This window comes from Rutidosis leptorrhynchoides, chromosome 1 (genome assembly GCF_046630445.1).
Source record: "Rutidosis leptorrhynchoides isolate AG116_Rl617_1_P2 chromosome 1, CSIRO_AGI_Rlap_v1, whole genome shotgun sequence".
In the NCBI taxonomy this organism is placed as follows: Eukaryota; Viridiplantae; Streptophyta; class Magnoliopsida; order Asterales; family Asteraceae; genus Rutidosis; species Rutidosis leptorrhynchoides.
Window position 1 is genome coordinate 47112296 of NC_092333.1, and position 72089 is coordinate 47184384.

A 72089-nucleotide genomic window follows, 5' to 3' on the forward strand; every position below is an offset into this window, starting at 1 on the left:
AAAACATACTTCCACTTTGAGTTTAACCATAATTTTTGGATATAGTTTCATGTTCATAATAAAAATCATTTTCCCAGAATAACAACTTTTAAATCAAAGTTTATCATAGTTTTTAATTAACTAACCCAAAACAGCCCGCGGTGTTACTACGACGGCGTAAATCCGGTTTTACGGTGTTTTTCGTGTTTCCAGGTTTTAAATCATTAAGTTAGCATATCATATAGATATAGAAAATGTGTTTAGTTGATTTTAAAAGTCAAGTTAGAAGGATTAACTTTTATTTGCGAACAAGTTTAGAATTAACTAAACTATGTTCTAGTGATTACAAGTTTAAACCTTCGAATAAGATAGCTTTATATGTATGAATAGAATGATGTTATGAACATCATTACTACCTCAAGTTCCTTGGATAAACCTACTGGAAATGAGAAAAATAGATCTAGCTTCAAAGGATCCTTGGATGGCTTGAAAGTTCTTGAAGCAGAATCATGACACGAAAACAATTTCAAGTAAGATTTCCACTCGAAATAAGATTGTTATAGTTATAGAAATTGAATTAATGTTTGAATATGATAATTACCTTGTATTAGAAAGATAACCTACTGTAAGTAACAAAGGTTTCTTGATCTTGGATGATTACTTGGAATAGATTTAGAAAACTTGGAAGTAAACTTGCAATCTTGGAAGTATTCTTGATTTTATGAAACTAGAACTTTTGGAATTTATGAAGAACACTTAGAACTTGAAGATAGAACTTGAGAGAGATCAATTATATGAAGAAAATTGAAGAATGAAAGTGTTTGTAGGTGTTTTTGGTCGTTGGTGTATGGATTAGATATAAAGGATACGTAATTTTGTTTTCATGTAAATAAGTCATGAATGATTACTCATATTTTTGTAATTTTATGAGATATTTCATGCTAGTTGCCAAATGATGGTTCCCACATGTGTTAGGTGACTCACATGGGCTGCTAAGAGCTGATCATTGTAGTGTATATACCAATAGTACATACATCTAAAAGCTGTGTATTGTACGAGTACGAATACGGGTGCATACGAGTAGAATTGTTGATGAAACTGAACGAGGATGTAATTGTAAGCATTTTTGTTAATTAGAAGTATTTTGATAAGTGTCTTGAAGTCTTTCAAAAGTGTATGAATACATATTAAAACACTACATGTATATACATTTTAACTGAGTCGTTAAGTCATCGTTAGTCGTTACATGTAAATGTTGTTTTGAAACCTTTAGGTTAACGATCTTGTTGAATGTTGTTAACCCATTGTTTATTATAACAAATGAGATGTTAAATTGTTATATTATCATGATATTATGATATATAATATATCTTAGTATGATATATATATACAGTTAAATGTCGTTACAACGATAATCGTTACATATATGTCTCGTTTCGAAATCATTAAGTTAGTAGTCTTATTTTTACATATGTATTTCATTGTTAATACACTTAATAATATATTTAATTATCATTTAACATAATTAACCAAGTGTAACAATATCTTAATATGATTCATATGTACCTAGTAAGACGTTATAACGATAATCGTTATATATATCGTTTTCGAGTTTCTTAAATTAATAGTCTCATTTTTATGTATATAACTCATTATTAAAATACCTAATGAGATACATACTTATAATAAAATCATGTTAACTATATATATAACCATATATATGTCGTCGTATAGTTTTTACAAGTTTTAACGTTCGTGAATCACCGGTCAACTTGGGTGGTCAATTGTCTATATGAAACCTATTTCAATTAATCAAGTCTTAACAAGTTTGATTGCTTAACATGTTGGAAACACTTAATCATGTAAATAACAATTTCATTTAATATATATATAAATATAAACATGGAAAAGTTCGGGTCACTACAAAACCATGTAAAAATCAAGTTTTCTTAATCAGTTTTAGGACTAAAATCTTATATAGAAATGACCCTAAATCTGAATTAAATCAATTTAAACAAAATAGATAACAATTTTGTTGTAACAGTTTTAAAAAACCATGTTGATGAACTTAAAATCAAACTCAGCATTATAGACTGTTATAGACCTCGATCCCAACATGAAAAAGATTCTAAATTACTATTGAAAACTATTTGTATCAACAATTAATTTTAAAACATCAAAACGATTACCAATTTTATGATGAACAAATTGTATGACTTTTTGGCAATCAACTTTTGTGATGACCCGTAAATTTCCGACCAAATTTAAACTTAATCTTTATATGATTTCGATACAATAATCAAAGTATGTAATGTTGAGTTTAGAAAACTTTGGAAACGATGTTCATATATTCAATTGACCTTCGACTGCTCTCGACGATTCACGAACAATTAATTGTAAATAGATATGTGTGTATGTATATATAAATAATAATTCGAAATATAATTTGAAGTATTATATTTTGTTGTTGTTAAAAATTAATAAAATAAAAATAGGATATTATAATAATTATTATTTAAAATATATCTCTATATATAAATAAAGTATATTAAAAATAAATATTAAATGATTATAATACTCGTTTGATGTTTCGGTTGATATTAAGCAAGTTAAATTTAAACTTATGTAATTTTAAAATAAATAGTGTTACGAAAATGAGCTCTATAAAATTTAGACTTATTAAAAATGTATTTAGGAAATATTTGTTAAATTTTAAAACTTTTTATATATTACCTGGGGTTAGGAGTGAATAATTAATGTAATTTTTATTTAATAGTTAAGGATCGAATTTTATACCATAATGACCAAAATAAATAAATATAGTTAATCAAAAAGTTTGAGATTTTTCTGAAGACTTTTATCCGCCACTGATTTCAAATAGTGGACGATACACAGTCCGTGATAAACTGTCGGCACAGTAATCTAAAATAACCTGCTACTATACTATTGGTCACTGTGCATTCTGTGACTTTAAAATTTATTATTATATTATTTATTATTATTCTTATTAATTATTATTAATATTATAATTATATAATTTTTATATATATACATATATGTACGCAGAGAGAGGAGAAAAAAAAATATCTACACCCACTTAATCTCCTTCTCTTCCTCCTACATAACACCAGACATCATGACCACCGCCGGCCATCACCATCGTGAAACCACCACACGCCATCATCAAACCACCATAATCACCATAGTAAACTACCTTGTGTATTCTAGCTTCCATTTCGGTTTATGATCGAACCCATCATCACCATGACAACCACGATTCACCAATTCACCACCGTTCATTAAAATCAATCACCGTCTTCAATAAAACTGTAACACCACCTCGCACCTGCAACTCGCTGCCATGGATCTTGTTTTGATCCTAAACCATCGTTCAAACGAAAACCATAAACCCAAAACCCACTCGTTTTAGTTCCTGTTCAACGAAACCCAAAACAATTGCTAATTATTTTGTTGCTGTTTTTCTGCTCGATGAGACCAACAAAACCCACCAAAACTATTTTTATTTTGTTCAAAGATCACAATCAAGAACACCACCATTACTCGATCGAACGCCTACTGATTTCTGTTTTTCTGTCTCGTCTACACCACCATCAATCACCCTACACCTATAACCCATCAACCACAAGCTGCTCAAATCTTGTTAACCGCCACCACCCTAAACCATCACCTATCTCTCTCTTCTCTCTCTCACCAATTTTTTTTTTTTTGTATTCGTGAGCAATCAAACCCAAAACCTCCTACGGTTGCAGTTTACTTTCGAAAATCCCAAAACCCATAAACTGCACTCGTTTCCTGTTTCTTTTTACCTGCTACTGATTTTTTTTCTTCTGCTTGATCGAACCACAACTCCACAAGCTGAGCTACTATTGCTGTTGAAAAATCAAAACACTAATAAACGATAAAGATGACGATATTACTATAAACGAAAATAATGATGTGATGAGTGCTCCACGTTTTTTTTTCTTCTTTTCGATCTCCTGTCTGTTCCTTTTTGTTCGAACCCACCACCACAATTACCTTGTTCAATTTAATTTAAACATGTTGATTGGGTTTACGAGTGAGCTAAGATATGATAACGAAGACGATTATGTTTTAAGATGATGGAATGACGAAGAAGAGAATTGTGAATAAATTGCTACTGCAGCGTTTTATTTTTTTATTTTTTTTTCTCGATGAACATCCACAAACTGCAACAGCAGTTTTTTTTTCTCTTCTGTTTACCGAATTTTAAGACATAAAGGAGGTAAGGATAATGATAAAATCGAGTTTGATGATGATGACTTCTACACAATGGAGTCCAGCTGGCTATTTGTTTTTTTTAACCACACCGAAATATTTAGACAGCCACGACAAGTTCTTGGGCTTCTTGGGCAAATCTTAAATATTTAACATTGTTGGGCCATGGACTTGTAATTTTGGATTAAAGGGTTTAAGGGACCAATTTATTCAGAAAGAAACACATATAGCAATGGTTAATGGAGTATGGGTGTAAACGAGAGGTCTTGAGTTCGAGCCTGGGCAGGGGCGTCTAATTTTTTAAAAGCTTGTTTCATAAAGGTAGCATTTTTATTACTTTCGTTATTATTATTATTATTGTTATTATTATTATTATTATTATTATTATTATTATTATTATTATTATTATTATTATTATTATTATCATTATTATTATGATTAAATGTTATTAAAGTATTAAGATATTGATTAAAATAGGAAGATAAGACTAAATTTATGGGTTAAAATATGTTAAGTACAAATATAGTGTAATCATGAAAAAGATGGTTAATATGTTTACTAATACATTTATGAGATAAGTATAATTACCATATTGATTAATTACTTATGCCCTAAAAGAAAATCATAAGAATTAAGAAGTTTTAATTAAGATAAATATGAGTATGGTTATAATCATTAAAAAGATGAAGTATGAAATTGATTATGAGTATACGATATTAAGATGGATATAAACACACATGTATGAGAAAGTTAATAATAATTAAGTTATGACTATGAATATAATAAAAATATGATATGGTATGAATATAGATATAAACATAGATATTGATAAAAGATAATATTAAGAATACAAATATTATTATTACGAAAATAGTGAGGATAATGGAAAAATTGATATAAGTATGAAAATATGTAACATATAATTGAAGATATAATATAAAGTAAAGTATATATATATATATATATATATATATATATATATATATATATATATATATATATATATATATATATATATATATATATATATATATATATCTTAATTACAATTGAGTACGAATATTATATAATTAAAACTCTTAATAAATAAATGTTATATAATTATTTTTTTTTTTTTTTTTTTTTTTTTTTTTTTTTTTTTTTTTTTTTTTTTTTTTTTTTTTTTTTTTTTTTTGAAAGGCAAGCCCCCCAAAGTGTAGCAAGTGAGGATTGAACTTGGGTCCCTTTGGAACTTTCCAAGCATCCTACCACCAAGCCAACCCCTTGGGGTTAATGTTATATAATTATTGAAATGGAAATTATTTGGTTTCCATTATATGTTTTAATATATATACAAATGATATAGGTTCGTGAATCCGAGGACAACCCTGCACTTGTTCAATGTCGTCATATGTATTTTTACTACAAAATACAGTATTGTGAGTTCATTTGATTCCCTTTTACTCTTTACATTTTTTGGGACTGAGAATACATGCGATGCTTTTATAACTGCTTTATTAAAAGCTTTTGAAATATATTTTGAAATGAGAATACATGAAATGCTTTTATAAATGTTTGACGAGATAGACACAAGCAAAACATTCCTCGAATGAATTATTATGCAGACAGAAGTTCTGTGGATTATTATTGAATTAGTTGGACGTTATAATTTCCACTAATTGTTGTGAATATTTCCCTTGATTATTATTGCTTGGTAACCTAAGAATTAGAATCGGGTATGGCCCTAATTCACGCGAATCCTAAAGGTAGCTACCGGGTTTAACACCCCCACTCAGAATGTTCACTAGACGGAAGAGCTAGTGGGCGTGGTGTTTAGTACTTCGAGGTTTATATATTATACAGACGAGATGTTTTGTTTTGGGGATATTATTTATACGCATTATATGTTAAGGTCGGTTACCAAGCCAAGCAATGAATGCAAAGTGAATGTTATGTATCGAGAGAATGATTTTTATACACAGGTTATGTGTATTATTTTTGTGCACGAGATATGTGTACGGTTATTTAAAAATCACGAGGCAACCTACGGGGGAGAAAAGGATACGAACCTACTCTGCCAAGCAATATGAAAAATGGTTTCTTACACGAGATAGGTGTACTGTATTTAAATCTTGTGGTCTATCAAAATGATAAATTTTATTATTTACGATAAACTTATGAACTTACCAACCTTTTGGTTGACACTTGAAAGCATGTTTATTCTCAGGTATGAAAGAAATCTTCCACTGTGCATTTGCTCATTTTAAAGATATTACTTGGAGTCGTTCATGGCATATAGAGTTCAGTACCTCGCAATGGGACCAGCTATTGAAGATTTCGTCTAGGTGGATTTGGACGGGTCTCTATAGGTGGTATCAGAGCTAGTATAACCGCTTCCATGTGTGGTGGGTTAGTCGTAAAAGAGGTTCTCACAGTGTGACCTGTGGCGAAGCATTGGCTCTTACTCCTTGCGATCCCTTACGAGGGTTGGCAGTAGCCGAGAGGCAGGCCCTAAAATCAGTATCTGAGGTACACTCAGTGGTCGCCGGATATTTAAGGCACTGGGTAGGACGGTGGTTGTCCCCACTGTAACTGTAGGTAGTATCATAGCAGTGGTCTTAGCGAACCAGGTCTTGCATTAGTGTCTCTAACTGATAGTTGTTTAGATGCATTAGTGGGTCTGGACTTCGACCGTGTCTGCATGTCAAAAGTTTTGCTTATCATTTCGTGTCGAAAATCATTTGCTTATCATTCTTAGTCTAGACACCTCTTACTGCATTGATTGCATGAATAGTGTATAGACAAAATTCATATCTTAGCGTATCTGTTACTGTAAACTTTGCCTGACATATTCCGTAAATTCCTCCGTAATCTAAGAAAATATTTTGTTCTATATATATAAATATTCTACGTAATTAGAATACCATCCGATATCCGAAAATCATTTCATATCGAAAATTCTTTATTCAATCGTATGAAATGGAACTCGCCACTAGTTCAAGTTCCTTTGATTCCGACAGCTATTCCGACATGGATGTTCACCTAAGCTCCGAAAACAGTATGACTGGAATGAACTAACCAATTAGCCATCATCTATTCTGGATGAATTGGAGATGGGTTCGTAGTCTACTTAATCACTTGAGACAAGAAGAAGGTGATCCCTTCCACCCACCTTATTGCCGTCTCAATGATGAACCTGAAGCACTTACCGGCGAACCTATCTGAAACACCATTTTCAGCCTCATTTCCAGGGTATCTCGACACGATTATATTTTATCCACAATTCTAAACCTTATTCATCCACTTGTTCTGACCGACAATCATCCCGGAGTAATAGCAGAAGTCAACGAGCTTCGCGCCCGAGTTGTAGCCTTGGAAAATATGGTACAAAACGTACCAGCTTCAGCAACATCACCGGCACCAACAGTACCACCAACAACCCAAGTTTCAACGTCACATGCCTCAACATCTCATTCTGTACCTCGAGTATAATCATCGTTCTACATGACGTTCTACATCATGTATCTTCGTTCGACATGGCGATTATGTAATCTCTAATGTTTTAGAGATTATATATTCTTGTTCTAACGGTAAATCAGATGAGTTAATATCATATTGACTCATTAAATCCATGATTACATCTGAGAAATATATATGTAAGTATATTTTCAAAAAGATTATAATTAAAAATTCTTTTGTACAAACTGTTAATGATGACAATATTTTAACGGGTAAGTAATACCCTAGAAATATTTAGATTTCACATTAATAAGTTACACTGTACATTCTTCGAATCTGATTCAATAGTCATTTACTATCCTACTTACAACTACAGAAGTACGAATCCGTTCATCACAGAATAACCATTTTCATTCAATTTCATATTTGGATTTTGACCTATCAGAATCCAACAAGTGGCATAATGAATAAAACATTGGACAAAATAAAATTTGTTAGAAACAAACAAATTAACTATGAGAAAAATTTTGTTAAGAATCCACGCTAACTGTTCCTAGCTAACTGTTCCTAGCTAACTGATTACATTTTATTTATCGCAATTTATTTATCGCAATTTATATTCTCGCAATTTTATTTACGTCATTTAATTTCTGTTATTTATTTTACGCACTTTAAATATCGGGACACGTATACAAGTTTTTGACATATCATATCGACGCATCCATATATATTATTTGGAATAACCATAGACACTCTATATGCAGTAATGCTTGAGTTAGGTATACAGGGTTGAAGTTGATTCTATAATAATATATATACTTTGAGTTGTGATCGAGTCTGAGATATGTATATAACAGGTCACGACGTGTATTGATTAATTCGAATATTATATATTAAACTATATATGAATTGTTGAACTACAAATTGTGGACTGCTAACTTTGGACTGTCAACATTGGACAATTAAAATGAATTAAAATATTGATTATAACATATGAAACTAAACAATTCTTCAAGTTTGCAACTTGATTTCATCTTAAACTTCATTTGTATCTTGACGAATACAATCTGCGTTCAAACCTTTCAAGATTCTTGAAAAACACCTCAATCGAGAGGATGAACCAACCACACTTCATCTACGAAAGAAAGATTGATGCATATAGTTATGCACCTGAAAACACTCAGAACCCGAGTAAACTTTTAACACGTATCTGTGCTAGCTTCTTTGGCGTTGTTATTACCAAAAATAACTTTACAATACCTCTCCAAAGTAGCCAATTTTGTCACAACTCCAGCAAGTCAACTTCGACTTTTCAATCGTACTAGTCTTATTATAACCTTGATGTATACGATTGCCTTTTCGTCATCGTTACCGGAGAACCGTTTATATTCCACCACATTAGCAGTAAACTTACCAGCAACTTCATTATTCATTGGCTTAAGTCTCTTCGAAGAACCATTATATTTGTTCGTTAAAACCTATTCATATACTCATCCACATCTTATAACGAGAATTACCACATCAATTACCGGGAATTAGCAATCGGTATTCTGAATCTCGCAGCGTTTCTACATCAAAAGTTATATATACATATAACATTTATCCCTTAGAATTATGATCTCACATCCTGAAACTCTGAACAAATTACAAGAACTAAACTTGTACATAAAGAATCCAGATGATTCTATTTCTGATGAAATCTTTAGCGACTAACTTGCTTCTGAATCTAAACCTTTACTTATAAATCTTCTTCATCATCCTTCAATATTAGAAATTCTAAGATATCATCGTATCTTTCATTATAAATATCCTCGATATTTCTGAAGATATTTTCATAACTAATCTTATCCGAAGTCATTTATCTCTTCGCATTGTCAGTGTTACATCATATAAGAAACTGTTTAGTTTCTATATTCTATAAGTTTTCTAAGTTTAAATTATGAATGTTTTTGAAGTAGTGTTGGGAACTGAAACATGAGTTAGTATAATATAATGATACTTGATCAACGTGATTATATTACAGTAAGTCATGCTGAGTTTCTAATGAAACGTGATGATTCACAGATCATAACGTCATCATGTGTCATGTTACACGACTCTTACATTTTATCTAATCTCTAAAACTATTAAGAACATATATTCTTGATAGTTCTATCTTTCGTGATTCTGGTAATTTAACCAACCAATAATCGTGCTATTACATTCTTTCTTGCTTAGAACATTAGGTTCATTCGAAACTCCATACTTACGAATTCTGGACCATTACTCGCTTTACTAGTGGTCTAGAAGAGAATAAAAAGGCAAAGAGCTCCAAAATATAAGAGAAAATATAAAGCCCAATAATAACACGGAGGTTACAAACCGTGGATATTAATACGAATAGCAATATAAGGACATGGTAGAATTAAGAATAGTATCACCCCAAAGTAATAGTAAAAGTAAACAGATTTTTCTGGTGGAAGATTGAAAAGAAGGATGACAGAAATGATAATTAGGAAAATATCAAGGATTAGAACGGGATTAAGCATTTTCACAATCTTTTGGATGCATGAACTAAGAAAGAAATTATAGGAATGGTGAGAATAATGGAACGGAAGAGTTTAATTTATAATGGGAATATCAGACAGAATAATCGAGGCAGATCACCGTATTTAATTATAGAGATCTTAATTTCCTTATTCGTTGAAGAATCAAATCTTTTAGATTTCGAAGATTTTCTTTAAATCCCTTGAATTCCGGAATTCAACAGAGACAACGTCGAAAGTTAAGATGCACCTTATTTTCTAAATTCAACCATGACTATGTCAAAAGTTATAACGAGTCTCTATTTCCTCATTTCACTCTTTTGTGATAGCTTCATTCGTGCTCTTCGAATAATCGAATTGTTTTATTCATATTACTCAATGATGATAAAACTCTATTTATCAACTCATATTCATCATGAAAACATTTTTATTGTTAGCCATGACCACCTCACTCAAATTTCGGGACGAAATTTCTTTAACGGGTAGGTACTGTGACAACCCGTAAATTTTCGACCAAATTTAAACTTAATCTTTATATGATTTCGATACGATAAGCAAAGTATGTAATGTTGAGTTTAGAAAACTTTGGAAACGATGTTCATATATTCAATTGACCTTCGACTGCTCTCGACGATTCACGAACAATTAATTGTAAATAGATATGTGTGTATGTATATATAAATAATAATTCGAAATATAATTTGAAGTATTATATGTTGTTGTTATTAAAAATTAATAAAATAAAAATAGGATATTATAATAATTATTATTTAAAATATATCTCTATATATAAATAAAGTATATTAAAAATAAATATTAAATGATTGTAATACTCGTTTGATGTTTCGATTGATATTAAGCAAGTTAAATTTAAACTTATGTAATTTTAAAATAAACGGTGATACGAAAATGAGCTCTATAAATTTTAGACTTATTAAAAATGTATTTAGGAACTATTTGTTAAATTTTAAAACTTTTTATATTTTACTTGGGGTTAGGAGTGAATAATTAATGTAATTTTTATTTAATAGTTAAGGATCGAATTTTATACCATAATGACCAAAATATATAAATATAGTTAATCAAAAAGTTTGGGATTTTTCTGAAGACTTTTATCCGCAACTGATTTCAAATAGTGGACGATACACAGTCCGTGATAAACTGTCGGCACAATAATCTAAAATAACCGGCTGCTATACTATTGGTCACTGTGCATTATGTGACTTTAAAATTTATTATTATATTATTTATTATTATTCTTATTAATTATTGTTAATATTATAATTATATAATTTTTATATATATACATATATGTACGCAGAGAGAGGAGAAAAAAATATCTACACCCACTTAATCTCCTTCTCTTCCTCCTGCATAACACCCGACATCATGACCACCGCCGGCCATCACCATCGTGAAACCACCACACGCCATCATCAAACCACCATAATCACCATAGTAAACTACCTTGTGTATTCTAGCTTCCATTTCGGTTTATGATCGAACCAATCATCACCATGACAACCACGATTCACCAATTCACCACCGTTCATTAAAATCAATCACCATCTTCAATAAAACCGTAACACCACCTCGCACCTGCAACTCGCTGCCATGGATCTTGTTTTGATCCTAAACCACTGTTCGAACGAAAACCATAAACCCAAAACCCACTCGTTTTAGTTCCTGTTCAACGAAACCCAAAACAATTGCTAATTATTTTGTTGCTGTTTTTCTGCTCGATGAGACCAACACAAACCACCAAAACTATTTTTATTTTGTTCAAAGATCACACTCAAGAACACCACCATTACTTGATCGAACGCCTACTGATTTCTGTTTTTCTGTCTCGTCTACACCACCATCAATCACCATACACCTACAACCCATCAACTACAAGCTGCTCAAATCTTGTTAACCGCCACCACCCTAAACCATCACCTATCTCTCTCTCCTCTCTCTCACCAATTTTTTTTTGTATTCGTGAGCAATCAAATCCAAAACCTCCTACGGTTGCAGTTTACTTTCGAAAATCCCAAACCCCATAAACTGCACTCGTTTCCTGTTTCTTTTTACCTGCTACTGATTTTTTTTTCTTCTGCTTGATCGAACCACAACTCCACAAGCTGAGCTACTATTTCTGTTGAAAAATCAAAACACGAATAAACGATAAAGATGACGATATTACTGTAAACAAAAATAATGATGTGATGAGTGCTCCACGTTTTTTTTTCTTCTTTTTGATCTCCTGTCTGTTCCTTTTTGTTCGAACCCACCACCACAATTACCTTGTTCAATTTAATTTAAACATGTTGATTGGGTTTACGAGTGAGCTAAGATATGATAACGAAGACGATTATGTTTTAAGATGATGGAATGATGAAGAAGAGAATTGTGAATAAATTGCTACTGCAGCGTTTTATTTTTTTATTTTTTTTTCTCGATGAACATCTACAAACTGCAACAGCAGTTTTTTTTTTTCTCTTCTGTTTACCGAAATTTAAGACATAAAGGAAGTGAGGATAATGATGAAATCGAATTGGATGATGATGACTTCTACACAATGGAGTCCAGCTGGCTATTCATTTTTTTTTTAACCACACCGAAATATTTAGACAGCCACAACAAGTTCTTGGGCTTCTTGGGCAAATCTTAAATATTTAACATTGTTGGCCCATGGACTTGTAATTTTGGATTAAAGGGTTTAATGGACCAATTTATTCAGAAAGAAACACATAGAGCAATGGTTAATGGAGTATAGGTGTAAACGAGAGGTCTTGAGTTCGAGCCTGGGCAGGGGCGTCTAATTTTTTTAAAGCTTGTTTCATAAAGGTAGCATTTTTATTACTTTCGTTATTATTATTATTATTGTTATTATTATTATTATTATTATTATTATTATTATTATTATTATTATTATTACCATATTGATTAATTACTTATGCCCTAAAAGAAAATCATAAGAATTAAGAAGTTTTAATTAAGATAAATACGAGTATGGTTATAATCATTAAAAAGATTAAGTATGAAATTGATTATGAGTATAAGATATTAAGATGGATATAAACACACATGTATGAGAAAGTTAATAATAATTAAGTTATGACTATGAATATAATAAAAATATGATATGGTATGAATATAGATATAAACATAGATATTTATAAAAGATAATATTAAGAATACAAATATTATTATTACGAAAATAGTGAGGATAATGGAAAAATTGATATAAGTATGAAAATATGTAACATATAATTGAAGATATAATATAAAGTATATATATATATATATATATATATATATATATATATATATATATATATATATATATATATATATATATATATATATATATATATATATATATATATATATATATATATATATATATATAAATATATCTTAATTACAATTGAGTACGAATATTATATAATTAAAACACTTAATAAATAAATGTTATATAATTATTGAAATGGAAATTATTTGGTTTCCATTATATGTTTTAATATATATACAAATGATATAGGTTCGTGAATCCGAGGCCAACCCTGCACTTGTTCAATGTCGTCATAAGTATTTTTACTACAAAATACAGTATTGTGAGTTCATTTGATTCCCTTTTACTCTTTACATTTTTTGGGACTGAGAATACATGCGATGCTTTTATAACTGCTTTATTAAAAGCTTTTGAAATATATTTTGAACTGAGAATACATGAAATGCTTTTATAAATGTTTGACGAGATAGACACAAGCAAAACATTCCTTGAATGAATTATTATGCAGACAGAAGTTATGTGGATTATTATTGAATTAGTTGGACGTTATAATTTCCACTAATTGTTGTGAATATTTCCCCTGATTATTATTGCTTGGAAACCTAAGAATTAGAATCGGGTATGGCCCTAATTCACGCGAATCCTAAAGGTAGCTACTGGGTTTAACACCCCCACCCAGAATGTTTACTAGGCGGAAGAGCTAGTGGGCGTGGTGTTTAGTACTTCGAGGTTTATATATTATACAGACGAGATATCCTGTTTTGGGGATATTATTGATGCGCATTATATGTTAAGGTCGGTTACCAAGCCAAGCAATGAATGCAAAGTGAATGTTATGTATCGAGAGAATGATTTTTATACACAGGTTATGTGTATTATTTTTGTGCACGAGATATGTGTACGGTTATTTAAAAATCGCGAGGCAACCTACGGGGGAGAAAAGGATACGAACCTACTCTGCCAAGCAATATGAAAAATGGTTTCGTACATGAGATAGGTGTACTGTATTTAAATCTTGTGGTCTATCAAAATGATAAATTTTATTATTTACGATAAACTTATGAACACACTAACCTTTTGGTTGACACTTGAAAGCATGTTTATTCTCAGGTATGAAAGAAATCTTCCGCTGTGCATTTGCTCATTTTAAAGATATTACTTGGAGTCGTTCATGGCATATAGAGTTCAGTACCTCGCAATGGGAAAAGCTGTTGAAGACTTCGTCCAGGTGGATTTGGACGGGTCTCTACAACTTTGACTTCAAAATTCGATTTCAATTCGAAGAAATGGGAACCTGAAACTTTCCAGAAAGTTTAAAGATTATATTCCTAACAACACTGCATTTAAAATTTTTGAATTCTAATTCGAAATCTTTTATTTTGAAAAATGGACACAGAAACAGAGTTCTAGTTGGGTTCTTCAATATTTTTATTTTTATTCGATCAGTTTTGGAGTTGTTAGTGTCTTTTGTGGTTTATAAATGATAATGTGAGGTGATGTGATTCCAATTACAACTGAAGTTGATTGTTTTGTTGCATAGAGGTCTCGACAGGATGAATGTGCAGGTACAAAAAAAATAAATAAAATAAATAAAAGTTGAATGAGACTTTTAACAGATTCAGATAAAATTAAAACTGAAAATTTGATTTGTACAAACTTTGGATCTTGACTGTGAGTTGAAATAGATGGATAACTGAATGGAGACAGGAGTCGTTCGAATAGAACAGTAAAGGAAGAAAATAAATAAAGTTTGTTTACAAAGTCTAATTAAATTTGTTGTGTAGCTGGGTTTATATTCGATTTGTGATTAGATCAAAGGCATGAGACAAAATCAGATACAGGTAACCAGTTTGTACGATATTCAATTTTTATATAATTTATATACTTAATAAATATATTAATAATAATAATAATTATATTAATAATAATTATAAATAATAATGATACTAATAATCATAAAAAAAATGGTAATAATTATATTATTAATGATAATAATATATTGTATTATTTTCTATTAACTATAACTATAATAATACTAATGTTATTAATAATAATAATAATATTAATAAATATAATAATAATATTAATAAATATAATAATAATAATAATAATAATAATAAATAATCAACATAACTTAAAATTAAAATCTTACTACTAATTATAATGATATAACAAATTAGATGTATCAATTCCATATATTATATTAAATAGTAATATACTAACTTTAATATTAATATTAATACTAATATTAATAATGAAAATAGATGTACTAATATTACTATAACATTTATATTTTAATTTGTAAGTAAATATATTAATATTACAATTTATTAATCAGGTAACATTTAATAATTATATAATACATATATATAATAACATATATTAAATATTTATTATTTATTCCTTACAATATAATAATAATCATTTATAGAAATCATATATATATATATATATATATATATATATATATATAATAATCATATATATATATATATATACAATAATAATATATTTATTATTTATTCCTTACAATATAATAATAATCATTTATAGAAATCATATATATATATATATATATATATATATATATATATATATATATATATAATATATATATATATATATATATATATATATATATATATATATATTGTATAATATATTTATTATTTATTCCTTACAATATAATAATAATCATTTATAGAAATCATATATATATATATATATATATATATATATATATATATAATAGTAACTTAATTATTCTATTTATTATTGTATATTTTTAATTCCAATTAATTAAGTGTACTTTTATTAATTCAAAATGCGATATGTACACTTATATTTGTATATATATGTTTATATTTATTTACACACAATGATTCGTGAATCGTTGGAAATGGTCGAAGTCAAATGAATTCATGAACACAGTTCAAAGTTTTTGAGACTTCAACATTAAAAACTTTGCTTATCGTGTCGAATTCATATAAACATTAAGTTTAAATTTGGTCGAAAATTTTCGGGTCGTCACATAAACTTGTTCGATTTCGATTATATATTTTAATATATATATATATATATATATACAAATGATATAGGTTCATGAATCTGAGGCCAACCCTGCATTGTTCAATATCGTCATATGTATTTTTACTACAAAATACAGTATTGTGAGTTTCATTACTCCCTTTTTAAATGCTTTTGCAATATATATATTTTTGGGACTGAGAAAACATGCGCTGCTTTTATAAATGTTTGACGAAATAGACACAAGTACTTAAAAACATTCTACGATTGAGTTACGAGTACACTGGATATCACCCCTTTATAGTCTGGTAATCTAATAATTAGGAAACCGAGCTCCTAATTGACGTGAATCCTAAAGATAGATCTATGGGCACTCACAAGCCCCAGTCAGAGAATTTGAACTGCCTTAGTACTTCAAAATAGGTATACAACTGCCAGCTTTAAAAGATATGATCTGTTTTTGAGGTGTACACAACCATCATATTTAAAAGAGTGGCCTGTTTGTATGCTTTTGCATGACCGTGCGGAATGCCGGTATGCGGGGGATATTCTATATTCATCTTGTTAAGGTCGATTACCAGGTGTTTATATATTGTATGAATGATTTTCCAGCAGTGAGCAGACCTGCACAGATTGTTTTCGAAATATGAGTATCTTGTGGTCTATTATACTATCGAAAATGATTATTTATGATAAACTAATGAACTCACCAACCTTTTGATTGACACTTTAAAGCATGTTTATTCTCAGGTATTAAAGAAATCTTCCGCTATGCATTTGCTCATTTTAGATATACTACTTGGAGTCATTCATGACATATTTCAAAAGACGTTGCATTCGAGTCGTTAAGTTCATCAAGATTATTATTAAGTCAATTATAGTTGGATATATTATGAAATGGTATGCATGCCTGTCAACTTTTGATGTGATGAAAGTTTGTCTTTTAAAAACGAATGCAATGTTTGTAAAATGTATCATATAGAGTTCAAGTACCTCGCAATGAAATCAACTATTGTGAATCGTTTATAATGTATATGAACGGGGCCTTTCAACCACCACCACCTCAATTCAACCATCGTTAGTATCCTGTTTTCTCATTCGATTAACAACAATCACCACTACAATAATTGCTGCAACTGCTACTCACTTTTTATGTTGAAAACGAGACCACCACCGACACCAAACCTGCAACTTGTTATGCTACTGTTACTATGTCCGTTTTCTTTACTTTAACCGAACCCGAGAACATCATTTTCTTCGTTCTAGTGCTGCTCTCTCTCTCTCTCTTCAGTTTCTTGTTATTCCTGTAACCTATAAATCACTCCAACCGTTATCATATTACCTTTCCTGTTACAATCTGATGAAACCCTCAGTACCTTCGACCCACAACCACCTCCTTCACCTCCTACGAGAACCATAAATTGTACCACCTTCACCATCTTGTAATCGATCCCCACCAATGAACTACCGCAACACCACTTTAATCATCACCTTACAACCACAACCTACGGCACTCCACCAATCACCACCATGAAACACCACCGTTTAAACACCACTACCTTCAACCTCTATATCCATCTCTATTCTCTCTCCCCATTCCTTTCTCTCTCTTAAATCATCAAACCTGCAACTATTCACTGTGACTGCTGCACTTTGCTTTTTCTGTTTCAAAACCATCGCAAAATCACTACCCAACCATCATGGTATCGCTACTATTGCAGTCGTTGTTATTTTTTTTTTTTAAACCGTCGCCAAACACCACAAACTCATTCATCTACTATGCAGATAATTAACTTCTGATTACTGCTACAGAATACAGTTACTATAGTAGTCGATTTAGGCTGCTGCAACTTACATGTGTTTGTTCCTGTTAACGAAAATAAGACTGACAATTCCTTTTATTAAAATCAGTTAAATGGGATGGGTTCTTTCCCTATAATTGGGCCGTAACTTTGAATCCATTAAAATAGGCTGTTGGGCTTCTTTCAAACTTAATACAATTTGGGCCGTGGTGATTAAAGATACCTAGGATAGTATTGGGCTTAGTGGATTTAATAGGCTTTTAGAATTGGGCCACTTGAATCGGCATATATATTATATAGTGGGTAACGCGAGTTAATACAGAAAAGCATTAGTGGTTCGTTGGTTTAAGGTTGTGTTGGTTAAGCGGGAGGTCGCAGGTTCGAGCCCCGTCGTGGGCAATTCTTTTTGGAAAAGCTTTAGAAAGGGTATACACTTTTATATTTTCATTTTCATTTTCATTATTATTATTATTATTATTATTATTATTATTATTATTATTATTATTATTATTATTATTATTGTTATTATTATTATTACTAGTGTTATAGTTATTAGTATTATTATTTTTACTAATAAAAGTAATAGTTACCATTTATGATTATTATCGTAATTATAATTACAATGATGATATTATTATTATTATTACTACTAAAATTATTATCATTACTAGTATTATTATTAGGTTGTATTAGTATTATTAATATGATTAATATTGATACAAGTATTACTATTATGATTATGATTATTATTATTAGTGTTATTATGAAAATAACACAATTTATTATTATTTTCATTAATATTAGCATTACTACCATTTTTAGTACTATTATTATTATTATTATTATTATTATTATTATTATTATTATTATTAACAAAAATATTATTAATATGAATATCATTAGTAGTAATGTTATTATCAATAAAATTAAATACAACTTTTTATTTATATTAAATATTATTATCTATGTAAAAATATACTTATAAGTATATTACATATCAGTATAAATTAATTAGATTAACAATCTTTATATAAATATCCATATATAACAAATTAAGTATTTTTAATACATACATATATATATATATATATATATATATATATATATATATATATATATATATATATATATATATATATATATATATATATATATATATATATATAACTATATAGATAATAATCATTTTCAAATATAAATACAAATTAATTACATAATATATAAAGTTATAATTGTTCGATAACGAGTATATGTTTTAATATATATACGAATGATTAGGTTCGTGAATCCGAGGTCAACCCTGCATTGTTCAGTTCCGTCGTATGCATATTTTTACTACAAAATATCGTATAGTGAGTTTCATTTACTCCCTTTTACTCTTTACATTTTTGGGACTGAGAATACATGCGCTGTTTTTATAACTGTTTTACTAAATGCTTTGAGATATATTTTTGAACTGAGAATACATGAACTGTTTTTATAAACGTTCGACGAAATAGACACAAATATTCAAAACTACATTCTATGATAGAATTATTTGGACTCAGAGGTTCGATTTCTATAAAGATTGTATTATCGACCATCGGCGAGATGATTTTGTCATTGCACGCACGCATTAGCTCCCGAAATGGTTCGATTTTATAGTTAGTAACGGAGAGATGATTTTGTCATTGCACGCACGCTTTAGCTTCCATTTTAGCTACCATCGGCGAGATGATTTTATCATTGCACGCACGCATTAGCTCCCGATGTATTGTATTGTATTGTATTTGACTTTGTAGTTAGTAACGGAGAGATGATTTTGTCATTGCACGCACGCATTAGCTCCCGTTGTAAAATTATATTGTATTAACTACCACGGTGAGATGATTTTGCATTGCACGCACGCATTAGCTACTGTTGGTGAGTTGTTTGAAAGGTTCCGGTGTTCTTCATATGAATGATTTTACAGCAGGAGTAGACCTGCACAGATTGTTTTCTAACTATGAGTATCTTGTGGTCTATTATATTATTGAAAATGATTATTTATAATAAACTAATGAACTCACCAATCTTTTGGTTGACACTTTAAAGCGTGTTTATTCTCAGGTATGAAAAAAATCTTCCGCTGTGCATTAGCTCATTTTAAGGATATTACTTGGAGTCATTCGTGGCATATTTCGAAAGACGTTGCATTCGAGTCGTTGAGTTCATCAAGATTATTATTAAGTCAATTATAGTTGGATATATTATGAAATGGTATGCATGCCGTCAACTTTCGATGAAATGAAAGTTTGTCTTTTAAAAACGAATGCAATGTTTGTAAAATGTATCATATAGAGGTCAAATACCTCGCAATGAAATCAATTATTATGTAACGTTTATAATCGATATGAACGGGGCATTTCAATGAAAGCAAGATTAGTGCTTTTAGTTCATCATCAAACTTAATCTCTACCGATTCAAGTCTTGAAATGATATTATTAAATTCATTGATATCCGTTGCACTCATACCTTCCTTCATCTTTGTATTGAACAATTGACGCATGAGAAATACCTTATTAGAAGCTGTAGGTTTCTCATACATGTTAGAGAGTGCTTTCAAGCAAGCAAATGTCGTCTTCTCATTCACAACATTGTATGCAACATTCTTAGCAAGTGAAAGATGAATAGCACCCAAAGCTTGACGATCCAAAAGCGTCCAATCGGCATCGCTCATGATTTCGGGCTTGGTCTCTAACAAAGGTTGGTGTAGCTTCTTTGATACAAGTAATCTTCAATTTGCATCTTCCAAAAGCCAAAGTCTCTCCCATCGAATCAGTCGATTCTAAACTTTCCGTCTTGCGCCATTGTTCCCTTAACGAAACCTTGTGCTCTGTATACCAATTATTAGGATATTAGGACCCAAACAACGCAAGTGATTCTTTAAGATCACTCACCCACTTAATGAACGAAAGAATATAAATGCGAAAATGTAAATCGACACAAGAGATAACGTGGTTATATGCAATCGTTGTGATTGCTTTAGTCCACGGACCAACTAGAGAATGTATTTCAGTAATTTTGTGGTGTGTTACAATGAGATATAATGAGCTCAATTTATAGGAGAACAATAACACTTAAGAAACTACAAGGAATCTTCATGTGGCCAAGTAATCATCATACTAACCAACTAGTTAATCTTTACACCCATCAATGGCATGATCACAACCATAATTTTAGGTGTAAAGTATCCCACTTTGCACCTAAAGTGAAAGGTAGACCAAACATGTTTGGATCCCATGTGAAAAAGTTGCCAGCTTGCTGCCAGCCAACGTGCGCTCAGCTCACACTTAATGGTGTCAGCTCACTCGCTCAAACATCGAACATAAGGTTTCCAGATTTAAACCCTTGTGTGCGCTGGTTGTGCGCACCGCGCATCATTGTCGCGCACCCTCGTTTGCTCTGCTTTTGCTCTGTTTCACGCTTACCGAAATCTGCAAAATCCGTAGTGGCACTTTTTCCAATTTTGTTTAAATGTCTCCACACTCCAACAAGAAATAGTTTCCAAACTTTATCCACGACTCTGAGCATTGAGTTAGTATATATACATGAGTTGTCGATTCTAAGTGATCATCACATTTAAATCAACACCTCGTTTGTCGAGCTCGATTCAAGCCGGTAATATTTGAGTATTGTTCGCAAAACAAAGATCTCCACCTTCCGAGGAACTGCAGAATTAGCCACATTTCAATCAGTGGTGTTCTCGGTTAAGTTTCATATTATCAATGATCCACAATAGTGCCTTGCTAGCAGGGCCGGCTAAGGCTATGGGCGAAGCGGGCGACGGCCCAGGGCATCACGCGGTTAGAGGCATCATTTCAAAAAAATTTATTAATATCTATAGTTTAAACTTCATAAAGATATATGTTTGTGTAACTGTTGGGGGCATTTTATAATCATTTCGCCCGGGGCATGCAAAAACTTTGACCAAAGTTTGACCGGCCCTGTTGCTAGTTAATATGCCCTCTGAATCCATCTTCCATTTCCACGTATCATTCTTACCAGACAAAGTAAACGAGCGAAGTAAGTTAATTAGTTCATTAATATCAGCAAGTGTTCTATCTCAAGAATTGCGAGTCCAGTTCCAGTTCAAAACACTGAAATGATTCAAGAGCAAACAGTCACAGATATTTCTCTTTTAAAAGCGCATTTCCAGTCCAAAAATCATGGCAAAACTTTATGTGTACCATTACGGACATCTTCATGAACGGATGTAGAGAAATTAACACCGAGTGAGCCAATATGTTTAGCCTCCTTCATAATGTTAATCAAAGTAGAACCATGATTTTTTGTCTGTCTTCACGTGCCCGGAAACGGTCATCAAACGCCTCGAGTCGTTACGATCAAGGTTTTTTGGGGTGGTAGTGATTCGGTTAAAAAATTGCCTTGGGTTAAATGGGACACTATTTTATCTTCTTTCGAGCTCGGTGGTTTGAATGTCAGAAGTCTCAAAGCATTTAATCTCGCCTTGATCCACAAATGGAGGTGGAGGTACTTATTTTGTCCCAATAATTTCTGGGTCTCGATCATAAAAGGTATCCATGGACATGTTTTTGATCGAACAGTTGGTTCTAGTTGTTGGAGTTCCATTGTCGCGACTTTTCAAAAGACAATTTCATTGAACCTGTTACATGCTAATATGATCCAAATGGATGTCGGTAATGGTAGAAATGTGAGCTTTTGGAATGACTTGTGGATTGGTAACGAATGTTTGGCTAGCCGGTTTAATAGGTTGTACCACTTGGATGTTAATAAGCACGAGGTTGTCGCTGATAAAACACTTGGTCAAGAGATGATATTGGTCCCCGTAACGTCCAATCGTTAAACTCTCTTCTGACTGAACTTGCGGATCACCAACCTAATGATAGAGAAGATAAGTGGAAAAGCTCCACACTCCAACAATCTCCCATTTGGAGACTTTAAACAAGCTCCATTCATATCAATGATCTAACCAAGAACATTAAACCACCTTCGATTACCGCCAAATTCTATTTTGGACACGCACGCTCAACACAAACTTTGGATGAGTAGACTTTCGATAAAAGGTCTTCAATACTACTTGTTAAACTTGTAACATTAGCTCTCTAATTCTCTAGTTGGGGTCTTCTCTCATTAATTCATTAGAAGACCAATTGAGGTAATGCAAAACCTCAATTTCTCTGTCGTAACCACCTTAGTAAACATATCAGCAGGATTCTTCGTACCAAGGATTTTCTCCAATAATAAAGTACCATCATTTATATGTTGTCGAATAAAATGATATCATATCTTGATGTGTTTCGTACGACTATGAAACACCGGATTCTTCCCAAGATGAACCGCACTTTGATTATCACAATACAATACGCAATAATCTTGTCTTTTACCCAACTCACCTAAGAAGTTCTTCAACCAAATAAGCTCTTTAGAAGCTTCTGCAATAGCCATATATTTGGCTTCAGTGGTTGATAAAGCAACACTCTTTTGTAGTCGAGACATCCAACTAACCGCCGTCTCCCTATTGTGAAAACATAACCCGTAGTGCTTTTCCCCGAATCATCACATCCACCCAAATCAGCATCCGCATAACCTCTAAGTATGAAATTGTTTTTAGAGAAACACAATCCCATTGTGAGTCCAGTTCCAGTTCCAAACACTGAAATGATTCAAGAGCAAACAGTCACATATATTTCTCTTTTAAAAGCGCATTTTCAGTCCAAAAATCATGGCAAAACTTTGTGTGTACCATTACGGACATCTTCATGAATGGATGTAGAGAAATTAACACCGAGTGAGCCAATATGTTTAGCCTCCTTCATAATGTTAATCAAAGTAGAACCATGATTTTTTGTCTGTCTTCACGTGCCCGGAAACGGTCATCAAACGCCTCGAGTCGTTACGATCAAGGTTTTTTGGGGTGGTAGTGATTCGGTTAAAAAATTGCCTTGGGTTAAATGGGACACTATTTTATCTTCTTTCGAGCTCGGTGGTTTGAATGTCGGAAGTCTCAAAGCATTTAATCTCGCCTTGATCCACAAATGGAGGTGGAGGTACTTATTTTGTCCCAATGATTTCTGGGTCTCGATCATAAAAGGTAACCATGGACATGTTTTTGATCGAACAGTTGGTTCTAGTTGTTGGATTTCCATTGTCGCGACTTGTCAAAAGACAATTTCATTGAACCTGTTACATGCTGATGTGATCCGAATGGATGTCGGTAATGGCAGAAATGTGAGCTTTTGGAATGACTTGTGGACTGGTAACGAATGTTTGGCTAGCCTGTTTAATAGGTTGTACCACTTGGATGTTAATAAGCACGAGGTTGTCGCTGATAAATATATCGATGGTCATTGGAATTGGGTTTGGTCAAGAGATGATATTGGTCCCCGTAACGTCCAATCGTTAAACTCTCTTCGGACTGAACTTGCGGATCACCAACTTAATGATAGAGAAGATAAGTGGACTTTTACTTTACATCCGGATGGGCTTTTCTCGGTAAAAACGACGAGACAATACATTGACCGTCAAATCTGCTCTCCTTCCGATACTCCGACATCGTGGTATAAATTCTTACCTAAGAAGGTGAATGTTTTCCTTTGACGATTCAAATTGGATTTTCTTCCTACTCGTTGGAATTTGTCTGCGAAATGTTTAGAGATCAACTTGATTATTTGCCCAGTTTGTAACAGCGGTATCGAGACAAACTCTTACTTGTTCTTTCAGTGTAATATGGTAATGGATTTGTGGCACATGGTCAGCGATTGGCTAAATCGGGCTTTACCCGTGTTCGTTTCTTGGACCGAAGTTTCAAGCTGGATCGATGCCCTACAGGTCCTGGGTTCTCACAAGGATCGGATTGTTGCAATAGTGGTTACTTTGTTATGGGTCATTTGGCGATTCAGGAACGGAATCGTGTTCAATGAACCATTTTTTACTAGAAATAGCCTTTTTGATGTAATTAGGTCTTTTTCTTTTCGTTGGTTAAAAGCTAGAGGCCATTCTGTTTCTTTATGGAACTCGTGGCTCTCTTCTCCGTTGTAATCACTTTTTTTGTTTCTCCTTTAGCGCCTTGCTGAGGAGCGTGTGATATTTGTAATATTCTTTGGCCGTTAAAAAAAAAAAGTAGAACCATGACTATTAAAACGATCAAGATTAGTATTAGAGAGCCCACCCTCGTCCCATAAACGCTATTAACAATTTTAGACCAAAATGAGTTTTTATCATTTAGGGAGCACCACCACCACTTATCAAAGATAGCTAAGTTTTTAGATGATAAGGAACCATTATTTAGACCACAAACTTCGTAAGAAAGCAAGGTGTGATCCCATTTTACCCAACAAAATTTTTTAGCCAACCCGTAGCCGCCAAAAAAATGAACACTGTATAAATTCAAGTGGTTTTAAAATACAATTAGCCAATACACACTACAAGAAAAAAGAGTTTTAGTGACGAAGGTTTTTTAGTCACTAACCATATAAAAATGGTCACCAAGTCAAATTAGTAACTAAAAAAATTTGGTCACTCTGCGTCAGGTCCGTCACAAAAATTAATTAGAGACCAAAATACTAAAATGGTCACTGTAGTGACCAACTCATAATGGTCACTGAAAAAAAGTAGTCACTCACAGTTAACATTTTACATTTGTGACCAAAAACTGGTCACATTTTTCTTGTTAATGACCAAAAAGTGATCACACTTTAGTAACCAAAAAAGTGATCACTAATTTTCTATAAAAGACAAAACATGATCACAATTGCCAATCCTCTACGAATTCTCATTATTTTGAAATTGTTTTTACATTCAATTAAAACTTAGACTTATATATATGAAGAAACAACACAATCAATGAGTCTAACATAAAACCAACCATACTTCTTACCAGAAACAGTAATACATAGATCATTCACAAAATTCACTCATAAAACAAAAAAGATACACACTGAAGTTTCTGAAAAATAAAGGAAGTGAATTATATACAAATACTCTTCTTAATATTATTATAACGTCTCTGCCAAGGACACTGACAATTCAGACCCGCCGGATCCATCCTAGTTTGGTTGTAGCCAACATAACATAAATTATACACTTCAGATTAGTAATTACCCCACCATTTGGGTAGAAAAAATTGTGAATTATGTCATATAAGATAACCCAAACACCCCTTGATGTATTCTCAAAAATTCAGTTTACAAATGCGCAAGCCAAATTGCGCATTAACTTGAATTAAACTGTGATAAACTAAAGTTAATATCGGTATACTACTTGAAATTGTGTATCTTACTGTTACAAACTCCAGTAGTTGAGACAGTATCCCGTGAAATAGATTTATGCTTAGCCTAAAATAAACAAACAAAAATGTATAAATCCGCATAGCATGCTAAAGTTAACACTATTGGGTTGGGCTTGGCCTTAGCTTGTTCTCTATCAGACTCTTATAACTAGTTCATTACATAGAAGTCCTATACATGTATGCACTCAGTTCAGTTGTCTTTGCTCAAAGACTTAACTACTTTTATATGTAAATAATTTTATCCTTCTGGGCAAATTAATATGGTATGGAACAATAACCTTTGAGGGAATAACTGTCCGCAACCATTATCCAATCCTTCTGCAAGTAAACTTACTCTCGATTGCTAAAATGTTACCTCCACACCGCGACTCATCTCTTGTATAGCCAAAAGCTCTGAGAAATCATCCAGAAGTTGAAGACAACAGGTCCTTGAGCAACAGGGGTGGTAGCATTCCGTAACCAAAAAAAAAAAAAAAAAAAAAAAAAAAAAAAAAAAAAACAATTTAGAAAAATAAGCAACATGGCTTGAGAAATCATCCAGAAATCATCCATTTAGTTATTTCAAGTAAGCAACTTCTATTGATGATTGAAGTAAGGTATTCAAGCAGAACTCATGTTCTCCAACTGATTCAACGGTTGCTTGAAAGCTTTTCCACAAATGCCGGTAGGTTAGGGTTGATCACTAACATATCTAATATCTATTGGTGCAACTTCAGACCTAACTTGTCAAGCCAAATAAGTAGCAGATGTATGACTTCAATAAGGATCATGTGAAACATTTGTGTGAACCAAATGCTGAAAAATTGAAGTCAATACCAACTGCTTGCTTCTGAAAGCAGAACACAAGAAAATTTAGTAATTATAAAGCGAATAGCATATAAATATAACAAAGATACAAATAGAAAAATAAAGTATCTGGACCCTCTACAAAGCAGGCCATATCAGATAAAACAATCAACCCTAACCTGCAAGAATGAATCCATTGTCGGTTAGAATTAAAATTGACAAACATTGGGTCTAACATTCTACGCATAGTGTACACTTATCACACATCATTTCCAACACCAACAAGAGAATGTGTTATCAAATTTACATAGATTCCCAAGAGTTTGCAAGCCACCAACAAAATTCCTACTTATAGAATTCACACATTGTAGAAGCCTTCGTATGGCATGAAACAACCATCTGATACACCAAGCCAATAATATGTAAAACAAGTGATAATGAACCTAACAATTATTACCTGTCATAGAAAAGTAGAGTCGAATAGTGAATATATATTGAACCTCAGAATTACTACTTAATGATGAAATGGATAAATGTCGTCAATTGATGACCTTTTAGCTAACGGATAACCTAATAATAATAATCACAAATATAATTTTCTGTAATGAGATAAATAAAGTAGAATAACCTATTTGAAGCATTGACAAGGGTGAAAAAGTTTTGAAAGCAATGACATAACCTGTCCACCAAGTACAATCATATAATTAAGACTTGTATAAAGGTCTAGTCAAAGAAGTAATGGTTGTAGGTCAGAACTATACCTGGGGCATAACTTTTGCTTTAGTAATGCAAACAAGATCTGATACAGACTTAATGCAATACAGTTGAGCCTTTGACGGTTACCAGTCCATCGTATCACCATTTTATTAGCAACTGAACAAGCTTCATGTATAGGATGTTGAGTGCATGATGAATCACCTCCTAATACTAATGTTTCATCAATTAAGATATCCACAAAAGCTACAAATAGAATAGTTTATAAGCAGATTACAAAGTCTTAACCTAGTCACATCATTAATGAGAGTACAAGACTACTTAATTACTCACCAGAGATACAAGTAGTTCGTATGATGAACTGAAAACCTAATAAGAGTACAAGACTACTCAAGTACTTGACTAAAGGAGTAGTTGAATTTGCAATTCAGTTACACGAAGATGAAATTATCAGTTACAGATGAATAGAATAGAAATTTACATATTAACAACAAAAGTTATGAATAGTATCAGGACCATTTTCGACTTTTTCCTTTTTTTTCTTTCAATTTTAAATAAATTTCATTTTACCAAAGGCCCCACGTTTTTTTGAAAAATTCAAATCGACCCACCAAACAGGGGTAAAGTGTCAAATAAACATTTTCATAAAAAATCTTAAATAAACTCCACCCAAATATTCAACGGGTCATATCTTATCGCTCGCAACGAGTTAAATTTTTCCGAGACCATCGTTAAACTCGAAATAATTTTAGGAACACAATGTCACTAGCTATACGCAAAACGGACGCTTTTTAAAAAACGCTAAATATTTGTGTACTTTTCATACACGTTGATTTTGCCTTAAATTTTTAAAAGTCGGCAATTCCATAGCGAAACGCGGAGATGCACATATATTGTTAATTTAAAATAACATTTAAATCTCTTCGGGTTATACCTTTTAGTTCGACTCGAGTTGCGCTTCAACGACATCATCGTTAGCCACAAAATAATTTTACTAAACGCAATAAAATACATTAAAAATCGAACCCCCGGAGCGAAGCGACAATAACTAGTTACTACATAATTGAAAAAACACCTGTAACAAACAACTAGAGAATTTAGATCGCGATAAGCAGAGTAATAATGAAGAACGATTGGTGTTTAAGAAATTGTACGAACGATTAGCGTGAAAGAAATTGCACTTTAGATCGTGATCTCATCGTAACATTAGAGTATGATTGATAGAAATCGTCTAATTAGGTTTTCTATCACGTACGTGGATATAAGATCGATTTGGGGTTTAATATATCGAATATGCCGAATTAGGGCTGGATTGATGAATCTCGTCGATTTAGGGACTGAAGTACCTCGATCTTGTATATAGAATTCATACGTCGAATTAGGGTTTCGTTCATAGATTTGTTGAGCTAAGTCTTCGTTTGGCTCATTCTTCATCCTCCCATTCTCTAATTCCCATGGAAGCGTAGGCTTTTATTTACCTTCAAATTTTTAATATGTGTTTCTTCACCCCAGTGAAAATTGGATCTGCAGGCTAGTAGACTAAGGGTCTGTTCCAGAGAATGAAATTGGAGAGAAAAGAAGGGTTTTGGAAAAAAGATGGGTAAGAATATGTGTTCCCTAGTTTTTATTATTAGTAGAAAATGAGAGAAGGGGAAGGGGAAGGGAAATTGTGAAAATTTCCTTTCATAATAATCATTCCAATTTGGAGAGTTTCGGAGGGATTTGAACTGGAAGCCAATTTTCACTCCTGATTATACAAATGCAATCAATTTATTTCCTTCTAACTTGGGAACACTAAAATTAACTTTATAATCACTCCTCTACTTTTCAATCAAATACCATCCTCTTCTTTTCTTTACATTTCTTTCAATCTAAAACAGAACCTAAGGATGTGTTTGTTTGGTGTTGAATGAGACCATTCAGATCTGAATGCTGAATCGGTCAGCATTCAGTGCGTTTGATTTGCACCTCCGAATGAGTGTTAATGCTGAACTAGAAAAAAATACGCTCTGAACCATTCCCCTTCCAAAAACACTCTCCGCATCATTCAGAACCACTCATTTTCCCTTCTACCCTTTTTTTTTCCCCCCTTTTTGTATCCCTTTTCCTTCTTTTTGATTCATAAGAAATTCAACCAGTTGATCTTCTTAGCAGGTAATTTTTCTTTCATCTTCAATATTTTAAACATTTAAACCTTAACAAATTTACTTTCTGTTCTTCCACTATGTTCATATATAGACTGCAAATACTCTTTACATATAAATTGCTTGATTTTTTTCTTCTTAATTTGATTGTTAATATCCTTTGAGTTTTTGTTGACTTTAATCTAGCCTCTTGACCCACCTAAAATAATTTGTTTCACCGATTTGGTCAAACTTGTATATGAATTCAAAGATTTCCATCATTTTTTTAAAGATTTTAGCTTTTTGGGATTCCTTATAAGTTTATTATTCATTATATTAATTATTAATTATATTAATATTATTATTTCATTATATTAATTATTAATTATATTAATATTAGTATAATAATATGTTGTGTTCGCTCTCTCAAGTTTAAATATAAATATGTATAATACTCGTATGTGATATAAGGTTTAAAAAGGTTTGAATGAAATGTTCACTGACATTTGAAATGTTGATGAACCGTTTTTTCGACAGGTAATGGGTCGGATTCAATAGGATGAAATTGTGTTTATGAAACTGTGTTTTGTTTAATGTTTTGGTGTTTCCAAAGTATACCTAAATAACTGATTTGATAACAAGTCAAACCAAATGGTAATTAAGGTTAAAATGGTAATTTTATATCATTCAGAGTATGGATTCAGAATACTTATCAAACAGTGAATTTCATTCAGAATCGTATTGATTCAGAGCCTTTGAACTATTCAGAACACTGAATCGTACAGTGCAGAATCATTCAGTTTAATCAAACGCACCCTAAATAATTGTCACGTGAGCACTTCACACTAAAAAGTACTACTATGAAGATTTAAATTTTTACCATGTACTGTAGTAAATACTGCGTATAAGATAACTACACGGTTAAACATAATAAAACATTTTTTTACTGTCTGAAAAAAATTCGTGAATTATTAACGATTTTGTTGTTATTGTGCCTTTCTTTAAAATTAGTGATAATTTTTTAGTTATTAATAGTACTATTTAATATTTCATTTTTCACACCCCCAACTCCCTAACTTTCATTAAAATACAAATTGAACCTCCCATTTTATAGTACTATTTAATATTTCATTTTTCACACACCCAACCCCCTAATTTTCATTAAAATACAAATCGAACCCCCCCCATTTTATACCTATATTCTAAAATATTATTTATCCCATCACTAACGCTAAAAATATTGAATAATAACACTCACCACGCTACTACTGTGCTACTTTTTTTTTGTCTCAAACGATAAAAAAACAACTTTCATAAAAGGAACAACCCTTCAATGATACCAAAAGATGTCAAAAAATATTCTTTTTTACAAAATAGATCAACTAACTTTTTTTTAAAAAAAAAAACCCGAACGCTAAAAGAAGCAACTTTCACAAAGGAACAACCCTTCAATGTTAGATGTCGAATTTTTTTTTTTTACAAAATAGATCAACATTTTTTTTAACTCGCATTCAAAACGGAGCTCCTGGCGCGAAGCAAGGGCTCCACAACTAGTTATGTGACGACCCGAAAATTTTCGACCAAATTTAAACTTAATCTTTATTTGATTTCGACACGATAAGCAAAGTTTGTAATGTTGAGCCTCAAAAATTTTTGAACTGTTATAATAGAATCATTACCCTGTGACTATTTCTGACGATTCACGAATCTTTAAATTGTAAAAAAAGGTATACATAAATGAATATATATGTGAATAAGTATATATAATCAATTAAATATATTAAGGAACTATTATGTGATTTAAGACAACTAAAAATAACTAAAAACTTGTTATCATATAGAGTATATTGAACACAAATGATTTCGAAAATAATTTATCAATATTAACAAAGTATGAAATGTTATACTCTGCGACTATTGTTTCAATATATATATATATATATATATATATATATATATATATATATATATATATATATATATATATATATATATAATATTTATTTACTTGGTATTCAAAACCTAATTAAATATGTAACAGTGAAAATATACATATATATATATATATATATATATATATATATATATATATATATATATATATATATATATATATGTATATATATATATATATATATATATATATATATATATATATAATTGATATACATAATTAATGATTTTGTACATTATAATATATAACATGTATAGATATTAAATATTCAAAATGTGTCGTTATATATATCATACAATTATTAACTATTACGAGATTAATAAATTGTAATAATAATATATGTAATTTCAATTTAAAGAAATAGTTATTATAATAAAAATAGTATGACTACTTTCATTAAGACTAAAATCTGTATTATTAGTTAATATTTCTCAATATATAATATGATGTGTGATAAATATAAATTGTTATAAATATTACTAATATTATTATTATCATTAATAATATTAGTATTATTGTAATTAATATGATTATTATAAATCTTATAGATATTATTATTATCAATAATATTATTATTATTATACATACTAATTATAATATTAAGAGTATTATTATTATAGTTATCATTAAACCTATTATTTTTATTAAAGAGATTATTATTCTTAATTTACCATATTATTATTAATTATCTCCATATTATTGTATTTAAAATTATTATTATTAATTAGTATTAGTAATAGTAATATATTTATATTATTAATTAGAATAATGAAAATAAATCATATGAAGAATCAAGTTGTTTAACATCACTATCTAAAACTGTATCGATTTTATGCTTCCTGTCTCTAAACGCGATATTAGATAGAATCAAATCATAGATAGCACCAAAATCAGTTGAGGGTCTTATTCCATTTATATTTTTTTTACTTAATTATTTCTGTTACTGATTAACCATGTCGATACCATTGAGCTATAAAACAAATGGTTTCTCTATGCTATCATCAAAAACATTCAACTCATCATCAAATACTACTATCTGTTACTCCACATTCGATTTTTTTTAAACAGAAAATAAACAAAGAACACAGGACCGTACCCTGTTCCTGTGTCATTTAATCAATAGCTTGATTTCGAAAAACATTGCAAAATCTATAAATGTAGTTGTTTTAGGATTCTTTTATTCAAACTATATACAAAATCTCAGGTTCCAATTCTTGCTATCGATTCCCAATTTTAGAGTCAAAGTTAAATTTAAAAAAAGTCAAACATTCAGTTCATCACAAATTCGACTTCCTGTTATTGTTTTAAGTTCAATTGATGATTCATATAGTTTCTAGGAGTCGTTTGCAACCTATTTCATGTTGAAATCTCGAGCTAAAACAGTCTAGATTTCAAAATCAAGTTTTGAGTTTCATGGGTGTTCTTAAACGGGTTTGTTTCAAATTTTTATTTTATATTTCTGTTTTAATTAATTCAAGCAATCACTTATTGTTTCTGTGTCAATCTGAAAATTAAAACAAACCTTATAAATATTGATTTGGGATATAAACCATTCCTGGTCGATTTGGTCTTAAGAAGATGAAGAAAAGGGAAAAACAGAAACAATGGAGTTAAAAAAATTAGGATACAGTTTATATCAGGAAAAACAGAAATGGCGTGATGGTTGGGAGGTTGTGTCGCGTTTCGAGAGTTCTGGGGTTCGAGCCACGCATGGGCTGTTTTTTTTTGTTTTGGAATTCATTGTTGAGGTAGTTTTATTTATTTACTTATTTTTGTTACTCTTATTACTCATTAATATTAATTATTATTACTATTGTTATTATTAATATGATTATTATTGTTATTGTTATTAACATTAGTATTATAATAATTATTGTTATTAATATTAATAATATAAGTAGTAATTATCACTTATTAGTATTATTAGGTATTAGTAATATTATGATTATTATTATTATCATTTTGTTATTATGTAACATCATTAAGTATTATTAATGTTATTATTAGTTTTATTAATATCAATATAAGTATTATTATGATTAAGATTATTATTATTATTGTTATTATGAAAATAATACAACTATTATTTTTATGATTAATATTAGTATTAGTATCATTGTAGATTTATTATTATTATTATTATTATTATTATTATCATTATTATTATTATTATTATTATTATTATTAATAAAAGTATTATTATTAAGATTATCATTAGTAATAAGATTGTTATAATAATTATTATTATCAAGTATTATGTATTATTATAAAAATTATTATTTTCATTATCATTATTATTAAACTTTTCATTTTATTAAAAACTACTGTTATTATCAGTATTATAAGATTTATCATTAAAACTATCATTAATATTATTAATAATAAAATCATTAATATTATTATCATTATTATTAACCCTAATATTATCATTATCATTATTTTAATCACTACTAATATTATTTTAGTATTAATATAATTACTACTTTAACAAACAAATGAAATATATACATATAAAATATTTGACACATATAACATAACAAAAGTTATATTTTTATATAGTAATAATGAGATACATAAATTACTAATATAAAAATTATATTATTAATAATAATAATTATATATATAATTGTTCGATTACAAGAATATGCATTAATGAATATACGAATGATATATGTTCGTGAATCCGAGGCCAACCCTACACTTATTCAATGTCATCATATGTATTTTTACTACAAAATACAATATTGTGAGTTTCATTTGCTCCATTTTTAAATGCTTTTGCAATATATATTTTTGGGACTGAGAATACATGCGCTGCTTTTATAAATGTTTTACGAAATAGACACAAGTAATCGAAACTACATTCTATGATTGGATTATCGAAATCGAATATGCCCCTTTTTAGTCTGGTAATCTAAGAATTAGGGAACAGACACCCTAATTGACGTGAATCCTAAAGATAGATCTATGGGCACTCACAAGCCCCAGTTAGAGAATTTGAACTGCTTTAGTACTTCGAAATAGGTATACAACCGCCAACTTTAAAAGATATGATCTGTTTGTGAGGTGTACACAACCATCATATTTAAAACAGTGGCCTGTTTGTATGCTTTTGCATGACCGTGAGGAATGCCGGTATGCGGGGGATATTCTATATGCATCTTGTTAAGGTCAATTTCCAGGTGTTTATATATCGTATGAATGATTTTCCAGCAGTGAGCAGACCTGTACAGATTGTTTTCGAAATATGAGTATCTTGTGGTCTATTATATTATTGGAAATGATTGTTTTTGATAAACTAATGAACTCACCAACCTTTTAGTTGACACTTTAAAGCATGTTTATTCTCAGGTATGAAAGAAATATTCCGCTGTGCATTTGCTCATTTTAGAGATATTACTTGGAGTCATTCATGACATATTTCAAAAGACGTTGCATTCGAGTCGTTGAGTTCATCAAGATTATTATTAAGTCAATTATAGTTAGATATATTATGAAATGGTATGCATGCCTGTCAACTTTTGATGTGATGAAAGTTTGTTTTTTAAAAACGAATGCAATGTTTGTAAAATGTATCATATAGAGGTCAAGTACCTCGCGATGTAACCAAATGTAATGTATTCGTCCTTATGGATTAGGAAGGGTCACTTCATGTGGTATCAGAGCGGTGGTCTTAGCGAACCAGGTCTTGCATTAGTGTGTCTAACTGATAGTTGTTTAGATGCATTAGTGGGTCCGGACTTCGACCGTGTCTGCATGTCAAAAGTTTTGCTTATCATTTCGTGTCGAAAATTATTTGCTTATCATCCTTAAAGTCTAGACACGTCTTACTGCCTCTATTGCATAGACAGTGTATAGATAAATTCATATCTTAGCGTATCTGTTATTGTTACCTTTGCCTGACAGCTTCCGTAGATTCCTCCATAACTTATGGGATTTTAGTATTATATATGCATATGTAAATTATGTATTGCGGGGTACTAATCTACATCCTATAATCTATTTCTTATTGAAAATCCTTCATCTGATCGTACGAGATGAATCCCTCAACCAGTTCGAGTCCCTCAGATTCCGATAGCTATTCCGATAGCTATTCCGATAGTTATTCCGACAGCTATTCCGACATGGATATTCTCCTACGCTCCGAAAGCAGTGTAAACGAAATGGATCACCCATCTAGTCATCTTCAATTCTGGATGAATTGGGGATGGGTTCGTAGTCTACTTAATCATTGGAGACAAGAAGAAGCGATCACTTTCATCCACCATATTGTCCTCTGGGCGAAGACCCTGAAGCATTCACCGGCGAACCAATCCGAAACACCATTTTCACTCTCATTTCCCGAATATCTCGTCACGACTATATATTTATCTCAAATTCTAGATCTTATTCATCCGCTCGTTCCGACTGACAATCATCTCTAAATAATAGAAGAAGTCAACGAACTTCGCGTTCGAGTAATCAATTTGAAAAATATGGTGCAAAATGTACCAGCTTCAACAATATCACCGGCACCAACATCAATACTAGTACCACCAACAACCCAAGTATCAACAATACATGCCTCAACATCTCATTATGTACCTCGAGCATAATCATCATTCTACGTATCATTCTACATTATTGATCTTCGTTCGACATGGCGATTATGTAATCTCTAATGTTTTAGAGATTATATATTCTTGTTCTAACGATAAAATCAAATTAGATTAATATCATATTAATTCATTAAATCCATGATTACATCTGAAGAAAATATATATGTATATATGTTTTCATAAAGATTGTAATTAAAAATTCTTTTGTACAAACTGTTAATGGTGAAATTATTTTAACGGGTAGGTAATACCCGAGGAATACTTAGATTGCACATTAATAAGTTACACTGTACATTCTTCGAAGCTGATTCAACAGTCAATTACTATCCTACTTGCATCCACAGATACACAAATTCGTTCACCACAGAATAACCATTTTCATTCAATTTCATATTTGGATTTTGACTTATCAGAATCCAACAAGTGGCATAATGAAGAAAACATTTGATAACATAAAATTTGTTAGAAACAAACAAATTAACTATGAGAAATTTTGTTAAGAATCCACGCTAACAAAATCCTAACTAACTGTTCCTAGCTAACTGTTAATTCCTTATTACATTTTAATTATCGCAATTTATTTTATCGCAATTTAATTCTCACAATTTTATTTATCGTCATTTAATTTCTGTTATTTATTTTACGCACTTTATTTATCGTCATTTAAATAGTGTTATTTACGCATTTAAATGTCGGGACACGTATACAATGTTTTGACATATCATATCGACGCATCTATATATATATTATTTGGAATAACCATAGACACTCTATATGCAGTAATGATCGAGTTAGCTATACATGGTTGAGGTTGATTCTATAATAATATATATACCTTGAGTTGTGATCGAGTCTGAGACATGTATATAATGGGTCACGACACGTATTAATTAATTCGAATATTATATATCTAACTATATATGAATTGTTGAATTACTAACCGTGGACTACCAACATTGGACAATTAAAATGAATTAAAATATTGATTATAACATATGAAACTAAACAATTCTTCAAGTTTGCCACTTGATTTCATCTTAAACCTCATTTGTATCTTGACGATTACAATCTGCATTCAAACCTTTCATGATTCTTGAAAATACCTCAATCGAGAGAATGAACCAACTGTATCTCATCTACAGAAGGAAAGATTTATTCATATAGTTATGCACCTGAAAAACTCTCGGAAACTGAGTAAATGTTTAACACGTAGCTGTACTAATTCCTTTAGCATTATTATTACCCAAAATAACTTTGCAATTCCTTTTCGAAGTAGCAAATTTGGTCACAGCTCCACCAAGACAATTTTGACTTTTCATCCGGAGTAACCTTATTATAACCCTATCATATACTCATCCGCATCTTGTAACGAGAATTGCCATACCAAGTACCGGGAAATCAGCAATCAGTATTTTGAATTTCGCAGCGTTCTACATCAATAGTGTCACACCCCCCAAAATGGACCAGGGGTAATTGTGACCAATCATATCATAACACAGTTGTATAAACGAGAACGACTCTATATGAGACTTTTTAAATAAAACCTTTGTTAATAAAACAGCGGAAGCAGTAATACATGTTTACATTATTATTAAAACGTAAAATAAATGTTTATGAACTAAAATATAATATGCGATGTGGACTCCATGCAAGCATCAAATCTATCATCACAAAGTTGCAAACAGCTAGCTCAATCATCACCTGAGACAAAACATGCTTAAAGTGTCAACCAAAAAGGTTGAGTGAAATTCACAGGTTTATAAATAATATCCAAAGTTTTAGACCACGAGATTTAGTTTAAAGTTGATTGATATAGAAATATCAATCTAAAAGTGTTGCTGCATTTTGTAATATCGCTACTAAACAAGTTTACCCTATGACACCTTGTACTGTCAGTGTCGTGGAATCATTATTATGTAACCAAAGACCAACGGTCGAATGGTTAGAGACGTTACTCTCAATAGGCCTACTCACAATAATTAAGTTTGCATTTAAACGTAGCAATTGACGATATTACGGTAGGGATTTAGCATGAATCAAAGCATGACAGCATAGTTAACAATTTAGTACTTGTGTCTAAGTGTAAAACAGTTATAAAGCAAGCATGTGTCTCACCCCAAAAGTTGTAAAACAGTTATGAAACAGTAAAAAGTGGGGCTATGAAGTTTACCTTAGTAGCACACGAAAGAATTGAACGGAAGGACGTGACCGAGATCTCAACCTAGAGATAGAACGTATGATCAGACATTGCCTAACAGACAATAGTATATAGTACTATATTGATAGTAATGGTTCACTAAAGAATTTCCATTTTCGGAAGGTTACTATTTATGGAAAGTTTCCACTTATAGTAATTTTTCAATTTTAGAAAGTTCGGGTTAATCTTTAGCAAGATGTTGTACAACTCTACTCAAACTTCGTTGCTATCAAATAAGTCAGGAATGACCAGATGTAACCGGGGGCCCAGGATTCTTGACCAGAATCTAAGTCATGGCATTCGAGATCCACAAGCTTACCCATAAATGGCAACCTAGACATCATTCACTTACGACCGTGAGTAGCGATGAAGTTCATATGAATTATACATTATCTTTGATTAACCTTCACTTTAGGTGTATACACACAACGAATTATTAATGTACTTAATAATTATATATGTGATAATATAACCTACGTTTTATTTAATATTTAGTTATTATACCTTAGTATATCTTATATATATTAAATATAATTACCTTTAAATAAATACCTAAATTACTTCAAAAATAATAGTGTTTTATTAATCGAACATTATTCAAAAATGTCTAAATAATAAATTAAATATCTAAAAATTACATACATAATTTTTGTAGTCTTAGTTAATCATATAGATTAGTAGAAAATTTTAAGAAAACGTTTTTATTATATTTTTGTATTTATTTTTGTTTTTACCCTTAATGTATTCACAAAATAATTTTAATTCTACGTAATTACTAAATAAACCTAAATAATTATTTTTATAATTTTTATAAGTTTCTATCAGTCTAATAACCTGTAGAAAAATATTTAAAACAAATATTTTTATTATTTTATATTTATTCTTAATTTACCTTCAAATTACATAATAATAGAGTTTAATTATATAATAAATACCAATTCGACCCAAGTAATTATTTTTATAATTTTTTCAGATATATATAAGTTTTAAAAACTCAGAAAAAAATTATATATATTTTATTTTTGGTTAAAAGTATTTATTATGAATTTTACATTGTTTTTACGTTTAAACACTACATAATTCGTATTTAATTATAAATAATATTCCATAAATTATCAAAATTATTTTTATGCATCATAACACTTATAATACTAATTATAACATATAAACATAATTAATTTCGAATTTTACAAAGAATATACAATAAATATAAATATAAATGACAATATTGAAAAAATTTTAATAAAAATAGAAAGTACCTCAAATTTTCTTCAAGGTTTTGAGAGAATAACTTAAGTTTTTATGTTTGGCAAGAAAAAATGAATGAGAAGCCATGTATTTATAGGTAAAAAATGGTTGGTGAAAAGAAAAAAATAATAATAAAATAAAGGTGCCAATTTTGACAAAATAATAAAAACATGTTAAAAATGTTTTTAATAAGTTTTTGTTTTTGAAAATATTTAGTCAAAATTCATGGGCTCATTATTTAATTTATAAAAAAAATCTTATTTCTTTTTATTTTTATTTTTTTATAAGCTAAAAATATATATATAATGATTAAAATAACTTATCATTTAATTAATAATTATGTTACATATAGTTTTAAATATAATACGCATTAATATTAACTAAAGTTATTTTATATAATTAGTGTAAACTTTAGTTAACAGAACGTGTCGACTAAAAATAAATATTTGATCAACGTCGAATTTAATTATATATTACGTATGGATAACAACCCAATAGTCAAATTAGTCAATTCAGGCATGGAAATATGAGGGTTGTTATAGTACCTACCCGTTAAAAGAAATTTCATCCCGAAATTTAGTTGTTGCCATTAATCGGTGTTGTTCGTACATAGACGAGGATATTTACGTTTTATTTGGTTTTCACGTTCCCAGGTATGCTCGGGGCCTTGCGTGAATTCCAACGGATAGAATATTGTTCTGTTTCAAGAATTAAAATCATACAAACCATAATTTCTACAAGTTCTTCTACGAAGTGCATTTTATTATTAATGCGGAGATCATTCAAAATGATGATGTTATACAAGTCATTTCAGTAAATTGGATATATAAAATGTGTTATGAATAATATCGAGCTCATTTAAACCTTGAGCGTTTATACCACCACGCTAGGGTAGACAAAATAGAAAGGAGTTCATGAAAATCATAGTCGTGAAATTTGATAGAGATTGTCATTCTTTACAACAAGAATGATGAATATGAGTTGAAAATATTGTTTTATCAACATTGGGTAATATGGATAAAACGATTCGATTATAGGAAGAGTATAAATGAAGTTATCTTAAAAGTTTGAAATAGGGAAATATCAGTTTGCCTTAACTTTTGACATAATTAAAGGTGATTTCCGGAATTCAAGGGATTTAAAGGAAATCTTTATAATCTGTATAAGATTTGATTCTCCGATAATGAAGGAAATTAAAATTGCCTTGATTGTTGTGTCTAGAATTTTGCTATAAATTAGCTTCTTTTGTTTTATTATCTTCACCACTTCTATACTTTCTTTCTCGATTCATACTTTCAAAGATTGTGAAAATGCTCCATCCAGTTCTTATCCTGGATATTTTTCTGACTATCATTTCTGTCATTCTTCTTTTTCATTTACCCCAGAGGAATCTGTTTACTTCTACAATTACCTTGGGGTTATAGTGTTTTTAATTCTCCCGTGTCTTTATGTTGCTATACGCATTGATATACACGGTTTGTAATTTCCGTGTTGTTATCGGGCTTTATATTTTCCCTTATATGTCGGAGCTCTATGCTCTTGTTTTTCCTTCCCGACTTCAAGTCAAGCGAATAATGGTCTAGAATTCGTAGGTATGGAGTTTCAAATGATCATAATATACAAAGCAGAAGGAAAGGTAATAGCACGATTTGATTTTTGTCAAATTACTAGAATTACTAAGGATAGAACTATCAAGAATATATGTTCTTGATATGTTCAGAGGTTAAGTAGAATGTAAAAGTCATGTAACATGGCAAATGATGATTATAAAGTCTATGAATCATCATCTTCCATTAAAAATTTAGCATGACTTACTGTAATATAATCACGTTGGCCCGACATCATTATATTATACTAACTCATGCTTCAATTCCCAACACTACCTCAAATCATTCAAAATTTAAACTTGTATGTTATAGAAATATAGAAACTAAAATAGTTTCCTTTATTATGTAACACATAAAGTGCGAAGTGATAAATAATTTCGGACAAGAGTAGTTATGAATGTATCTTCAGAAATATGGAGGATATTTATAACGAAAGATACGATGATATCTTAGAATTTTCTAAGATCAAATGATAACGAGAAAAATTCTTCTGTAAGGATTTAGAATGTGTAAGGAGATCTTTTGTGATTTTCATCAGAAATCGAATCATCTAGATTCTTTGATTAAAGGTTTAATCCTTGTGATTTGTCCACGGTCTCCTTCATGGTTTGCTCAATCCGTTTTTCAGCACCAAATTTTCTATCGAGCGTTCCCAATACCCCATTCTTTATCATCAAACTCCTGGCCATTTAGGCCATCTACAATTTTGCTGTTTCCTCTGCATTTAATGCAGCCATATTTGAATCGTCGGTTATCAATCTGAAATGGTTTCAAGAAATTTCATTTTTAGATGATTGAACGCTGATTGTGATCGTCAAGATTCAAAGGATGTTTTCAAAAATTTTGAATTTGAAGTGTTTAAGCCTAAGATGCATCCATCAATGGATCTAACAGTTGACGAAGAAATGTTTGTGATTTTCAAAAGTAAGGAATGGTAAGTTCGGTGGTTTGATGTGATAATTCATCATAGAATACGAATGAATATAATTCATGAATGTAGTGATCTTTAAGAAGATAACACTTGCTAAAGTTTTACTTAAATTCCGATATGTCAAAATCAGAATATGTATTTGAATTTGTATGAAAATGGTTGTTCTTTAGTGAACGGATACATATGTGGATGTAAGTAGTATAGTTAATGACTGTTGAATCAGAATTGAAGAATGTACGGTGTAACATATTAATGTGAGATATAAATATTTCTCGGGTATTACCTACCCGTTAAAATATTTTCACCGTCAACAGTTTGTACAACAGAATATTTAATTACAATCTTTATGAAAATATACGTACATATATATTTTCTTTCAGATGTAATCATGAATTTAATGAGTTAATATAATTTAAAACTCATTTGATTTACGGTTGAAATGAGAATTAATAATCTCCAAAACCTTAGAGATTTAATAATTGTCGCGAAATATTTCGCTAATGAAGTTATGAATCAATACTTCATCGTTCATTGTTATTGATATATCTCGGTATATGATGTTGGTGCTCGTGGATTTCTTGTGAAATTCACAAGGCACGAATAATGTTTTCTAGAAAGTTTTGAGTACATCGAAAATGGAAGTGTAAAATCAAACATGTATTTGAATAATACACTTGATTTATTATGAAAATGGAGTTTAGTGTGCTGAAGCAGTGATTAACGATTGTTAAGTCATTAACGAAGGATGTACATCATAGCATATTAGTGATATGAATTAACCGAGTAGTATTTACTAGTTAAGATTCACACGTAATAGCTTAGTACGAAAATATTTATTATTGTTCCAAACCATATATATATATAAAGTATACATATATAATTCTTCAGGAAGAATGAGTCAATACATCTTAACTCATTATTACTAATATTCCTTGGTATCTATGGGGCGTATGATGTTAATGTTTGAGGTACTGAGTGTGATGTTGAGGCGTGGAATGCAGATGTTGTTGTTGGTGAAGCTGATGCTGTTGGCGGTGATGCTGATGGTACTGGTGGTGCTGGTTATGCTGCTGGTGCTGCTGCTGGTGCTCGTAGGTTTTGCACCATATTTTCCAAAGCCACTACTCGAGCGCGAAGCTCGTTGACTTCTTCTATTATTCCGGGATGATTGGCGGTTCAGACAAGGGGATGAATAAGATCTGAAATTCTAGATATTATATATTCGTGACGGGATATCCTGGAAATGAGGGTGAAAATAGTGTTCCGAACGGGTTCGCCGGTAAGTGCTTCAGGTTCTTCGCCAATAGGGCAATGTGGTGGGTGAAAAGGATCACCTTCTTCACTTCTCCATTGATTAAGTAGACTATGAACCCACCCCCAATTCATCCAGAAAAGGTGATGACTAATTGGTTGGTTCATTCCGGTTACGCTGCCATTAGAGCTTGAGGAGTTCAAGGAATCAAGTGAGAAATCCATATTATCTGATCGGAATAAGGGTTTTTGTTATAAGATGAGTGTTGAATATTGAATGATATATTTGTCTTCTTGATATACGTATATATAGCAAAAAGATTTCCGTAATTTACGAAGGAAATTTAGAAAAAGTGTTAGACAAAGTCTATTAAGATAGATATGATAAGATATAATAAGATATGATGTGTCTATACTCCAATAATAGCAGTATGACGTGTCGAGATCATAAAATGATAAGTATGTAATCTGATAATCTTTCAATTAAAGACTTTCAGTTTGTAATGGCCTATTCAGGTCTACGGCTTGAGCTATAGGATCCTTTAAATCGATAATCCAAACCCTTCTATTCTAGAGTTTCGTAGACGCCATCCGTCAAGAAAATTCAATGATAAAAAAAATAACGAGAAATCAAAGATTTAAAAGTAATGAATATGAGTAGTGATGACATTATAATGTCTTTGAGATAACTCAATGACATTTTCTGGTTCACAAACCGATGCATAAAGGCATAAAGCATATAGGTACGTGATATAACAAGGAGGTTATATACGTTTGAGTATGAATAGTAACAAATATAGGAGTTTCAAAAATCATGGATAACATTTCATTTAATACATATGTAATACACAAAACTATGATAGATGACATAGGAATGTCGAGAACGGTGTCGCATTTAAATGTGGTGGCGGAATTGAATAGTACTTAGGAAAGTGAGCAGAGTTCTTAGGTTGGCTCGGCATTCTAAGATAAGTAAAGTTTCTAAAGTATAGTGTAGCATTTAACAGTTTAAGGCAACAATTAAAGGCACTATAGTCAAGAAAAGTTATAGTCCTACATTGCTAAGGTACCTAATTGTATAAGGCACACATAAAATGCAATCCTGGTTCTCTACATCAGCCTGCTCTGATACCAATCTGTCACACCCCCCAAAATGGACCAGGGGTAATTGTGACCAATCATATCATAACACAGTTGTATAAACGAGAACGACTCTATATGAGACTTTTTAAATAAAACCTTTGTTAATAAAACAGCGGAAGCAGTAATACATGTTTACATTATTATTAAAACGTAAAATAAATGTTTATGAACTAAAATATAATATGCGATGTGGACTCCATGCAAGCATCAAATCTATCATCACAAAGTTGCAAACAGCTAGCTCAATCATCACCTGAGACAAAACATGCTTAAAGTGTCAACCAAAAAGGTTGAGTGAAATTCACAGGTTTATAAATAATATTCAAAGTTTTAGACCACAAGATTTAGTTTAAAGTTGATTGATATAGAAATATCAATCTAAAAGTGTTGCTGTATTTTGTAATATCGCTACTAAACAAGTTTACCCTATGACACCTTGTACTGTCAGTGTCGTGGAATCATTATTATGTAACCAAAGACCAACGGTCGAATGGTTAGAGACGTTACTCTCAATAGTCCTACTCACAATAATTAAGTTTGCATTTAAACGTAGCAATTGACGATATTACGGTAGAGATTTAGCATGAATCAAAGCATGACAGCATAGTTAACAATTTAGTACTTGTGTCTAAGTGTAAAACAGTTATAAAGCAAGCATGTGTCTCACCCCAAAAGTTGTAAAACAGTTATGAAACAGTAAAAAGTGGGGCTATGAAGTTCACCTTAGTAGCACACGAAAGAATTGAACGGAAGGACGTGACCGAGATCTCAACCTAGAGATAGAACGTATGATCAGACATTGCCTAACAGACAATAGTATATAGTACTATATTGATAGTAATGGTTCACTAAAGAATTTCCAATTTCGGAAGGTTACTATTTATGGAAAGTTTCCACTTATAGTAATTTTTCAATTTTAGAAAGTTCGGGTTAATCTTTAGCAAGATGTTGTACAACTCTACTCAAACTTCGTTGCTATCAAATAAGTCAGGAATGACCAGATGTAACCGGGGGCCCAGGATTCTTGACCAGAATCTAAGTCATGGCATTCGAGATCCACAAGCTTACCCATAAATGGCAACCTAGACATCATTCACTTACGACCGTGAGTAGCGATGAAGTTCACATGAATTATACATTATCTTTGATTAACCTTCACTTTAGGTGTATACACACAACGAATTATTAATGTACTTAATAATTATATATGTGATAATATAACCTACGTTTTATTTAATATTTAGTTATTATACCTTAGTATGTCTTATATATATTAAATATAATTACCTTTAAATAAATACCTAAATTATTTCAAAAATAATAGTGTTTTATTAATCGAACATTATTCAAAAATGTCTAAATAATAAATTAAATATCTAAAAATTACATATATAATTTTTGTAGTCTTAGTTAATCATATAGATTAGTAGAAAAATTTAAGAAAGCGTTTTTATTATATTTTTGTATTTATTTTTGTTTTTACCCTTAATGTATTCACAAAACAATTTTAATTCTACGTAATTACTAAATAAACCCAAATAATTACTTTTATAATTTTATAAGTTTCTATCAGTCTAATAACCTGTAGAAAAATATTTAAAAAAATATTTTTTATTATTTTATATTTATTCTTAATTTACCTTCAAATTACATAATAATAGAGTTTAATTATATAATAAATACCAATTCGACCCAAGTAATTATTTTTATAATTTTTTCAGATCTATATAAGTTTTAAAAACTCAGAAAAAAATTATATATATTTTATTTTTGGTTAAAAGTATTTATTACGAATTTTACATTGTTTTTATGTTTAAACACCACATAATTCGTATTTAATTATAAATAATATTCCATAAATTATCAAAATTATTTTTATGCATCATAACACTTATAATACTAATTATAACATATAAACATAATTAATTTCGAATTTTACAAAGAATATACAATAAATATAAATATAAATGACAATATTGAAAAAAATTAATAAAAATAGAAAGTACCTCAAATTTTCTTCAAGATTTTGAGAGAATAACTTAAGTTTTTGTGTTTGGCAAGAAAAAATGAATGAGGAGCCATGTATTTATAGGTAAAAAATGGTTGGTGAAAAGAAAAAAAAATAATAAAATAAAGGTGCCAATTTTGACAAAATAATAAAAACATGTTAAAAATGTTTTTAATAAGTTTTTATTTTTGAAAATATTTAGTCAAAATTCATGAGCTCATTATTTAATTTATAAAAAAAATCTTATTTCTTTTTATTTTTATTTTTTTTATAAGCTAAATATATATATATATATATATATATATATATATATATATATATATATATATATATATATATATATATATATATAATGATTAAAATAACTTATCATTTAATTAATAATTATGTTACATATAGTCTTAAATATAATACGCATTAATATTAACTAAAGTTATTTTATATAATTAGTGTAAACTTTAGTTAACAGAACGTGTCGACTAAAAATAAATATTTGATCAACGTCGAATTTAATTATATATTACGTATGGATAACAACCCTATAGTCAAATTAGTCAATTCAGGTATGGAAATATGAGGGTTGTTATAAATAGTTATATGTATACATATAACATTTATCTCTTAGAATTATGAACTCCTATTCTGAAATTCTGAACAGCACTCTAGTCTACGAATCAGTTCTTTGAATTTTGAGAAAGCTGATAAAGCAGCGAAAACTGTTGATGACTTTAACAGTCAAAAGTATGATGATAAAGAATAGAGTGTTGGAAACGCTCAATAGAAAATTTAGTACCGAAAAGCGAATTATGCGAAACCATGAAGGAGACTCTGAACAAATCACAAGGACTAAACTTGTACATAAAGAATCCTGATGATTCTATTTCTGATGAAATCTTTAACGAATACCTTGCTCCTTAAATTGCTCTAAATCATCGTGAATGAATTTCTTCATCACAATTTGATTCTAAAATTCTAAGATATCATCGTATCTTTCATTATAAATATCCTCGATAACTATGAAGATATTTTCATAACTATTTTTATCTGAAATCATTTATCTCTTCGCGCTATCAGTGTTACATTAGAAAGGAAACTGTTTCAGTTTCTAAATTCTGAAAAATTAAAATTTAAAATATGAGTGTTTTTGAAGAAGTGTTGGGAACTGAAGCATGAGTTAGTATAATATAATGACACTTGATCAACGTGATTATATTACAGTAAGTCATGCTGAGTTTTTAATGGAACGTGATGATTCACAGATTATAATGTTTTCATGTGTCATGTTACACGACTCTTACATTCTATCTAATCTATAAACACATCAAGAACATATTTTCTTGATAGTCCTATTTTTTCCCTTGAATTCTGGTAATTTGACAAGTCAGATTATGCTATTACCATTTCTTTCTTAGAATATTAGTCATGTTCATTCGAAACTTCATACCTACGAATTCTGTACCATTACTCGCTTTACTAGAGGTCGAGAAGAGAATAAAAAGGCAAAGAGCTCCAAAATATAAGAGAAAATATAAAGCCCAATAACAACACAGAGGTTACAAATCGTGAATATTAATACGAATAACAATATAAAGACAACGTAGAATTAAGAATAGTATCACCCCAAGGTAATAGTAGAAGTAAACAGATTTTTCTGGTGGAAGATTGAAAAGAAGGATGACAGAAATGATAATTAGGAAAATATCAAGGATTAGAATGGGATTAAGCATTTTCACAATCTTTTGGACGTATGAACTAAGAAAGAAAGTGTAGGAATGGTGAGAATAATGGAACGGAAGAGCTTAACTTATAATGAAAATATCAGACAGAGTAATCGAGGCAGATCACCGTATTTAATTATAGAGATCTTAATTTCCTTATTCGCTGAAGAATCTAATCTTATAGATTTTGAAGATTTTCTTTAAATCTCTTAAATTCTGAAAATCAACCGTGCCTACGTCACTGGTTAAGTCAAATCTTCATTTACTCATTTCCACTCTTTTGTGATAGCTTCATTCGTACTCTTCGAGTAATCGAATTTTTTTATCCTTATTACTCAATGGTAATAAAACTCTATTTATCAGGTTATATGAGTCATGAAAACATATTTATTGTCAGCCATGATGATCTCACTCAAATTTCGGGATGAAATTTCTTTAACGGGTAGGTACTGTGACGACCCGGAAATTTTCGACCAAATTTAAACTTAATCTTTATTTGATTTTGACACGATACGCAAAGTTTGTAATGTTGAGTCTCAAAAATTTTTGAACTGTTATAATAGAATCATTACCCTGTGACTATTTCTGACGATTCACGAATCTTTAAATTGTAAAAAAAAAGTATACATAAATGAATATATATGTGAATAAGTATATATAATCAATTAAATATATTAAGGAACTATTATGTGATTTAAGACAACTAAAAATAACTAAAAACTTGTTATCATATAGAGTATATTGAACACAAATGATTTCAAAAATAATTTATCAATATTAACAAAGTATGAAATGTTATACTCTGCGACTATTGTTTCAATATATATATATATATATATATATATATATATATATATATATATATATATATATAATTAATATATTTATTTACTTGGTATTCAAAACCTAATTAAATATGTAACAGTGGAAATATACATATATATATATATATATATATATATATATATATATATATATATATATATATATGTATATATATATATATATATATACATGATTGATATATATAATTAATGATTTTGTACATTATAATATATAACATGTATAGATATTAAATATTTAAAATGTGTCGTTATATATATCATACAATTATTAACTATTACAAGATTAATAAATTGTAATAATAATATATGTAATTTCAATTTAAAGATATAGTTATTATAATAAAAATAGTATGACTACTTTCATTAAGACTAAAATCTGTATTATTAATTAATATTTCTCAATATATAATATGATGTGTGATAAATATAAATTGTTATAAATATTACTAATATTATTACTATCATTAATAATATTAGTATTATTGTAATTAATATGATTATTATAAATCTTATAGATATTATTATTATCAATAATATTATTATTATTATAAATACTAATTTTAATATTAAGAGTATTATTATTATAGTTATCATTAAACCTATTATTTTCATTAAAGAGATTATTATTCTTAATTTACCATATTATTATTAATTATCTCAATCAATAATATTATTATCGTATTTAAAATTATTATTATTAATTAGTATTAGTAATAGTAATATATTTATATTATTAATTAGAATAATGAAAATAAATCAGATGAAGAATCAAGTTGTTTAACATCACTATCTAAAACTGTATCGATTTTATGCTTCCTGTCTCTAAACGCGATATTAGATAGAATCAAATCTTAGATAGCACCAAAATCAGTTGAGGGTCTTATTCCATTTATATTTTTTTTTACTTAATTATTTCTGTTACTGATTAACCATGTCGATACCATTGAGCTATAAAACAAATGGTTTCTCTATGCTATCATCAAAAACATTCAACTCGTCATCAAATACTGCTATCTGTTACTCCACATTCGATTTTTTTTAAACAGAAAATAAACAAAGAACAAATGACCGTACTATGTTCCTGTGTCATTTAATCAATAGCTTGATTTTGAAAAACATTGCAAAATCTATAAATGTAGTTGTGTTAGGATTCTTTTATTCAAACTATATACAAAATCTCAGGTTCCAATTCTTGCTATCGATTCCCAATTTTAGAGTCAAAGTTAAATTTAAAAAAAAGTCAAACATTCAGTTCATCACAAATTCGACTTCCTGTTATTGTTTTAAGTTCAATTGATAATTCATATAGTTTTTAGGAGTCGTTTGCAACCTATTTCATGTTGAAATCTCGAGCTAAAACAGTCTAGATTTCAAAATCAAGTTTTGAGTTTCATGGGTGTTCTTAAACGGGTTTGTTTCAAATTTTTATTTTATTTTTCTGTTTTAATTAATTCATGCAATCACTTATTGTTTCCGTGTCAATCTAAAATTTAAAACAAACTTATAAATATTGATTTGGGATATAAACCATCCCTGGTCGATTTGGTCTTAAGAAGATGAAGAAAATGGAAAAACAGAAACAATGGAGTTAAAAAAAATTAGGATACAGTTTATATCAGGAAAAACAGAAATGGCGTGATGGTTGGGAGGTTGTGTCGCGTTTTGAGAGGTCTGGGGTTCGAGCCACGCATGTGCTGTTTTTTTTTTTAGATTCATTGTTGAGGTAGTTTTATATATTTACTTATTTTTGTTACTCTTATTACTCATTAATATTAATTATTATTACTATTGTTATTATTAATATGATTATTATTGTTATTGTTATTAACATTAGTATTATAATAATTATTGTTATTAATATTAATAATATAAGTAATAATTATCACTTATTAGTATTATTAGGTATTAGTAATATTGTGATTATTATTATTATTATCATTTTGTTATTATGTAACATCATTAAGTATTATTAATGTTATTATTAGTTTTATTAATATCAATATAAGTATTATTATGATTAAGATTATTATTATTATTGTTATTATGAAAATAATACAACTATTATTTTTATGATTAATATTAGTATTAGTATCATTGTAGATTTATTATTATTATTATTATTATTATTATTATTATTATTATTATTATTATTATTATTATTATTATTATTATTATTATTATTATTATTATTATTATTATTATTATTATTATTATTATTATTATTAAAAGTATTATTATTAAAATTATCATTAGTAATAAGGTTGTTATAATAATTATTATTATCAAGTATTATGTATTATTATAAAAATTATTATTTTCATTATCATTATTATTAAACTTTTCATTTTATTAAAAACTACTTTTATTATCAGTATTATAAGATTTATCATTAAAAGTATCCTTAATATTATTATTACTAAAATCATTAATATTATTATCATTATTATTAATCCTAATATTATCATTATCATTATTTTAATCACTACTAATATTATTTTAGTATTAATATAATTACTACTTTAACAAACAAATGAAATATATACATATAAAATATTTGACACATATAACATAACAAAAGTTATATTTTTATATAGTAATAATGAGATACATAAATTACTAACATAAAAATTATATTAATAATAATAATAATAATAATTATATATATAATTGTTCGATTACAAGAATATGCATTAATGAATATACGAATGATATATGTTCATGAATCTGAGGCCAACCCTACACTTGTTCAGTGTCGTCATATGTATTTTTACTACAAAATACAGTATTGTGAGTTTCATTTGCTCCCTTTTTAAATGCTTTTGCAATATATATTTTTGGGACTGAGAATACATGCGCTGCTTTTATAAATGTTTTACGAAATAGACACCAGTAATCGAAACTACATTCTATGGTTGGATTATCGAAATCGAATATGCCCCTTTTTAGTCTGGTAATCTAAGAATTAGGGAACAGACACTCTAATTGACGCGAATCCTAAAGATAGATCTATAGGCACTCACAAGCCCCAGTCAAAGAATTTGAACTGCTTTAGTACTTCAAAATAGGTATACAACCGCCAGCTTTAAAAGATATGATCTGTTTGTGAGGTGTACACAACCATCATATTTAAAAGAGTGGCCCGTTTGTATGCTTTTGCATGACCGTGCGGAATGCCTGTATGCGGGGGATATTCTATATGCATCTTATTAAGGTCGATTACCAGGTGTTTATATATTGTATGAATGATTTTCCAGCAGTGAGCAGACCTGCACAGATTGTTTTCGAAATATGAGTATCTGGTGGTCTATTATATTATTGGAAATGATTGTTTTTGATAAACTAATGAACTTACTAACCTTTTGGTTGACACTTTAAAGCATGTTTATTCTCAAGTATGAAAGAAATCTTCCGCTGTGCATTTGCTCATTTTAGAGATATTACTTGGAGTCATTTATGACATATTTCAAAAGACGTTGCATTCGAGTCGTTGAGTTCATCAAGATTATTATTAAGTCAATTATAGTTGGATATATTATGAAATGGTATGCATGCCTGTCAACTTTCGATGTGATGAAAGTTTGTCTTTTAAAAACGAATGCAATGTTTGTAAAACGTATCATATAAAGGTCAACTACCTCGCGATATAACCAAATGTAATGTATTCGTCCTTATGGATTACGACGGGTCGCTTCAAGTTAGTGACTATTTTTTCGTCTCTATTTGTATATTTCATTGACAACTATTTTTTGGTCACAAATATTATATAGTGACTAAGATTTAGTGACGACTTTTTTATTGGTAACTAAACAGCATTATTAGTGACCAAATAATAAGTGGTCACTAAATAATGGTCACTATTAATCATTTTTCTTGTGGTGACATAAATTTAACTATAACCCAGTTATATAACTTAAAACTCTTTTATGTGTTGGTTTATTAACTGTAACAAAATAAGATTTACAAATGCTATCTACCTGAGATTATTAGGCCACTTACTATGTATCGCCAACCACCACCAGCCACCAGGCGGTAACCACCACCACCAGCAAGTCGTGAAAGGCTTGGTTAGCCAAGCCTGCAACGGCTCTAACAGACTGACAGGTTGGCCCCGCTATTTTTTTTTTCAACGGCTAGAATTCAGTTTTTGTTTTTTTTCCCCAACGGCTAGAATGCAGCTTTTTTTTCTTCCTTATTACTTATTTACTTTATTTCACTATATATACTGTGATGACCCGAAAATTTTCGAACAAATTTAAACTTTAATCTTTATATTATTCCGACACGTTAAGCAAAGTTTGTTAAGTTGAATCTCAAAAATTTTAAACTATGTTCATACATTCATTTAACCTCGACCAAATTTCAATGATTCACGAACCATTATATGAACGGACATGATTATATATGTATATGTGTATACATTATAACTTGAAAACGTTAACAAAGTATTAGACGTATAATACTTTACACGAACGTATTTGTTTCGATATAGGTTTAATATAATTATCAACGGAATTAAAAGATAATATCAAACGACTGATTTATCAGATACATTGTATGATCGTGAGTCTCTATTGAGAGGTCCACTTTGATGTAGGAAACCTTTCCTTTTTAACGATATTCGGAATAAATGGTAAAGTGAACAAATATGTCAATTAACGATTACTGGACAAAGGTTAGTAGAGATTAACTTTCAACACAATGATTGTCTCGTGTCTCTTGATAAAGTTAATTATTTAGTTTTCTTAATATTGAAAACTTTTTACGACATAGATGAAACCTTTTAAAGAATGATTTTGAATATAACTAATTCTGGAAAACTAAATTATATTTATTCGATTTAGTTCAAATATATGAAAGCGTTCTTCGAAATAATAGATTTTTAATTATTATAACGCTTCGATAAAAAGATGTGAATGTAATTAGTTTTAGAGAACTATAGTTATTCGATTTAGTATGGACACGTTTTTCGATATAATAGAATTTGATTGTTAAATTGTTTTTATGGATTTTCAATGATATGAAAATGAAAATAAAGATAAAATAAAGATTTCTAATGAGCACTAAAAGACTACAACATTTCATCTCAAGATTTCAAGTTAAAATGATGGAAATCACTAAACCTGCGCACTTGCACGAGAAAAATCATAACTAAATCATACTGACTCGAAAAAGGGTGATTCCGGTGTCCAGACGTCCGTAACTCAAAAATCTACAACTTTCGTGAAGACACAATACGCGGACCGCGTACCTATCTACGCAAAACGCGTAATGTTTGTCGACATAAAAAGTTTGTCGACATAAAAAGTGATGGCGGCTTACCTTTTTATTATTATTATATTATATATTATATTATTATATTATTATTTTACATATATATATATATATATATATATATATATATATATATATATATATATATATATATATATATATATATATATATATATATATATATATATGAACGAAGTACTTATTAGGAACTAAAAAAAAAACACTCACACACTCACATAAATAAATCACTCTGTATATTTTCTAGCTTAAAATTTTAAATTAGTAGTATGGTACTGTAACAAGTGATACATGGGTATTTTAATTCGGGTTACAAACCGATTATAACTAAGGAAACTATGGGTTATTGCCAAGGAGGTTATGGGTAATATTCGGGGATATATTTATGAATCAAACCTAGTGTTTATCATCTCCGTTACGTCTACGTACTTTCTTACAATATTGAATCTCAATATTGATATGTTGAGATCTACGATTATTTGATAATCCGAGTTTCGGTCACATTACGATGAACAACTTTATATGCTGCTAAGGTGAGTTTCATATGATCCCTTTTACTCTTTACATTTTTGGGCTGAAAATACATACAAATGCTTTATTAACTGATTTACAATATTTATATGCGTGAGTTTCATATGATCCCTTTTACTCTTTACATTTTTGGGCTGAAAATACATACAAATGCTTTATTAACTGATTTACAATATTTATATGCGTGAGTTTCATTTGCTCCCTTTTTAATTGCTTTTGCAATCTATATTTTTGGGCTGAGAATACATGTAATTTATTTTAAACGCAATGGATACAAGTACATACTTAATTCTACACTGAGTTTGAACCGAAAATCCCTTAGCTTTGGTAACTAGTAACTGCCAGTTATAAGAACTGGTGGGCGCGAGTAGTAGTATATGGATCCATAGGGCTTGATATCCCCGTCCGAGCTAGAGCGCTAGCCTTTTAACGGACGTATGCTATTTGAGAAGCGTACACGTTGGTTTGCGTGTATTATTAAGATGATTATACAAAGGGTATAAAATATATATACGTTAAGTTTAGTTACCAGGGTGCTCAATTTCGTTGAATATTTTGATAAACGTTTCTGGATGAAACAACTGAAAACTTGTGATTCACCTTTATAAACAGATTATGCATAACACTAAAACTATGAACTCACCAACCTTTGTGTTGACACTTGTTAGCATGTTTATTCTCAGGTTTCCTAGAAGTCTTCCGCTGTTTGCTTATATGTTATACAAGCCATGTGCATGGAGTCATACATGATTTATTCAAGAAAACGTTGCATTCACAAAATCATCACCATCCATCTTATTTTGACTGCATTGTCAACGGAAGTACTATTGTAAACTATTATTTACGGTGATTGTTTATATGTAGAAATCATCAGATGTCGAAAACCTTTAATTTAAATATTCATATATGGTGTGCCTTTTCAAAAGATTGCAATGTTTACAAAACGTATCATATAGAGGTCAAATACCTCGCAATGAAATCAATGAATGATGTGTTCGTCCATATGGATTTGGAGCGATCGTCACAGTTGGTATCAGAGCGTTGGTCCTAGCGAACCAGGTCTTGCATGAATGTGTCTAACTGATAGTTGTTAAGATGCATTCGTAAGTCTGGACTTCGACTGTGTTTACATGTCAAAAGTTTTGCTTATCATTTCTTGTCGTAAATTACCTGCTTATCATTCCTAGTCTAGACACGTCTTACTGCATTTATTGCATAAATAGTGTATAGACAAAAATTCATATCTTAGAGTATCTGTTACTGTAAAATTTTCCTGACATCTTCCGAAAATTTCTCCGTGATTTATGGAATTTGGTATTATATATACATATGTAAATTATGTAATGAAGAATACCAAACTAAATTCTATAATCTAATTCATATCAAAAATCATCTCCCTAATTATACAAGATGGATCTCTATCTAGTTCAAATTCCTTAAACTCTGACAGCTATTCCGATATAGATATTCACCTGAATTCTGAAGATAGTGTAATCGGAATGGATCAACCAATTAGCCATCATCTATTCTGGATGAATTGGGGATGGGTTCGTAGTCTACTTAATCATTGGAGGCAAGAAGAAGGTGATCCCTTCCATCCACCACATTGTCCTCTTGGCGAAGAACCTGAAGCACTTACCGGCGAACCTGTTCGAGACACTATTTTCTCTCTCATTTCCAGAGTATCTCGTCAAGAAAATATACTATCTCAAATTCTGGATCTTATTCATCCGCTCTTCCGAACCGCCAATCGTCCCGGTGTAGTAGAAGAAGTCAACGAGCTTCGCGCTCGGGTAGTGGCTTTGGAGAATATGGTGCAAAGGTTACAAGCACCAGCAGCATCACCGGCATCAACAGTGCCACCGACAACAACACCAACAGTACCATTACCACCACCAACAACATTCGCATCGCAAACCTCAACTTCACAATCTGTTCCACGAGCATCAACGTCATACGCACCGTAGTTACCAAGAAATACCAGCAACAATAACCGATGAAGTATTAACTCATTTCCTCTGAAGAAATTTTATGTATATTTGATATATATGAATTTTGAAATCAAAATAAATATTTTCGTACTAAGCTATTACGTGTGAATCTTAACTGGTAGGTACTACCCGGTTAGTTCATATTACTAATATGCAATGATGTACATCCTTCCTTAACACCTTAACCATCGTTAACTACAATCTCTGTTTCAATCTAATGAATTTCATTTCATAATAAACCAAGTGTATTATTCAATTACATAATTGATTTTACATTTTCATTTTCGATGTACTCGAAACTATCCAGAAAACATCATATGTGCCTTGTAAGGTTCACAAGAATTTCACGAGCATCAACATCCTTCACCAAGGAATATCAATAAGAATAAATAATGAAGTATTGATTTCATTAGCGAAATACTCCGCAAAGATTAAGTAATCTTTAATATTTTAGAGATTATTCATTTCTAATTCCAGCCAAAAATCAAATGAGCTTAATATGATATTAACTCATTAAATCTGTATTACATCTGAAGAAAATATACATACATATATTTTCATAAAAACGGTAATAAAAATTCTTTTGTACAAAGTATTAATTGTGAAATCTTTAACGGGTAGGTAATACTCGGAAAATATATAAGTTCACAATTAATATGTTATACTGTACATTCTTCAACTTTGATTCAAAAATTATTAACTATGCTCACAGCGATATACAATCGTTTTCATACAAATTCAATTACATATTCTGATATTGACGGATCAGAATCCAAGCCAAGATTTAATGGGTGACATCATTCTTAGATCTCTACATCTTTTAAAGCTATACTTTGACTTCAAAAAAAAATGTGAAAGATCCTTTAGCATTGTTATTACCGAAAATAATCTTGCAATCCCTTTTCAAAGTATCCAGTCTTACCACACTTCCAACCAGTCAACTTCAACTTTTTAGATTAAGCCTTATTGTAATCTTGATATATACGTTCTTGTTACTGGGGAACCTTTTATGTTCCACCACATTAGCAGCAAATTTACCAACAACTTCATTGATCCTTGACCTTCCGAAAAATCCTTATACTCATTGAAACCCTATCATGTACTCATCTACATCTTCTAACGGTAATTGCCATACCAACTACCGGGAATTAGTAATCAGTATTTCGAATTTCGCATCAATTCTACGCCAATAGTTATATATAAACATATAATGTCTATCTCCTAGACTTACATACTTCGAATGTGAAGTTTCTGAAAAACACCCTAAACTGTGAAACTAGTCCTCCGAATTTTGGAAAAATGCTGATGAAGCAGCAAAAACTGTAAACGACGTTAACAGTCAAAAGTTTAATGATAAAGAATAGTATGGTGGTAAAGCTGAAAAAAAAAGAGAAGGTTTGGAACTGGAAAACGGACTGAGCAAACCATGAAAGAGGCTGTAGACAAATCACAAGGACGAAATCTACCTTCAAAGGATCCAAATGATTCAGTGTCTGCTAAAATCGTTAGCAAACACCTTACTCCTCATTCTAAACCTTCACAGACAGATTTTCCGCATCATCCTCTGATATTAAAAATTCTAAGATATCATCGTATCTTTCATTATAAATATCCTCGATATTTCTGGAGATATCTTCATAACTATTCTTATCTGAAATCATTCATCTCTTCGCGCTATCTTTATTACATCATAAAAGAAACTATTTTAGTTTCTAAATCCTGAAACCTTCAAGTTTAAAATATGAATGTTTTGAAGTATTGTTGAGAACTGAAGCATGAATTAGTATAATATAATGATACTTGATCAACGTAATTATATTACAGTAAGTCATGCTGAGTTTCTAATGGAACGTGATAAAGGTTCACAGATCCCACCCTCATCATGAACCATGTTACATAACTCTTTCATTCTATATAATCTCTAAATATATCAAGAAAATATATTTCTTGATGATTCGGTCTTTTTCGGATATTATGGTAATTTGATAAATCAAGATCGTGCCATTACAATTCCCTTCTTAGAACATTAACTATGTTCATTTCAAAATCCATACCTACTAATTCTGGACCATTATCCGCTTGACTTATGGTCGGGAAGAGAAATTGAAAGCATGAAGCTCTGAAATATAATGGAAAATATAAAGCCCGATAACAACCCCGAAATTTACAAACCGTGTATATCGATGCGTATAGTAATATAAAGACACGGGAGAACGAAAAATACTATAACTCCAAGGTAATAGTAGAAGAAAATAACTTCCTCTGGTGGGAGATGAAAAAGAAGAATGAAGGATACGATAGCCAGGAAAATATCAATAATCAGAACTGGATTAAGCATTTTCACAATCTATTGGGATGTTTGAATAAAGAAGAAGATTATAGGAGTGGTGAAAATAAATGAAACGGAAGAGGTCAATTTATTGCGAAATATCAGACATAGCAATCGAGGCAGATTACGCATTTAATCAAAGGAAATCTTAATTTCCTTAAATTCCGAAGAATCAAATCTTATTATGAAGATTTTCTATTCCTTAAATTTCAGAAATCAATCGTTACTACGTCAAGAGATAAGACGCATCTCTATTCTCTATTTCACTTTATTACAATAACTTCCCTCATACGCTTCGAGTAATTGGATTGTTTTATCCATATTATTCAACGGTGATAAAACTTTATTTATCGACTCATATTCGTCATAAAAACATTTTTATTGTTAGCCATGATGACCTCACTCAAATTTCGGGACGAAATTTCTTTAACGGGTAGGTACTGTGATGACCCGAAAATTTTCGAACAAATTTAAACTTTAATCTTTATATTATTCCGACACGTTAAGCAAAGTTTGTTAAGTTGAATCTCAAAAATTTTAAACTATGTTCATACATTCATTTAACCTCGACCAAATTTCAATGATTCACGAACCATTATATGAACGGACATGATTATATATGTATATGTGTATACATTATAACTTGAAAACGTTAACAAAGTATTAGACATATAATACTTTACACGAACGTATTTGTTTCGATATAGGTTTAATATAATTATCAACGGAATTAAAAGATAATATCAAACGACTGATTTATCAGATACATTGTATGATCGTGAGTCTCTATTGAGAGGTCCACTTTGATGTAGGAAACCTTTCCTTTTTAACGATATTCGGAATAAATGGTAAAGTGAACAAATATGTCAATTAACGATTACTGGACAAAGGTTAGTAGAGATTAACTTTCAACACAATGATTGTCTCGTGTCTCTTGATAAAGTTAATTATTTAGTTTTCTTAATATTGAAAACTTTTTACGACATAGATGAAACCTTTTAAAGAATGATTTTGAATATAACTAATTCTGGAAAACTAAATTATATTTATTCGATTTAGTTCAAATATATGAAAGCGTTCTTCGAAATAATAGATTTTTAATTATTATAACGCTTCGATAAAAAGATGTGAATGTAATTAGTTTTAGAGAACTATAGTTATTCGATTTAGTATGGACACGTTTTTCGATATAATAGAATTTGATTGTTAAATTGTTTTTATGGACTTTCAATGATATGAAAATGAAAATAAAGATAAAATAAAGATTTCTAATGAGCACTAAAAGACTACAACATTTCATCTCAAGATTTCAAGTTAAAATGATAGAAATCACTAAACCTGCGCACTTGCACGAGAAAAATCATAACTAAATCATACTGACTCGAAAAAGGGTGATTCCAGTGTCCAGACGTCCGTAACTCAAAAATCTACAACTTTCGTGAAGACACAATACGCGGACCGCGTACCTATCTACGCAAAACGCGTAATGTTTGTCGACATAAAAAGTTTGTCGACATAAAAAGTGATGGCGGCTTACCTTTTTATTATTATTATATTATATATTATATTATTATATTATTATTTTACATATATATATATATGAACGAAGTACTTATTAGGAACTAAAAAAAACACTCACACACTCACATAAATAAATCACTCTCTATATTTTCTAGCTTAAAATTTTAAATTAGTAGTATGGTACTGTAACAAGTGATACATGGGTATTTTAATTCGGGTTACAAACCGATTATAACTAAGGAAACTATGGGTTATTGCCAAGGAGGTTATGGGTAATATTCGGGGATATATTTATGAATCAAACCTAGTGTTTATCATCTCCGTTACGTCTACGTACTTTTTTACAATATTGAATCTCAATATTGATATGTTGAGATCTACGATTATTTGATAATCCGAGTTTCGGTCACATTACGATGAACAACTTTATATGCTGCTAAGGTGAGTTTCATATGATCCCTTTTACTCTTTACATTTTTGGGCTGAAAATACATACAAATGCTTTATTAACTGATTTACAATATTTATATGCGTGAGTTTCATATGATCCCTTTTACTCTTTACATTTTTGGGCTGAAAATACATACAAATGCTTTATTAACTGATTTACAATATTTATATGCGTGAGTTTCATTTGCTCCCTTTTTAATTGCTTTTGCAATCTATATTTTTGGGCTGAGAATACATGCAATTTATTTTAAACGCAATGGATACAAGTACATACTTAATTCTACACTGAGTTTGAACCGAAAATCCCTTAGCTTTGGTAACTAGTAACTGCCAGTTATAAGAACTGGTGGGCGCGAGTAGTAGTATATGGATCCATAGGGCTTGATATCCCCGTCCGAGCTAGAGCGCTAGCCTTTTAACGGACGTATGCTATTTGAGAAGCGTACACGTTGGTTTGCGTGTATTATTAAGATGATTATACAAAGGGTATAAAATATATATACGTTAAGTTTAGTTACCAGGGTGCTCAATTTCGTAGAATATTTTGATAAACGTTTCTGGATGAAACAACTGAAAACTTGTGATTCACCTTTATAAACAGATTATGCATAACACTAAAACTATGAACTCACCAACCTTTGTGTTGACACTTGTTAGCATGTTTATTCTCAGGTTTCCTAGAAGTCTTCCGCTGTTTGCTTATATGTTATACAAGCCATGTGCATGGAGTCATACATGATTTATTCAAGAAAACGTTGCATTCACAAAATCATCACCATCCATCTTATTTTGACTGCATTGTCAACGGAAGTACTATTGTAAACGATAATTGTAATCGAACGAGTATATATTATTAGTGATTTTATTTGTTATTTTATATTATGAGCTTGTTAATAACTTAATTATATATATATATATATATATATATATATATATATATATATATATATATATATATATATATATATATATATATATCTTTGTATAGATAATTTTAACATTTATTATAAAAATATTAAGGTGGTTAGATTTTATGTCATAAATATATTTTATTTAAAAAAAATATTCATTTGATATATATATAACACTAGTAATAATAATGATAAAAATAATAAAATTTTTGATAATTTTAATAATAATAATAATGATTATTTTAATATTATTGATGAAAATATTACTAATAATGATAATATTTGAAATGATAATACTAATAATTATGGTACAAATTTTGTTAATAATCATAAGTAATCTAATAATAATAATAATAATAATAATAATAATAATAATAATAATAATAATAATAATAATGATTAAATAAAAAGATAACTACCTCATAAGCTCAAAATATAATCAAATTGTCCAAGCCGGGACTCGAACCCGTAACCTCTCGTTCAAACCCCAAACTGCCTAACCACTCCTCTGTTCAGTTTTTCTGATTAATAACTTAAACTAATCCTTTATAACCCGTTTCAGTTTCTCCTTCTTCATAATGTTTTGATCCAACAGAAATTAAATACATGGATCAAAATAACCTCGGCCCAATACACACCAAAAGTCCATTAACCTAATAATTAACCCAGTTACAAATCAAGTGTCGATGAAAAAAAAAATAAAAGGGTTCGGTTTTGTTGGATATACGACGGTAAGGGAAACAGAAACAAAAAAAAAAAAAGACTTTGATTGAATAGCAGTCCTCTTCTTTCATCATCATAATTATACGTTTGTATCATCATCATAATCACGATCATAATCTTTTCATTACCGTCACACCTCATCATCTATAACATGATTTCATGTATCATCATCAAACAACATGATAGATAGAGATCGAAAGGAAAGAAAAGAAAAATTATAATACAGCAGCAGGAGGGTTTGCAGGTCAACATCTGTCATCGTGCATCATTTGTATCATTATCGAGTCATCATCATTATCGCTCATTAACCTACCCAGTATCATCTGTGTTCATAATTTTAACTCAACAGACCTCCAGCTTGCCTACTGCCCCGATGGACCAAGTTAGTTCGGCCCAAGTTGCAAGTCCAAGGAGAAAAAAATATATAAATATATACGGCCCAAAAAAAATGCAAACCTAATAACCACTATAATATATCTTGCACAATGAAAGTGTGATGTGGGGCTCGTCTGATAACTACATCGTGTAATCCCTCCATACAGCTCATCCTAGATTGATTAAAAAAAATAACAAGCTGCCATAAATAAAGTCCCCTTGGTCGGCCAAATGGAAAAAGGAGAAAAGGAATTTGCTTTAGTTGTTAATTTCACTTCTTTACATAAGTAGGTATATGAGTGTTTCGGTTATATATAAAAAGAAATACAGTACGCCATCATATACTTTCATTAATGATTTTATGTTTTTGGTCGAATAAGAAAATGAATGAGGTTTAAGATGATCATGGAGATGGTTAAGGTGATGTTTGATGGCGAATGAAAGTGCTACAGCAACAGCATATAAACTGTACCCCGATGGGTTTTGAGGTGATTTGTAAGATGGTTTGTGGTAACGGTATTCGTGTGTTGATCAATCAAAGGTTTTTAAAGAGAGAGAGGATAGAGAGTGGAGGTGGTGATCGAGGGTAGCTGTGGTGGTGGTTATCTAATATGGTGATGGAGCGGGTTTGATTGGTGAGGTTAAGATGGCGACTATTTGCAGCAATTCGAGCAGTCCTTGATGGTTTATCAATAAGCTGCAGTAATAGCAGCAACCAGGAACGAGTAGTATGTTTGGATGGTTTATGTTTGAAAGGAATAGATATAGAACATGAGAGTTACAAACGTTTTCAGGGTGTTTTCTTATCCATATGTATTTATGTGTATATATGGATATAGTAGTATTATAATAAGATAGATAAGATAGATAGGGATAGAATATGATGGCTAACAGAAAGTAGATCAAATTTCAACACATATCAATCAAGTATCAATTTAAAACAGTAAAATCTTTTACAAACTCAAATCACGGGTATAAAAGATGAAAAGGGTAGCTAACTGATTTTGTTTGGTAGTATTTGTAATTGTTTCTTAGAGTGGAGAGAACAAACGAGTTGATCATTTGTAGATGAGATTCAATTGTTAATGATACTAATAATAATAATAATAATAATAATAATAATAATTACTATAAATAATAATAATAGTAAGGGTAGTAATAATAATCATAATATGATTATATTTATAATAACAATTATAATAATTTTATTCAGTTTAATAACATTTAATAGTTATGAAAATAATATTAGTAGTAATTTTTATAGTAATGAAAGTAATAACATTGATATACATAAGAATTTTATTTTTTTAGCTTGAAATTTTAATATATTATTATTACATGTTTTTGTTTATAAAATTTTATATTTTGGCACATACATAATATTTAATAGTTATATCTTCTAATCTATTACAATATCCGTATAACTAATAATCATATATAGAATTCATATACATATATATATAATTATGTTTTTGAATATCAGGTTTTAAATTATCTTACATTATCTTTCATCACATAATAATTTAATTTATAATGTATAATTATTTACATATATACTTATTTATATATACATTTTTATTTACAACAGTTGTTCGTGAATCGTCGGGGGTAGTCAAAGGGTAAATGCAGTCATGTAATATGTTCCAAAGTTTTCGAGACTCAACATTACAAACTTTGCTTATCATGTCGAATTCATATGAAGATTAAGTTTAAATTTGGTCGGAAATTCCCGGGTCATCACAGTACCTACCCGTTAAAGAAATTTCGTCCCAAAATTTGAGTGAGGTCGTTATGGCTAACAATAAATATGTTTTCCTGACGAATATGAGCTGATAAATAGAGTTTTCATGTTTACCGAATAACACAGCTAAAATACTTTGATTATTCGAAGAGCACGAATGAAATTATCATGAGAGAGGTCCCAACGGGCACCGTCCACCTTCGTCCAAAAACTTACCCAAATTTTTAGCCGTTAGTAAAAAAATTTCCAACGGCTATCCCAACGGTCACTTTTACACTATATAAACACCAACCATATACTTCATTTTATACACACAAACATATATTTCTTTTATATTTCTATCTTGCTCAAGATCAAAATTAAACACTCCCAAACTGCAAAATGTTAACACTTCCCCCAATGATTGTTTCATTCGATGTTCATTACGGAGGTGATTTCCGTAATCAAATGAAGGATTATGAGTGGGGCAACAGTATTTCGTTTGAAGATATTGACATTCGTGATGTTGGTTTACAAGATTTGCTATCCTTTCTGAAGGAAAAAGTTCCGTGTGAATTCACGTCTGTGTTCTTTTATAGAGACGATTATGATGCGGATTGTAGGGCAAGTTTTCTGTGTACCGATGATCAATGGTACTTTATAAAAGATACCATTGAAGATCGCGGTAAACGCATTTCTTTGTATGCGGTTCTTGAAGATGAAGAGACGTTGGGTTATCGTTACCTCGATGAATCAGCTGAAGCAGCAGTTGAGGCATCAAGAGAAATACCGATGTCTCCAGAGTATCTCACGGATGGTGAAATGACTGGTGAACGCTACTTTGCAGATGACAATTGACGACGACGAGTAGTTTGATTGTAATCTTTTAATTTTCAATTATCGTGATGTTTTAATTTTTAATTATTGTAATTTCAGTGTTATTGTCGAGTTTTATATCTTCCTTTATGTTTCGGAACTCTTCGTCTTTTTAATCTCCTCTCAATCTCTAGTAAAACGAGTAATGGTCTAGAATTTGTAAGTATGGAGTTTCGAATGAATTTAATGTTATAATCAAGAAAGAACGTAATAGCACGATTTTGATTCATCATATTACCATAATCATTGGGAATAGAGCTATCAAGAATATACTTTCTTGATATGTTCAGAGGTTAATTAGAATGAAAGAGTTATGTAACATGACACATGATGGTGGTATGATCTACTGTGAACCATCATGTCCCAATAGAACTCAGCATGACTTACTATAATATAATCACGTTGATCAAGTGTCATTATATTATACTAACTCATGCATCAGTTCTCAACATTACTTCAATAACATTCATATTTTAAGCTCGAAAGTTTACAGAATATAGAAACTAACAGTTTCTATATGATGTAATACTGATAGCACGAAGAGATTAATGATTTTAGATAAGAATAGTTATAAAAATATCTTTAGAAATATGGAGGATATTTATAATGGAAAAAAAAATACTATGATATCTTGGAATTTCTAATATCGAAGGATGATAAGAACTATTGTCTGCAAGGGTTTAGAGTAAGGAGCAAGATATTCACTAAAGACTTTAGCAGACATTGAATCATTTGGATTCATTGAAGTCAAACTTATTCTTTGTGATTTGTCCACGGCTTTCTTCATAGTTTCGCATAATCCGCTTTTCGGTACTAAATTTTCTATCGAGCGTTCCTAACACTCCATTCTTTATCATCAAATTTCTGATGGTTAAGGTCGTTTACAGTTGTCTACTGTTTCTGCTGCTTCATTCAGCTTTCTCAAAATTTTAAGTATTGATTCGTAGACTGGGTGCTTTTCATAATGGAAAGTCATTATTCTAAGACATAAATGTTATACATATAACTGTTGATGTAGATATGCTGTGAGTTTTCAAAGTACTGATTGCCGATTCCTCTACATTTACTGTTACCATATCTGAATCATTGTGTAGAAACCCGAACTAATCCTCCCGGACGAAGTCTTCAACAGTTGGTCCCATTGCGATGATCGACTCCGAGTAAGGTCCTTAATATGAGCTATTGCACAGCGGAAGACTTAATTCATACCTGAGAATAACATGCTTTAAAATGTCAACATAAAGTTGGTGAGATATATAGGTTTGATGCTAGCAGCGTTATAACAATGGACCACAAGATTTTCAGTTTATACATAATACACTCCTCGTGTATAGAAAAGACGTTGAGCACTTGGTAACCATACTTAACTAAAAGTCACAGCAGCATACTCTTAAATAAACCGTACACCGTACCAAGTGTAGTAACGAGAACGAAGTACTGTGCAACCGTTAAATGCTGGTCGTCCAGCCCGGTTGGGGATGTCAGCCCGATATATCTATCAACAGGATTCGCGTTTACGCTCCTCACGTAATTAGCAGTTACCAAGTATAAAGAGATATGCCATGGTAAAACTCAACGTAGAATTTAGTTTTGATCACTTGTGTCCATAACGTAAATCATTTATAAAAACAGCGTATGTATTCTCAGCCCAAAAATATTTAGTGTTTAAAAGGGACTATATACTCACCTAATGTATTTTGTAGTAAAAATACATATAACATCATTGAACAAGTATAGGTTGGTCTCGGATTCACGAACCTATATCATTTGGATACTTATTAACACACGTAATAATATTCAAACAAGTTTATTTATTATAATTGTTATCCTAATAATTCATATGTTTTTAATAAATAGATTAATTATATATTTCCAGTAAATAGTTAATATTTTCATATTGGATTCTTATTAGAGTATTTTTTTTTTATTAAATCATATATAATGTACTAAAACTTTTATAAATAATTATATAATATATAACCTAAATAATAACATTTTATTTTTTTTAAAAAGACACAATAGTATGTAATATAATGAATATATTTTTGTATAAATATAATTTATGTGTTCAAATAATAATTATACTAATAATAAATTAGTGATAGTAATAATGATAATTAGGTTTAGTTATGATAGTAATAATAATATAGTCATAATAATAGCAATACTAATGAGGATAATATTAATCTTATTAATAATATTAATAATTAATAGTTGTATAAATAATAATAAAAGTAATAATAATAATAATAATGATAATAATAATAATTAAGATATCAATTAATACCTTAGTAGTCTTTAAAAAGAACAAAACTGCCCACGACGGGACTCGAACCCGCAACCTCTCACTCCCCAACAACACTCCCTACCATTCCTCCAGTTTCTATTTTTCTGATATAAACGGATACCAATTATATATATATGTATCCCGTATATTTGTATTTATTGGCCCAATCTCTTTGTTTAATGGACTCAAGTGTCACGGCCCATTAACTGTTTCATAAACCCGATTGTTTAGTCCAACATGCCCTACTAATCCACTAGGTTTAATTGTATATATGTTATTTGATTTAGTCCTTTAATCATAGAGCTCGACAGGTTAACTTTACAGCTGTTGATTTAACATTTAACATAATTATAATCGACATCTTAAATCACAGTCCATCGTCTTTATTGCAGGTTAACCATGGTTCGAACATTAACGGCTTATTATTATCATCGTATTCTCTTCATCATTTATCCCTAAAGAAGATCACCCAAGTTACAATCGCTATTTTCAAACAAGAATAAGCAGTTGCCAAACGGTCTCGATTGTTTAACAGAAGGGTATAACAAGGAAAAGGAAAATAGAAACTGTAAGTAGGATAGCAGCAGTTGCATTTTAAGGATGATGGCTCGTGATGGTGGTACTCGAAGGTTTGCAAGGGGTGGTTTTTGTTGTATTGATTATCGATGAAACAAGAATGGTTATGTTCGTCTTTCGATGAAAATAATGAGCTGGTGGTTTAATCGAATAGTAGAAAGTGGTTGTAGTTTGATAGAAACAAAGACAGGTTGCAGCAACAATAGAAAACCGAATAGTAGTATGGTTGGGGTTTGCTCGATGGGGTGTGTGTTGAGTTATGAAAAGAAGTAGCAACAACAATCCTTAGCTACAGCAGCAGGAGGTATAAGATGATGGTTTTAAGATGGTTCGCGTAGAAATAGAAAAGGAGGATTTGATCGAGTTCTTAACATGGATGACGGTTTTAAGGTAGTAAAGGTAGTTTTAGGTTGAAGAGAATGGTGATGTTCGATTGTCTTTGGCCAAAACAGAAACAGTAGGAGTTTAACATGGTTAGGTGATCGACTAGTGAAGGTTTAGTGGGTTTAAGGAGTGGTTGATTCGGTTGAGTTCTTGGTTTTGTGTTTGAGGGTGTTTATGGGTGGTCATGGGTGATAGTAATGGTGATTGAAGATGGTCTTGGTGATGGTTGTTGTGGTGGTGCAGGTGGCGGACGATTGTCATGGTTATGACTCACGATGATGTTGGTGACCGAGGTGGTTTCGGTGATAGTGTGAAGGTTTGATTAGGGAGATGAAGTGTTTTTATTTCCTTTCATATCTAAGTATATATATATATATATATATATATATATATATATATATATATATATATATATATATATATATATATATATATATAGATGGAAGACAGCTGTAGTTATGAACAAATATAACAAGACAAACAAAATATTATCAAATTTGAAATACTCAACACATCTTGTACGACGGATTTAGATGGTTAACAGATTTAGATCAAAACAAAATATGAAAAGTGGATGTGATTGAATTTTTGTAGGGTGGTGGTGAAAGGCAGAATATTTGGGAGCAGATGACAATGACTTTTACAACGGATACAGATTAAAATTAGGCGTGATATATGTATATGTATCTATTATTACCATTTATTAATACATATAAACCTGTTAATAATAATAATATTGTTATTAGTAATTATAATAGTAATAACTAATAATAATAATAATAATAATAATAATAATAATAATAATAATAATAAAGATAATAATATTATTATCATTATAATATTAATAAGAATAATAATAATAATAACTTTAAATAAAATGAAAATTTTAATAATCGAGTTAATATTAATACTTTTGTCAATCATAATATTAATTATATATTTATTTAAAATTAATAGTTCGTGAATCGTCAGGCATTGTCAAAGGGTAACTCATTATCCGAATATAGATTTCAAACTTTCTAGACTCAACATTACAGATTTTGCTTATCGTGTCGGAATCATATAAAGATTAAGGTTTAAATTTGGTCGGAAATTTCCGGGTCGTTACAGTACCCACCCGTTAAAGAAATTTCGTCCCCGAAATTTGATAGAGGTTGTCATGGATAACAATAGGAATGTTTTCATGACGAATATGAGGTAATAATGGAGTTTTATCATTATTGAGAGATATAGATAAAACGATTTGATTATATGAAGCGTACGAGTGAAGCTATCACAAATGGATGAAACGAGTAAATAGAGAATTATTTTAACCGGTGATGTGGTTAGGATTAATTTCCGGAATTTAAGGGATCTAAAGAAAATCTTACGTAATAAAATTTGGTTCTTCGGCGATCAGGATTTTCTTTGATTTACTGCGGCAATGTGTCTTGATTTCCCTGTCGGATATTTCACTATAAATTCACCTCCTTCCCTTCCTTACTTCCATACCTCACATCTTCTATCCTTTCTCCCTCAATTCATACCTTAAAGTATTCTTTAAAATGCTCCATCCCGTTCTGATTCTTGTTATACTTCTAACTTTCATATCTGTCATTCTTCTCTTTCATCTATTGCCAGAAGGATCTATTCACTTCTATTATTTCCTTGGAATTATAATGTTTTTAATTCTCCCGTGTCTTTACGTTGCAATACGTATTGATATACACGGTTTGTAATTTCTGGGTGGTTGTTGGGTTTTATATCTTCCCGTCCTCAAGTCAAACGAGCAATGATCCGAAATTCGTAGGTACGAAATTCGAAATGAACATAGCTAATGTTCTAAGAAAGAATTGGTAATGACACGATTTTGATTTGTCGAATTACCAGAATATCCTGGAAAGACCGAATCATCAAGAAATATTTTCTTGATATTTTTAGAATTTATATAGAATGTAAGAGCCGTGTAACATGGCACATGATGACGGTACTGTGAATCATCACATTCCATTAGAAACTTAACATGACTTACTGTAATATAATGAAGTTGATCAAGTTTCATTATATTATACTAATTCATGTATCAGTTCCCAACACTGCTTTAGAACATTCCTATTTTAAACTCGAAGGTTTTAGAATTTAGAAACTAACACAGTTTCTTTTATGTCATAACGCAGATAGCGTAGAAAGATAATTAATATCGGACGAGAATACTTTGAAGATATTTTCAGAATTATTGAGGATATGTTCAATGAAAGATACGATAATATCTTGGAATTTTTAATATCGAAGGATGATGATGAAGTTTTACCCGTAAGGGTTTAGATTCAGAAGCAAGGTGTTGGCTACAGAATTGTCATGATTCTTTATGTACAAGTTTAGTCCTTGTATTTTGTTCGGAGTCTCCTTCATGGTTTGCTCAATCC

At 30.1% G+C, this 72089-nt stretch overlaps 1 protein-coding gene and 1 long non-coding RNA gene across 2 annotated transcripts; one reads left to right on the top strand and one right to left on the bottom strand.

The window, feature by feature from the left end:
- Nucleotides 1-24515: 24515 nt before the first annotated feature.
- On the top strand, nt 24516-25349 carry LOC139865885 (uncharacterized). The gene is made up of 2 exons (XM_071854014.1): nt 24516-24890; nt 25032-25349. Exons 1-2 carry the CDS (start codon nt 24516-24518, stop codon nt 25347-25349), a joined length of 693 nt encoding a protein of 230 aa, XP_071710115.1.
- A 1239-nt stretch (nt 25350-26588) lies between these two features.
- LOC139859588 (uncharacterized) lies at nt 26589-29724 on the bottom strand. The gene is made up of 3 exons (XR_011763170.1): nt 28146-29724; nt 26954-28063; nt 26589-26644 (listed from the first exon to the last, which is right to left on the bottom strand). It is a non-coding gene; the product is annotated as an uncharacterized lncRNA (long non-coding RNA).
- Nucleotides 29725-72089: the final 42365 nt, after the last annotated feature.

Coding starts and splice junctions, on each gene's coding strand:
- LOC139865885 (XM_071854014.1), top strand. CDS start 24,516: ATGGATGTCGGTAATGGCAGAAATGTGAGCTTTTGGAATGACTTGTGG. Junction 24,891..25,031: donor ATAAATTCTTACCTAAGAAG/GTGAATGTTTTC, acceptor TTGTTCTTTCAG/TGTAATATGGTAATGGATTT.